The following is a 72,089-nucleotide window of genomic DNA, read 5'->3' on the forward strand; positions in this document are numbered from 1 at the left end:
TTGCCACATATGGACGAGTTGCTCTCATTACTTAGTGGGGCTACATTATTCTCAACTATTGATTTTCAAAGCACGTACCATCAGGTCATGTTGCACACTTTCAATATGGACTTAACTGCTTTCATCACGCACAAGGGATTGTTCCATTTCTGCCGGGTTCTGTACGGGTTGGTCTCGGTGCCATCAGCATTCCAGAAGTGTGCGCCCTTTATAACCCTGATCTGCCTACACTCATCTCGACTGACACGTCTGACTATGGCCTCAGGGCCGTTTCTCACAGATACACCCTTATAACTCTGAACGCACCATGGCCTTCGCGTCAAGAACTCTCACTCCACTCTCACTCTCACTGAACGCAAATATTCGACTGTAGAAAAGGAAGCCTTCGCATGCATTTGGGTGGTCGAGAAATGGAGGATATATTGTGGGGTCGGACGTTCAAATTGCATACAGACCATCAGGTATTAACCACTCTACTCACCACTAAAGGAGGGGACCGCGCAGGAATGTGTATCGCGCGCTGGGCTGCGCGCTTTCTGTGTTTCAATTACGAAGTGATCTACCGACCAGGCTGTCATGACTTCACTGCCGACTGTCTGTCATGTCTTCCTTTGCCTTCTGAATCCATGGAAAGTGATGTGGACACTCAGCCTGAACAAGTAGCTTTACTTACCTCTGCATTGACTGCTGTGAACCGGAAAGAACTGCTTCTTACTCTTGCCTGAGATGTGTAAGTTGCGCGCACAGATACAGCGTGGCTGGCTGTGCTCTTCTTCATATGTTGACCCCCTCCTGCTGCCATTCTACAAATTGAGACATGAACTTGCTGCAATGGACGACTTCATCCTTAGGGGATCACGTCATGTAAGTTGCGCGCACAGATACAGCGAGGCTGGCTGTGCTCTTCTTCACATGTTGACCCCCTCCTGCTGCCATCCTACAAATTGAGACATGAACTTGCTGCAATGGACGACTTCATCCTTAGGGGATCACGTCTTATTGCACCTGTGTCATTACGTCATAGGTTAGTGATGCTCGCACATGAGGGACACCAGGGCATCGTGCACACTAAGCAACGACTGCGCAATCTATACTGGTGGCCACGGATGGTTGAGTCGGTCATGCATTTTATCTCATTATCTCAAGTCAAGTCAAGTCACCTTTATTTATATTGCATTTTAAACAATCCAGATTGTTTCAAAGCAACTTTACAGTTATAACAGGAACATAATGCAACAAAGTTTGTTTCTGCTGTACAGCAGATCTAGAAGAAAATAGCGTCTAAATATCTAAACGCGGACTTCCGGGGCGCGGCTCTGCTGCTGACCCAGTGCTTCACGTGCGTTCGTTCGTTGGTTTGTTTGTTTGTTTATTCCCGTGATTTAAGTATTTGCTGTTTTATTTTTATTTTATTTTAGCCATTACGTCCACTATGAAAATGAGCTGCTTCGCATATTGGGCGATTGTATATCTGTTGAAGTTATTAGTGGCGATCGGTTCGGAGGTGAACGCCGTAAGCGGAGCTCACATGTACACCCGGGAGGAACTCCTTTTATTAATCCCGCATCTTCCGAATGTTTGTCCTCAAGTGCAATTGCCTGAAGATTGCAAAGAGCTTTTAAGGAATTCTAGGACAAGGACATGGAACAGGATTTCATCGAAGAAACGAGGATCTAGAGGTGGGGTGCGACAGAGATTAAAAAGAAGAGGCCATAAACCTCCTTTACCTGTAATCACCCTCTCAAATGTACGGTCCCTAAGAAGTAAAACCGATGAACTGCTATTGAAAGCGAAATATGACAGCGATTTCAGACAAAGTAACTTGATATGTTTTACTGAGACCTGGCTAAAGGATGGAATACAGGACATCGACATAAGTGGATATACAATGATAAGAGCGGACAGAAATGTAGCCGCATCTCAAAAAGCAGTTGGAGGAGGTCTGTGTATCTACGTGGATAATAGGTGGGCCACTCGATTTCGTATATGTGAACAGGTATGTACTCCGGATTATGAACTCTTGTCAGTGGCCTTTAGACCTTTCTATCTTCCCAGGGAGTTTGGGCAAATAACAATTATTTTAGTATATGTTCCTGGACCGGATTATGTGAAAGCCAGGAACAAAATAGCAGAATGTTTTAATGAAGCACTGGCCCACTCACCTGAGCAACTAGTGTTGATTCTGGGGGATATGAATTCATGCGATCTGTCAACTTTTTTACCTGCTCTACATCAATATGTTGACTGCACGACCAGACTCTCGCGTATCTTGGATAAATGTTATGGCAATATTGCCGAAGGATACAAAGCCATCTGTCGCCCCCCTCTGGGGAAGTCGGACCACAATATTGTACATTTATTTCCCAGATATCGGGCTAAGATTAAACGAGAGAAACCGACTGTGAAACAAGTACATTTGTGGACTGAACGGAGCAAAGAACAACTGAGAGACTGTTCTGAACAGACGAACTGGCAATTGTTTTTTAATGCTAATGACAATGTTCATGATATCACTGAATATCATGTGTATTATATGTATTACGTCCTACGTACATTTTTGTGAGAGCAACTGTGTTGAAACAAAAACTGTATGTATATACCCAAACAATAAGAATTGGCTTACAAAAGATTTAAAAGTATGCCTTAATGAGAGGAAGGTAGCCTTTACGACGGGGGATAAGGAACTAGTTAGAGAGAAAAATAGAGAACTTAGGGGGAAAATTAAAAGTGCTAAACTAGAATATAAAAATAAAATTGAAAGTAAATTCCATAAGGGTAATGTAAAGCAAGCTTGGGAGGGACTGAATGTGATGATGGGAAGGAAGGGAAAGAAAACGAACCCCACTCAATCTCATAATGCATCTTTTGCTGATGAATTAAATGTATTTTTTGGCAGATTTGACACTGGTGAATGTAGCACTGAGGTTGATAGGATCTGTTCTGATATCCCCTTATATGAAAACATTACCCTGGAAGAACATGAAATTGCATACTGCTTGTCCCGCACAAAATTAAATAAGGCACCTGGACCTGATGGGTTGAATGGGCGTGTACTAAAGGATTGTGTTTATCAATTGACCGGGGTCTTTACACAGTTATTCCAGCTTTTGTTAAATACACGAATAGTACCAAACCTATGGAAGGTATCCACAGTTGTCCCAGTACCCAAAATTACAGGAGCAAAAGGGTTAAATGATTTTAGACCAATATCATTAACATCTGTTTTGGGGAAATGTATGGAAAGAGTAATTATGCGGCACTTAATGTGTTTTGTGAGTGATGTCTTGGATCCATTGCAATTCGCATATAAAAAAGCAAGAGGTACTGATGATGCAGTTTTAACATTATATAATTCAGTTGCTGAGCATGTACAATTAACTTCAAATTATGCTAGAATTTTGTTTTTAGATTTCACATTAGCTTTTAACACGATGAAGATTCACATTTTAATTCAGCGACTGATTGATTTGGGGGTAAATGGTGGACTTATCTGGTGTATTAAAGATTTTCTATCTAATCGCCCGCAAAGAGTGGCTATTAATGACAAACTGTGAATTATCACATTAAATACAGGAGCCCCTCAGGGAGCAATTCTATCACCAATACTATTTTCTTTGTACATTAATGAGTATAAGATAAAAAATGAGGGGTTTAGTCTCCTTAAATATGCCGATGATATGGCACTTGTGGGTCTTATGAAAGTGGGAGATGTTGGTAGTGCTTCTGTATATTATATATGCTGAAGCATGCTGAAGCACTTTTTGAGTGGTGCCAGTCGAGTGCACTGGTGATAAACACAAATAAGACAAAGGAGTTGGTAATAACTGGAGACAAGCGTAATATTTTGGGGTTGGAACCTGTAGTACTAAATGGAAATCCAATAGAATTTGTCAGTAATTTTAAGTATTTGGGGACATATATTGATGCCCAACTTAATTTTTTAGAAAATACTGATAGCATCTGTAAGAAGGCTCACCAGAGGTTACATCTAATTAGGAGGTTGAATCACTTTGGTGTGAGCAAGAATATACTCGAAATGGTTTATAAAAAATTTGTGGAAAGTATTCTGGTTTTTAATATGACATCATGGTATGGTAACCTGACTGTTGTGAATAAAGTTAGACTGTCCAAGATTGTGATTGAGGCAAGCAAAATAATTGGCAAGACACAGAGACACTTGAATGATCTTTATTGTGGAAAAAGCAAGGAAAAGGCTTTAAAGATAGTAGGAGATGTTTCTCATCCTCTACATAGCAAGTTCCAACTGCTGCCGTCTGGAAGACGTTATAGGCAACCACGAGTAATTAGGAAGGTTTACCAATTATCCTTTGTGCCAAATGCTGTCAAGATTTTAAATGGTAATGATTGATGTGTGCTTTGTTTATTACATCCCCCCCCCCCCCCCCCCCTTTTTTATTGTATTTTATGTGTTATGTGTTGTTGTATTGATGTATGTGAAGCCAGAGACAAATTTCCACTACGTGGACAATAAAGTAAAGTAAAGTAAAAGTAAAGTAAAGTAAAGTCATAGTCCAGCTTAAGTAAGTTCAGTGATTGTTGTAAAAAGTGATTAATTTAGTTTGTTTAGAGATATAGCCGCTCTGGAGAAAACAGTGATGTCATTGTCCAGCTCAGTTCAGTTCTCATATAATGGTGTCAATGCAGACAGATCAATAATATTGTTGAATATATTAAGTGTCCCCAAATAAGCAAGCCAAAAGCCAAAGGCGACAGTGGCAAGGAACCAAAACTCCATCATCAACTGTGTCAGGCTCGGACAAAACCGCTAAAGTAAATTCTGCCCCACTTCAGCCTGTGCCCTTTCCTGCTGAGCCATGGAGAAAACTAGCAATGGATGTAGTGGGCCCATTCGAGTCGGCTACCTGGGATTGCCGCTACACACATCACTCTAAAAATGATGTTTCATTAACAAAGTTTGGGAGGAGTACGTTCAAATGATCTATCCAATCAACTCGTATCAGCAATTACCACATCTATCCTATCAGCATGAGAGGAAGCCTATACAGTCGACTCACCGACATAACTCGACAGTTTTCAGCATCCCTCCATCACCCGACTCCTCACTCTTGGCTTGTTCCTACCACAGCCAGGAATACAGGGGGGGGAGTACTCTGGGTTCGGGCCAAGCCTTCTCCTTTCGGACAGCACGCCAAATACGCAAACAATTTATTCTCTATGATTTATTTGTAAGTGTGAACTTGTGAATGGACTATTATAGTAAATTGCCTGAAGTTGCGTTCTTGTCTTCAGTGAGTGCAAATTAAGTGATTAATTTCCTCACCTCCGTGTTTAGTCGTCATGGGAACCCAGAGTGCATAGTGACGGATAACGGAACTCAATTTACATAGATGATGTATTCCTCAGGCAGCCTTTTATACTCATGGTTGCACTGGTAGTGATGTCATAGGCTGTCGCCGGCCAATACGATTGTCAAGTTGTATACATGCTTCAGATGCAGTGTCTCGTTCCCCTTCTTAGTAAACTTAGGTTACATTTGTAACCCAAGATGTTTTTTACAGCATCTCGTGGCAAGCCAAATGGTGTAAAAAGTGACACTCTTCAGGCCAAAGGAGTATATTTTGAATGGTTTGTGCACTCAACTGTGCACAAGACGGAGTGGAAAGTATTCCTGGGCCAAAGCAAATAGATCTCTGGCTGTAATAATTGGGTTCTATTAATCCACATCTCTGCTTTGGAACACAGTCAGGCCTCTTGTTTGTCCCTGCTGAATTAGTTTCTGTGGTCATAACCTCTAAATGGCTAATTTGTCATTAACCTTCTTTGTGATCATCATCCTGAGCTTTTAACCCAGAGGCAAGCAGCTCCACTAATTAGACATTAGTGTTATAGTTCACAAAAATACAATGAGGAGGACTTCCGGTGGCGCGCGCTGCAAGATGGCTGCACAGCACTAGGCTCCTGACTAAAACCTCCTAATTGAAAGGTTTTTTTTCACACTGAGGAAGAATATCATATATTGGCACAACTGTACAAGTTTTATTTCTAGTATGGCAACTATTAAGAAATCGATTTCACCGCAGAAATCATCAACGGGCTGCAAACGACTCAAAACGCTCGAGTACGACGTAGCCTCAATTGTTAACCATGCAATCGAAGCACAACAGGAGGCCATGCCCGAAATGGTTTCCCACATGTTAACAGAGGCAATACAGTCGGCCCTTAACCCATTCAAGGACTTTATCAACAAAAACAGCGCTGCTCTTCGAGCGATGAAAGAGGAAATGGATTCCTTGAGTAAAAATATGGCGTCAATCACAACCAAAGTGGACAATATGCGCAACACTAAAAAAGATGTGAACCTCTGCCTATCTCAGCTTGAACAGATGCAACGAAAATGCAATGACCTCGAAGACCGGTCACGTCGCAACAATGTCCGCCTGGGTAATCTACCAACTGGAATGGAAGGGGATGATCCGGTCGGTTATCTACAGAAAATGCTACCTTTCGGCGCGTTAAATTCTTAAGTGTATTCGTGTGTATTCGAACTCCAACTCACCAAAACCACGTTCGTTGATATTCCGGCTCCTTCGCTATCCTGACAGGCAAGCCATCCTTCAAGGAGCCCGGAAAGCAAAACCCACTTTGCCCGGAGGAGCACGCCTGGAATTCTACGCTGACTACAGTCACGAGACAGCGCAAAAGAGGAAGGCGTTTTCGACCGTAAGATTCAAGCTTCACCAGAAAGGCGCAGAAACTTTCCTAATCTACCCAGCATCGCTGAGAGTCTCGCACAAGGGTCAGAAATAAGCGCTGAAAAATATCTTGAGGGTCTTGATGTTAACACAACCGTATCCACTGCTCGTAGATCCCTAAACTTCCCGCCACCGGAGGAAATGGAGGGGTAGAAGGGTGTTCAGCTATTTTTTTTAAAATCTTGAACAAATATCAATGGTAGAGAGGAATTGGAAAGGAAATTAAGCTATACATTTTCCAATGATACACAACAAAAATGACATGTAGCACTTAAGGTGACATCGTTGGATTATTTTTTTTTTTTTTTTTTTTTTTTGCTGAATAACCTATGCAAGACATGGACCAAATTCTATATCAGTGTATATGGGTTTTAGTTCACCAAAGTGAAATGGTAAACTATTCTTTATTTCTATATAATTGCATTTTGTCAAACAATTTTCAGTTTTCAAATTTCAATTTTCAAATTGTGCAGGTTGCAGTCTGGTTTAACTATTGCAGATTTGTCTACTCGGATAAGACGGACTAAGTTACAGTTCTTAGACTTCAGTTAAATTTGGTTGCCTTAAAGTCTAGTTATGAGAATAGTGTATGTTTGACGGTTCTTCTGATGTTGAAAATATTTGTTCTTTAATTTAAATCTCCTCAACTGTTAAATCCACAGGGGGCTAAGAAGGTTAATAGACATTGCCTCGCGACCGCCACAGACGTTTGCTAAAGGGGGGAAGGTGGGAGAGGGCGGGGACGCTTAGGCGCATAAAGCACTCTGGACTTTTTTGTTTTTGTTTTTGCATATTACAGTGAGAACCTTAATGGTACACTCAATAACTTGCTCTAATCATTACATGCTATTCTGGGTGTGTCCGGTTAATACAGACTATGGTTAAAATAAACATGCTGTCTTTTAACGTCAGGGGGTTAAACTCTCCTATTAAACGTACGCGGGTTTTAGATCTTTTACATAGGAAAAATGTTGACGTAGCGTTTCTTCAGGAAACCCACCTGACCGCCATGGATGCTAAAAGACTGCAAAATAGGCGTTATATCCCCATAGTATCATCTAGCTGTAAGTCTAAGAAGAAGGGAGTGACAATTTTATTTAAATGTAACTCTAACTTTATTATTGAACACACAGGTTCCGATGAGAATGGCAGAGTTGCATATTGCTGTACTTTAAGAGAAGGAAAGAGGCTGGCATTTGTGAATATTTATGCTCCGAACTCTTATGACGCCTCCTTTTTTTCCAAATGTCTTCAAAACCATACTATCTCTCCAGGGCTATTCAATTATTATTGGATCTGATATGAATGCCATGCTTGACAGTTCTGGACCATTCTAACCCTTCAATTTCAGTAGCACAAGCTCAGTCTTTTGCAGCGCTGAGATCGCTCATTAAAGATATAGATGTATGTGATACTTGGCGACTACATAATCCAACAGCCAAGGAATACACCTATTTCTCCCCAAATCATAAATCATTCACTGTCACGGTTCATGAATCCACTGTCTCTCTCTCGTCTTGCGTATTGTGTGTGTGTGTGTGTGTGTGTGTCTGTGGGCGTGGTCACTGATCACTGCTGATCAGCAGCGCCAGCTGGTACCAATTGTTTGTGCCTTTATATGTGCAGTAACTGGTGTCTCATGTTGTCAGATCATTGTGGTTCTCCAGTGTGTTCCCGTTCTGTCGTCTGGATTGTGGATTTCCCCTCTGTTCTTCGTCGTGTCTTTTGTTTGGATTCCTGCACTCAGCACTGGATTTATGAGCACCGTCATGAGGGAAACACCACTGGATTACCGAGCACCATCACAAGTTGTCCACCAAGGTCCCTGCGTCACTTACCATCGAAGCTTGTGATCGTCTGACTGTGTTGTGACTTTCTGTGTTGTTTGCCTGACTAGCTACTGATTATTACCTTCTTAAAAAAGCGTTATTTGCAATTGCATCCTGCTTCTGTCTTTGTCACAGAACGATCTGACCACATTATGGATGCGGCAGGCGCAACAAGTTGGGACGATTTTGCTTCTCGTAGCATAGCGAGGATGGATCAACAAGAGGAGAGTATTGCCAGCACAGGTCGGGCTGTCCAAGCTCACCCAACAACTTCAACATCTGAGGAGTCCCGCTGCGCCACCCACACTGCCCGTTAAGCCCATTCCACCAGAGCTGCCCCATCAGCACGAGCCACGCTTAACCACACCTGAAGGGTACTCAGGTGAGCCCGAGTATTGCAGAGCATTCCTTACCCGTTGCTCGATGTACTTTTCATTACAGCCGCAGACGTTTCGCCATGAACAGACCAAGGTGGCATTCGTTCTCACACTATTGTCGGGCAAGGCGGCTCTTTGGGGAAGGGCGGTGTGGGGGAATCAAGATCCATGCTGCGTCTCGTTCCAGGCACTCTCCGAGGAGATGAAGAGGGTTTTCGATCGTGCGGTGGCGGGTAGGGAGGCGGCCAGACTACTCGCCGATCTCCGCCAGGGAGAGCGCTCGTGTCGGAATATTCCATCCAGTTCCGCACCCTGGCCGCAGAGTGCCATTGGAACGAGGAGGTGCAGTGGGACCGATTCCTGCATGGGTTGGCTGACTGTGTCCAGAGGGAGATTTACATGCTGGACCTCCCTCATAACTTGAATGGACTCATCGAACTGGCGCTAAGAGTCGATGCTCCGTTGAGCAGGATGGGCCGGTTTCAGCAGAGTCATCAGTTTTGCGGCACAGAGGACTCACGCACCGGCAGGAGGGACACGGTCAGCCCCGTCTCCGATCCCGAGCCCATGCAGGTGGGTAGAGCTCGGCTTTCCCGGGAGGAGAGAGAAAGGCTTTGCCTATACTGTGGTAAAGCGGGCCACTTCATTCACTCCTGCCCAGTAAAAGATCCATGTGTCTAAAATAAAACCTGTATTTCATGCACGCATTAATCTCGTAGACGGGGAACCAACATATTCGGTTAACCGTATTCTGGATTCGAGAAGGAGGGGACGCGGATTCCAGTACTTGGTGGACTGGGAGGGTTACGGTCCGGAGGAGAGAAGTTGGGTTCCTGCTAGGGACATTCTGGATCACTCCCTGATCGATGATTACAATCGACAGGTAAGTCCATTGAGGAAGGCCAGGAGGCGTTCCTAGGGGAGGGGGTACTGTCACGGTTCACGAATCCACTGTCTCTCTCTCGTCTTGCGTATTTTGTGGGTGTGGTCACTGATCACTGCTGATCAGCAGCGCCAGCTGGTACCAATTGTTTGTGCCTTTATATGTGCAGTAACTGGTGTCTCATGTTGTCAGATCATTGTGGTTCTCCGGTGTGTTCCCGTTCTGTTCCCGTGCTGTCGTCTGGATTGTGGATTTCCCCTCTGTTCTTCGTGTCTTTCGTTTGGATTCCTGCGCTCAGCACTGGATTTACGAACACCGTCACGAGGGAAACACCACTGGATTACCGAGCACCATCACAAGTTGTCCACCGAGGTCCCTGCATCACTTACCATCAAAGCTTGTGATCGTCTGACCCACCATCTGTGTTGTGACTTTCTGTGTTTGCCTGACTGGCTACTGATTATCACCTTCTTAATAAAGCGTTATTTGCAATTGCATCCTGCTTCTGTCTTTGTCACATTCTCAAGAATTGATTATATTTTACTTTCATCTTCGCTAATTTCAGGGTTAATCATTATTGAATTTCTACCACAGAGTCTTTCTGATCAGAATGCTGTATTAGCACATTTCAGATTAACTCATCTTGTAAACCATCCCAATGGAGATTTAATACTTTTTTGCTGCAAAGGACTGATTGAATTTATTAATATAAACCAGGACTCTGTTGCTAACCAAGAATTTCTATGGGCGTCCATCAAAGAGTTAAGGAACAATGCTATCTCCTTTTTGGCTAAGCTATTTTTTTTAAATCTTGAACAAATATCAATGTTAGAGAGTAGATGCGGGGAATTGGAAAGGAAATTAAGCTATACATTTTCCAATGATACACAACAAAAATTACATGTATAGAGGGTTGCACTTAACGATCTGCTTCGAAGAAGAGCAGAGTATTTAATGCATATTACAAAACATAAATATTACATATGGAAGCAGACTCTTGCACTTACTCTCAAAAAACATGAGTGACGTTTTAACATTCAAGCAATTCAGAGCTCAAAAAATGGTCTCACCTCTCATCCCACAGACATTAACAAAACGTTCATGTCATTTTTTGAAAAATTACACTCTTCAGAAATGCAACCCAGTAATGACCAGTTAATTTTTTTTTTGATCAGTTGAACTTAAACATACTTTCAAAGGAAGAAGCCGACAGCCTTGAATCTGAAATCACCATAGAAGAATTACACAGCGCATTATGTTCAAACAAAGGAAAGTCCCCGGGAATCGATGGCTTACCAATAGATTTATACCTGGCGCTGTGGGATCTACTTGGCCATATCTGGCTACGCACTATAAATGAGTCCATATTCAAAGGCCGTTTTCACAAAGATCTCAATACAGCTCTAATTATGGTTATGCCTAAACCCGACAAAGATAATTCGGACTGTTCTAATTATAGGCCCATATCCTTGATTAATGATGACATTAAAATGTATGCTAAGGTTATTGCCAGGCGTCTACAGTCAGTGATACATAAATTAATTAACTCAGATCAATCAGGATTTATTACGGGTCGTTTGGCTTCTGACAATGTTCATCAAGTGTTGCATATCATTGCCGAATCTGAGAAATTAGAAACGCCCAGTGGCCTCTTATTTATTGACGCTGAAAAAGCCTTTGACCGGCTGGAATGGTGCTATCTATGGTATACATTGAAGTTCAATTTCGGTGATCATTTTATTAGAATGATTCAAACTCTATCCACTAATCCCATGGCCAGGGTTTCTACTGGTGGACTCATTTCAGATACTTTTAATATCTGCAGAGGCACAAGACAGGGGTGCCCGCTTTCTCCCCTTATGTTCAACTTATCGTTAGAACCTCTGGCACAGTATGTTAGACAATGTAAACTTATTACCCCGATTCAGTTAGGTTCATCAACCCATTCTATCTCTTTGTATGCCGATGATTCTCTGCTATTTTTATCTGACCTACAACACTCACTTCCTAACGCCCTTCAAATCATAGATGAATTTGGCACATTATCTGGGTTTAAAATGAATCATTCTAAAACTATTTTAATGCCTCTCAATTCAGATGTTTTTTCTATTCCAAATAATATTCAGATTTCAACACTCAACAAGTCAAATACTTAGGGATTCAGCTAAGACCTACTTTACCCCTCATTTCCAAAGTTAACTATTTGTCAATTTATGGGAAAGTTGAGTCGGATATTCAAAGATGGATGTGTCATCGCCATCCGCCCGAATGTCAACAATAAAAATGAATATTTTGCCCCACATTAATTTTATTAGCTCTATGCTTCCTCTCCCCCCACCAGTGAATTACTGGAAAAAGTTAGACTCTTTGCTAATAAAATATATTTGGAATGGAAAGCGTCCCCGCATTAAGTGGTCTACACTTCAAAAAACTAAAATAAAAGGTGGAATGGGGCTGCCCTAATTTTAAATGGTACCACTGGTCCTTTATCCTGCTCTCAGTTTTGAAATGGTTTGATCATGCTCACAGTCTCCATGGAAACAGTTAGAAAAAGAGCGCATTTCACTAATTCGATTGCAAGATTTTTTATTTTCAGGTCTGTCTCACCGGAAATGCTCATTATACTATGGTCCTATAATTTCCTACACTCTCCAAATATTCAAAAAGATTGAAGCCTGTTTTGCATCTAAAACTTTATGGCACACTCATACTCCGATTTGGCATAATCTGAACTTACTCTCGGGCGGACAACCTTTCGTACAGCCTGGTCTACAAAAGGTATTTTAACGTTAAACGACATAAAAGGGGAAGATTCAATTCTGGATTTTCGTGACTTAATAGAAAGATTTTATATTTTGCATAACACTTTATTTTTATATTTCAAATTACGTGCCGTGTTAAAGGCCCATAAGGTGCCTTGGGGTATAAATCTTCATACTCACCCGGTGGTGAATTGGTTTTCAAATGCACCAAGCACAGGAATTGTGTCATATTTTTATCTTTGCTTTCAAAATCTTAATACAGATAATTTTCTAAAGCTAGATTTTGGAGATTAGATCTGAAAGGTTCTAACAGAACAATTGAATGGAATACAGTGTGGGATAATACATTCCATGCATCCACGAACCCTAACCACCAATTCATTCATTTTAAAGTTATTCACAGGGCATATCTAACCACACGCATACGACATGTAATGGGTCTATCACCCCACCCGTATTGTAATTTCTGTGGACCGGGATGTGTGGACACTTTGATACATATGCTGTGGGACTGTCTGAATGTGCAAAAATTCTGGGATACGGTGCTTGATGTTTTGTACAAGGCCTCGAGGATTCGTATTCCCAAAGATCCTGTTATTTTATTGTTGAACGACAATTCTCAATTTCCTCTATGTGAGAAGGGACGGAAATTCTGGCTAGCTGCCATGACCGCTGCAAAGAAGTTACTTGTTCAACGATGGAAACCGCATGATCTTTCTATTAAACATTGGCTGCATTCTTTATTGGAGATATTATACCTGGAGCTGTCATCTGCATGGTCCAATCACGCTAACCCTAGGACTTTGTCGATGTGGAAGAATTGGATTTCTACAGTCAAGGAAATTTGATCTGCAGCTACTATTTTGGGTGTTATCATTAATGTTATTTTATTTGTCTTTCTCTGTATGAATTTTATTTTATCCCTGGTTATTCAGATATTGCTTAATGTCCCATAGTGCAATGGGGTGGGTGCGGGTAGGGGGGAGGGTAGAGAGGGGAATTAGAAGTCGTATAAGTTTTCTCTTTTATTGCCAAATATTTTGTATACTTTGTCAAAAAAACAAAAAAACAATGAGGATGTAAAAAACAACAACAAAAAAACACAACATGTGCAAAGCAGTCACCCGTGCCGTTGCACGTGATGATAGATAATTGGCTTTTAAATGAGCACTTTAAATGTTTCCTCCCCATCACCTTTAAGATGTATTGTTAAAGGTGCAGTATGTGATTTTAGCGGTATCTAGTGGTGAGGTTACGAATTGCAACCAACAGAAGTTACGGTGGCCGTCTGGAAAAGATGTCGTCGTCTGAGACAGCAGAGAGTAGCCAGTTAAGCAATGAGGTTTCTTTACAAAGATAAATTAAGAAATTATGTTTACTTAATTATTCAGTAAACCGATATGTTATTGTGAATATTATTGTTACTTGTTCATCATTGTGTCAGTGTTTTATTCGATGACTTTAGCTAGCTTCTTTGCACGAAGAACAACATAGTGACAAAACGCGCTATGTAGTAGTTTGTCCGTTTAGGGCTACTGTAGAAACATGTCGGTGCAAAATGGCTATTTCAATGTATGGGGACCCACGGTGTATGTAGATAAGAAACGGCTCGTTCTAAAGTAATAAAAACATAACGGTTCATTATGTAAGGTCTTTATACACCACAGAAAACATAGTTATGTATATGATATTGCATTTCTGTCAACAGATCCTCCTAAATATTACACAATGCACCTTTAAATGATGATGTCATTGTAGTTTTGTTTTGTTTTGACATATCAGCCTAAATGACACAATTCCTGAATTTGTGTCAGCATGCAATATTTTCGTACCTCCAGCTTTATAGGAGACAAAAGTGAAAAATAATAATAAAAAATAAAAAACTTTTTTTTTTCCTGTCCTTGTAAATACAAGTATTTTCCTTTAATAGGGAAAGGAATGCTGTATAATTGTATTCAGCTATGAAAAAAAAAAAAAAAACACCTCCATGTTTAGTTGTCATGGGAACTCAGAGTGCATAGTGACGGATAACGGAACTCAATTTACATAGATGATGTATTCCTCAGGCAGCCTTTTATACTCATGGTCGCACTGGTAGTGATGTCATAGGCTGTCGCCGGCCAATACGATTGTCACGTTGTATACATGCTTCAGATGCAGTGTCTCGTTCCCCTTCTCAGTGAACTTAGGTTACATTTGTAACCCAAGATGTTTTTTACGGCATCTCGTGGCAAGCCAAATGGTGTAAAAAGTGACACTCTTCAGGCCAAAGGAGTATATTTTAAAAGGTTTGTGCGCTCAACTGTGCACAAGACGCAGTGGAAAGTATACCTGGGCCAAAGCAAATAGATATCTGGCTGTAATAATTGGGTTCTATTAATCCACATCTCTGCTTTGGAACAGTCAGACCTCTTGTTTGTCCCTGCTGAATTAGTTTCTGTGGTCATAACCTCTGAATGGCTAATTTGTCATTAATCTTCTTTGTGATCATCATCCTGAGCTTTTAACCCCGAGGCAAGCAGCTCCACTAATTAGACATAAGCTCTGTTTGTTTGTTGGTTTTCTCTGAAGCGAAATCCGATGTTAACCATCTGTTCTCATGTGCATGCAATCTCTCATAACATTACTGCACAACACTGCACCTAACAACACATTACAATTATTATTTTTTATCTCAATATTTTAATTACAAACATGTTGCAAGTTCATTACACAAAAATATAATGAGGATGTAAAAAAAACAAAAAACACAACATTTGCAAAGCAGTCACCCGTGCCGTTGCACGTGATGATAGATAATTGGCTTTTAACTGTGCACTTTAAATGTTTCCTCCCCATCACCTTTAATATTTATTGTTAAAGGTGCAGTGTGTGATTTTTAGCGGCATCTAGTGGTGAGGTTACGAATTGGAACCAACAGAAGTTACGGTGGCCGTCAGGAAAAGATGTCGTCGTCTGAGACAGCAGAGAGTAGCCAGTTAAGCAATGAGATTTCTTTACAAAGATAAATTAAGAAATTATGTTTACTTAATTATTCAGTAAACCGATATGTTATCTGTCCTTGTAAATACAAGTATTTCCCTTTAATAGGGAAAGGAATGCTGTATAAATGGTATTCAGCTGTGAAAAAAACAAAACAAAAAAACAACAGCCAATATTACAGTTTTTTTTTTTTTTTTTTACAATCGCTAGGACACATTTCTCAATACTTATACAGTGGGGAGAACAAGTATTTGATACACTGCCGATTTTGCAGGTTTTCCCACTTACAAAGCATGTAGAAGTCTTTAATTTTTATCATAGGTACTCTTCAACTGTGAGTGATGGAATCTAAAACAAAAATCCAGAAAATCACATTGTATGATTTTTAAGTAATTCATTTGCATTTTATTGCATGACATAAGTATTTGATACATCAGAAAAGCAGAACTTAAAGGTCCCGTTTTTCGTGTGTTTTTGAAGCTTTGATTGTGTTTACAGTGTGCAATATAACGTGTTCATGTTTCGCGTGTAAAAAAACACAGTATTTTTCACACAATTTACTTATCTGTATACCGCTGTTTTCACTGTCCTAAGAACGGGCTGATGACTTCCTTGTTCTATGAAGTCCCTCCTTCAGAAATACGTAACGAGTTCTGATTGTGCCAGCGGTTCCTGTGTTGTGATTCGACAGCAGCTTAGCGCACGTTGCCCGGAAAGGTCACGCCTCTTACCATAACGTGGAGATGCATGCGCTCAGGGAAGGCCAAACAAAAGTGATTGGACTCTGGGATGAAAATAACAGCGTCTCGACGACATGGCGACAAACACACTCTACAAACGCAACTCTTCCTCTTCTCCGTGGGAGCGCAACAAGACCACGCCCCCTTTTTTTGTGTATTCCTGTGGGCGGAGGTTAGTCAAAAAACTGTTCTAGTGACGTCATTAAAGAAGGAAGTAGAGGAATGTAGTCCAAATGGGCCGTTCGATGTAGGCGACTTCTGTTAAATAAAATATCTCGCTTGGCATTGAACTTTGAGCTTGATAATTTTACAGATATTATTTATACTCTAACAACAACATTACACACTAACTAAAGTTTGAAACATGGGATCACGAAGAACGGGACCTTTAATATTTGATAGAGAAACCTTTGTTTGCAATTACAGAGATCATACGTTTCCTGTAGTTCTTGACCAGGTTTGCACACACTGCAGCAGGGATTTTGGCCCACTCCTCCATACAGACCTTCTCCAGATCCTTCAGGTTTCGGGGCTGTCGCTGAGCAATACGGACTTTCAGCTCCCTCCAAAGATTTTCTATTGGGTTCAGGTCTGGAGACTGGCTAGGCCACTCCAGGACCTTGAGATGCTTCTTACGGAGCCACTCCTTAGTTGCCCTGGCTGTGTGTTTCGGGTCGTTGTCATACTGGAAGACCCAGACACGACCCATCTTCATTGCTCTTACTGAGGGAAGGAGGCTGTTGGCCAAGATCGTAGTCTGGCGTAGTGTGTTACTAATGGTTTTCTTTGAGACTGTGGTCCCAGCTCTCTTCAGGTCATTGACCAGGTCCTGCCGTGTAGTTCTGGACTGATCCCTCACCTTCCTCATGATCATTGATGCCCCACGAGGTGAGATCTTGCATGGTGCCCCAGACCGAGGGAGATCGACCGCCATCTTGAACTTCTTCCATTTTCTAATAATTGCGCCAACAGTTGTTGCCTTCTCACCAAGCTGCTTGCCTATTGTCCTGTAGCCCATCCCAGCCTTGTGCAGGTCTACAATTTTATCCCTGATGTCCTTACACAGCTCTCTGGTCTTGGCCATTGTGGAGAGGTTGGAGTCTGTTTGATTGAGTGTGTGGACAGGTGTCTTATATACAGGTAACGAGTTCAAACAGGTGCAGTTAATACAGGTAATGAGTGGAGAACAGGAGGGCTTCTCAAAGAAAAACGAACAGGTCTGTGAGAGCCGGAATTCTTACTGGTTGGTAGGTGATCAAATACTTATGTCATGCAATAAAATGCTAATTAATTATTTAAAAATCATACAATGTGATTTTCTGGATTTTTGTCTCTCACAGTTGAAGTGTACCTATGATAAAAATTACAGACCTCTACATGCTTTGTAAGTAGGAAAACCTGCAAAATCGGCAGTGTATCAAATACTTCTTCTCCCCACTGTAGGTCACTTCTTTTAAACTCTTCACTCATTTTCACTGAGCACTTCACTTCGGCACTTCACTTTCAGCTTGCAGCTGATAGCAGATAATTTCACATTCAAAATGCACTAAAATGACCAAAACATGTCTCAAATCAAATCATTCTTCCATAAAACTTGCAGAGGTTGTCAACCAACAAACTCACTTTGTCAGTCATAAAACAATGACCTAAAAACTCTTACAACAGGATGTTTGCTTTTGGAAAATTTCTTTACATATGACACTCGCAGAACTCACTGCAGTTTGTTACATAATCCATGTTTACATTACAGTACCAAATTATTCCTAAGTTTTCCTCTTTTGTATTGATGGTAATGAAAGACTGAAAGATCTGTGTAGGTGTTTAGCTACATAATTTGTTTTTTAGTTTTTTTTTTATTTGTAATATATTAAAAAATTATATTACTGTAGAAATGTAGCAAATTGCTATCTTAATCAATTATGTATTATGTTAGGTTTTGAACATAAGTTTTGAAAAGAGTATAACTGTGCAATTTGGCCTGTATGTAGTGTCTAATTGAGAGATGTATTCATGTAATTTGAAAGATGTAGTTTTTGAATGCATTTTCTGCCAAAGCAATGTTAAATAACCTTCAGTTTAGCCCACATAAACCCACTGTGTGAAGAGTTTTGAAAAAGTGACCTAAGTATTGAGAAATGTGCCCTAGCAATTGTCAAAAAAAATAAAATTTTATCAACAAAGTTCGGGAAGAACGCATTCAAATGATCTATCCAATCAGCATGAGATTAGGCCTATATATATATATATATATATAGACTCACCTATGTTCCTCGACAGTTTTCTTGCATCCCTCCGCCAACCCTGACTCCTCACTATTGGCTGGTTCCTATCCCAGCCAGGAATACGGGGGGAGTACTCTTGGTTCGGACAATATTCCAAGCTCGGAGCCCTACCATCAAAACAGCACGCCAAATACGCCTATTGATTAATTAGTTTCTGATTATTTTAAGTGTGAACTCGTGAAATTGTAGTCAATAACAAAAGCCTGGAGGTGGAAGAACCAGAAAAAGTGTTCGTTCAGTACTTCTTTATGGCACAGTGATAGAAACATAGCTCCAAAAGAGGTTTTTGAGTATCTGTAAGGCAACCATCTGGTGATTCAGACTTGACAAATATTGTAGTAGACTGTGGGTCGTTCAAAAACAGTGTCCCCAACCACCTCAAATATACAGTCTTTGCCGGCCAGCAGTGGTACTTCAGTCAAAGGCACATTCTCCATGTTATGAGCGGTCTGGGTGTCCTGTTTAGCTTCATTTGCCTGACAAAAAGAAGGTCATATTCCATAAATAAGCTCATGTTATTTTAAGATAACAAACTAAAGTTTAATCATGATGCTCCAAAAAGCCTTTGACATATAACATGGGCTTGCCAGTGACATGTAAGAGTGTCCGCAATTTAATTAATTAATAAATAAATAAATAAATAAATAAATAAATTAATTAATAAATAAATAAATAAATAAAGTTTAAAACACAGTTATTAGAAATGTACTCTTTGCATTCATGTGGGTTTCATGTGTTTTTTGAAAAACTTAAGTTTACACATCTTGATCATTATTTTCAAAAAGGAAAGAAAAGAAAAATGTTTGTAAACATGTTTTTAAGGGGAACAGTAACACATAAATAAATGTTAATTTACCTCTCTGTCAGGTGGAAAGTCTTTTCGACACAAGTGGGCAATGATTCCAGCTGCCAGAGCATCTCCTAGTACGTTGATCATTGTTCGAAAGCGATCTCTTTAAACCAGAAGGGGTGGAAGACTTTATTGATCCTATCATCATTATTTTTGCCTCATGCATTGTGTTTTAATAATAAAAAAAAAATTGTTTTACTCCACTCTGTATAAATATTGACTTTTATTACTATTTATATTTAATTTACATTCTTATGATCCATTGAATTATATTAATCATGAAACTGATTACAGCTTTTTTTCCAACAGATAAATGGCAGTTATCTCAACTTACAAGATCCAATCAATGGCCACAATCAGCGTGATGTCATCCGGTGGCAATCCAACAGATGTCAACACTATCACCATGGTTACAAGGCCTGCCTGAGGGATTCCTGCAGCACCTATACTGGCAGCGGTCGCAGTTATACTGGAGGAAATCAGAATAGGATGATTATTATGATTTGACTCCGATTCCTGATAGAACTGATCACATCAGATGAGTCTGTCTAGTTTCCATTAACTATTAAAACTAAGTTTGCACAAAACATTTGTCTGTCTGTAGGGCAGTAACCATAATAGATCTTTGGGATGCGTCCTCCCACCAATATTTTGTGGTCGATCAAAATAGGATTTGAAATGGCTGATTCTTACATTTTAATTTTGTTTTCTCAATGCTGACTATATTTAGTTACATCTCTGCCGGTCTGCAAGTACCTGATGGTGACAAGCTGTCCGAAATCCAGTTCATGCTCATTGACCTGAGCAATGAAAATAGCAGCAACTGCTTCATAAAGCGCTGTTCCATCCATGTTAATAGTGGCTCCCACTGGCAGCACAAACCGGGCAATCTGCCTGTCCACTCGGCAGTTCTCCAGCAAACATTTCATTGTAATGGGCAGCGTTGCTGAGCTGTGAAAAAGAGTAGGATGCCTCACTCTTACAAGGCCAACGTATGTTTCTACTTCATTTAATGGAGTTGGGACGAGCTATTTACAGATTTTTTTGAGGAACTCATCTTACCTGGATGACGTGGCTAGGGCAATGACCATGGCTTGCAGAAGTCCTCTGATGTATGTGAAAGGATTTTTCCTTGTCAGAATAAAATAGAAGAATGGAAGCAAGATGAGGCCATGTACAAACAGGCCTGCCAGGACCGTCACCCCATACCAGCCTAGTTTCTTCCCAAGTGTGGAGGGATCGCTCATGTCCAGGATTTTGCCAGCCACGAGGAAGATGATACCAAAAGGAAAATACCTGTTGAAAAATGCAGAGAAGTTAAACAGTCTGGTAGGAATTAGTCGAATGATTCTCAAGAATGTGAATCTTTAAATGCCCATCATGTTGATGACTATGGAAATACCATTTGCTTTTGCCATTTTACCATTTTCCATTTTACTTCTGTAATGTGATATTTGAAGAAAAACAGGATATTCAATTAAATTATATATTTTTTTTTAAATTGAAAATCTTTTCTTTTTTTAATTTACTGATGATTTTGGTTTTTTGATCTTTCAAAAATGATATGCACCGATTCGTTCACATTAAAATGTATTAAGGAAAGAAATAGGGTCAATTTTGTTGACATTTCCCAGCTATGCATGTGCTGATGGCATTGTTAGCCCTACACTACCCCAGAAGCATGGAGGAGTGTGTGACAGCTCTTAAGTTCAGGTAAACCATAATCCCTGCATGTGCTTAATGACAGCATCACTTTAACACACCTTCATGCTGGCAGTTGTTATGCACGTGCCTGCTGCATGCTGGAAACGTCCTCTCAGATTCTCAGCTTATGGTATCTCAGCCCTCAAGCAAAGTATTCTGTAAAAACTTTTTAATTTTTAATTTTAAAGGGGTTATGAATTGCATTGTTTTATTGTTTTATAATGTTTCCTGGGGTGCACATATAATGTTAGTATAATCTTTACATAAATTCTTTTCATAATTTTGAAATAAAAGGCATTATTCCTACCCTGATTTTAGCCCTATTATTTGAACGCTCTGTTTTAAAGGGCACCTATTATGCCCCTTTTTACTAAATGTAATATTGGTCTTGGGTGTCCCCAGAATGTATTTGTTAAGTTTTAGCACAAAATACCCCACAGTTAATTTATTATAACCATTTGAAAATGTCATTTTTGGGGCCTGTTTTAAAAAGAGCTGTTTTGGTGTGTACCACCTTAAATGTAAATGAGCTGCATATCCCCGCCCTGCTGGACCCAGATGATGAAGAGACTCCGGCAGAAGAAACGCTAAATGAGAATGGACCAAGACGTCTCGGAATGGATATTTGATACATTTATGTACTTACAAAGTTTTAATCGCGTCCCCTGTGCAATTATGGATGTGCAACACACACACACACACACACACACACACACACACACACACACACACACACACACACACACACACACACACACACACTTTAACTTTGACCCTCGTTCACTAAACAGTCAGTCAGAAAATGATTCTCGCAAACATAAACGTATTTAGGAAGTTTAAGTGGCGCCTTTTCTTCATAAATAAAATCCATCCGCTGCGTTTTCAGTGGCTCTGATGTCAGTGAAGACTACTATGTCCATTCTTACATCCCACAACAGAACACGTACATTTCATAGGAGACATTACCGGCTGTCGTTGAAACAATGCCGATGGTGTGCAGATCACTGAGGGCGGGGTAACCACAGTGTCAATCAAACCACGTCGGTGGGGCTTGCGCAATTCTACGTCACATTGCACCGAATCTTAGAACAGCTCATTGTGAGACAGTGCTTATGATTTATTGAGATTGTAAAAAAAACCACTGGGTGGATTTTTATCATTCTAGGGTGGTTTTGCTCACACACTGCCAACACACATTTATGTTCAAACACCATGTAAAAGTGAATTTGGCATAATAGGTGCCCTTTAAGGCAGTGTAAACGCCTACTGCTGTGATTCGCTAACAGCTTTTCATATGAAATGGCCAAGTATTACATGTGGAACCCTCTGAAAAACTTTTGCCACATTTTTACTTTTACAGCTCTCAAGGTGAACTAATCGTGAGAAGTGTTGATTATAGAAGAATATTTAGATCTATGGTATTATATTTAAATAGTGGCATGAAAGGATAAAGTGATGAGCATTGTAGCCGATCACAGACATGTTGAGCGCATGAATGCCAAGTCAAGTCACCTTCATTTATATAGCGAATTTAACAATATGGATTGTTTAAAGCTTCTTTACAGTGATAATAGAAAATTATCGTAACAGATTGTTTAGGCTTTACAACAGCTCTAGGATAAAGTTATCATCCAGCTAAAGTTAGTTTTGATTGATTGATTCACTTCCGTTGCGAAGATCATTAGTTATTAACTTAGGGGCCGCTAACACAACATCGCTCTAACCAGGGGTTAAATTGGGATTTATTATGTGGGGGGGCTCTCCCTAGGGGGGTCCGGGAGTATGCCCCCACTTCCTACTTCGTTACTTTACTGAAGTAGGCTACATTTTTCACATAGTTTTATCTTTACTTAAGTAGAATCAATAGTGCATAGGCCTACTTTTGACTTTTACTTTGTTACATTTTGCAGCAATTATTATACTTCCTACTCCACTACATTTCTACAACGTTTCGTTACATTTTCTGATCAGTTTTTCCCCTGCCAAAACAGGGATTGAAAAAAATCTCCTGTTTTCAGTGCTGATGCGGTGACGCGTTCATGTAAGGGTGGCGCTGCCAATAAAGCACCTAAAAGCTGTCACTAAGAACCAGCAAAAGTAATGATTATGAATATGTAAAATATATCAAGGAGACATTTTAATTGTTTATTAATAAACAATTGTTTTCTGTGTCAGTGCCCTGCATAGATGAAGTTGACGAAGACTCGCGATCTTCGCAGTAGTGAACGCGCCAGAGAGAAAATGCACATTTCATACGGATTACACAAGCAGCAACCTGTTTCCTTTCTGTTTAAAAGAAGACATTTCAAACTCTCTATAGATATTTCTCAGGTCTGTCAGGCAAGTAGCCTACCTTACGCTGAGTTTCGGTTCATTTATGAGACGCGCTGGTGCCTCCGTGTCATGATTATCTGTTGTTATATCTATATTTAATTCTTAATTATTAAATCCTGGCAATTGGTTGATGAAACATTGATTAAAATTAAGATATCATTAATACAAAACGAAATTCATTTTAAAGAAAGGCTTTGTGCTTTCTGTTTGAGGTCTCTGTGAAAGTTTTAAACAGTCTTTTAGTGCCGCTTTCAGAGCGCTCACGTCCGTAACGGAGAACTGTCCAGTCCGTAACATTGTTTTTTCCTCATAAATGCGAACATGAAAAATAAAATAAAATGAATATGTTATGTTATGTTCTGTTCTGTGGAGAGCCGACCCAGAAGGGTCGGCTCTCCACAGAACATAACATTTAGCCTACTTTTGGTTTGCGCAGTGTAATTCACAACAAAAAACAATATTTTGCCACCTAAAAGTTAAAGATTTTTTTGTGTCACGTCCACGGCATGTGTAGCCTATTTCCCTCATATTAAATATAAAACGCATGTGTAGACTGATATTTTTCTAATGTCTGGACTCCTTTATTAAGGGAGTATGGATATATAAACAGTTTCAATATATTTGGTATTAAATGCATTTTCTGAGAATTTATATTTCAAGTTTTTACTGCAAATGTCACGTCCATAACGCTGGAATTGACATCACTTGATTGCACATTGTATTACCTTGTTATGATAGTGACCCATACAATATGTGCCAAACATATTTTCCTCAAGGCCAGGGCACTTTTTGTACAACCAACGTTGTGCTGAACTTGACAAAATTGATCTGTTGCTGCAGCGGCGGCCAGCAGCTCGTGAGTTTTTTTTTTTTTTTCAAGGCAGTATAAGGTTGTGGAACTTTTGCGCGCTTCCACATCCCGCGCAACTACGGATCTCCCAGGAACATTCATTATATATTGCTACGTACATTTATCTGTGTCGGAGTTCTGAGTAGTAGCCTACATAGATGCGCATGGCATGTGCGAGCGGTGCGCGATCATGGTCGACTTTGTCAGTCGAGATTAAGATGCTGAACAAGAATACGGCCGTGTTCCGATTGTTCTCATCTCAGCTCCGCCGAGACAAAATAGACATGCCATTTCAAAAATCTTTCATTTATAATCAGAAATATGTTTTCAAAGGTATCACTTTCATCAAATTTTATGTGACATAATTTCCAGTAAGGGCCACTGACTGCAAACAGGCACATCAGGACACAAACGAGCAGGCTTATGTGCCGGAGCTGAGCCCCGAAGAGCCCCGGCCCAATTTAACTACTGGCTCTAACAGGAAAACCCTTAACGCGCTCCGGCCGCCCATCCGCACAAAATAGTGCCTGGTGTCTCGAGAACACACTCCCTGAAATAGGTTCAAAGGTGCAAACGATTATCCGTTATCTCTGCGCAAACCTCAAAAACGCAAACCTGCGAAAACACAGATGTCGCGCACATGCGCATTACGTGTTCAGTCCAAAGGTAGGCACGTTTGAATATATATGTGCGCAGGCGTGTAGTCCTTCTTTACAAATCAACCCTCAATAAACTACTTGTTTGGCCTTAAAAATGTATAATACAGAATTTTTTTGTTGTTGTCGTGTCTGCGTAGCCACGCAAACCGGAATTATCCCGACAACATTTTATCTGTACTGAGGTAAAGGGAAGGGAAGGAGGCCTTCACAGGGGAGGGACTGGTTGACACTTCAGGACTGCGTTGTCATTGTGTCCAGGCCCAGGTCCTTCATCAGATCTGGATATGGCCTGGATCCGGCGGACTGCGGTAAACCTCGGATAAACAAAGAGACTAATATTAGCGTAGACATCATCCTTCTTATGATGTAACAAGTACATCAGGATTTATTGGGAGTGTTCCCGGTTCTGGCTGACCTAATCTATGCAGCCTAACATTGAATTATAGAAGTCTATAATGTGTTATGTGTATGCTAGGCCAAAGAGATGTATTTTTAGTCTAGATTTGAACTGACAGAGTGTGTCTGCTTCCCGGACAATGTTAGGAAGATTGTTTGAGAGTTTTGGTGCTAAATAGGAAACGGATCTACTGCCAGCAGTCGATTTTGATATTCCAGTTATTATCAACTGGCTGGAATTTTGAGATCACAATAGACGTGAAGGACTATAATGCGTTAAGAGCTCGCTCAAGTACTGGGGAGCTAAACCATTTAGTGCTTTGTAAGTAATCAGCAATATTTTAAAATGTATACGTTGTTTAATAGGGAGCCAATGCAGTGTTGACAGAACCGGGCTAATATGGTCATACTTCCTGGTTCTGGTAAGACCTCTAGCTGCTGTATTTTGGACCAGCTGTAGTTTGTTTATTAAGCATGCAGGGCAACCACCCATAATGGCATTACAATAATCTAGCCTTGATATCATGAATGCATGAACTAATTGTTCTGCATTTTTCATTGAGAGTGTTACAGAAGAGTCTTCCTCTCCGCCTCCTCCGGATCACCAGAGGGAGCTCTCACCAGAATATTGACTGTTACTATTCGGACTACAAATCCCAAAGGCCCTCATACCTGGGACTGATTACACACACACCTGCAGTTCATCACACAAACACCACCTTTGTGAAGGCTTGATTTGCCGTGGTGATAATTTCTGAGTGTTTCTACTGTTGACTATATTCTGTGTTTGATCTTGGACTGTTTCTCGTTGTTTGATTCCTTGCCGCCTGCCCCGGCCTTAGCCTTAGTCTTTTGGATTGTGAATGTCAGCTACCTGACCAGACCTCTTGCCTGTCCTTTGTACTGTGAATGTTTGCTGCCTGCCTCGACCTTGCCTGTACCTGTTTTCGACTCTGAGTTAATAAAGCTGCAGATGGATTCTCAATCCAGACTCCTCATTACAGAGAGCATATGACGTAATTTAGATATATTTTTAAGATGAAAAAAATGCGGTTTTACAGATACTAGACACGTGACTTTCAAATGAAAGATTGGTATCAAAGAGCACACCCAGGTTCCTAACCGACGACGAGGACTTGACAGAGCAGCCATCAAGTGTTAGACAGTATTCTAGGTTATTACGTGAGGACGTTTTTTGTCCAATAATTAGAATCTCTGTATTTTCAGAATTAAGTAGTAGGAAATTGCTAGTCATCCAGTTTTTTATATCAGCTATGCATTCCGTTAATTTTGTGAATTGGTAAGTTTCGTCAGGGTGTGAAGAAATATAGAGCTGCGTATCATCAGCATAACAGTGAAAACTAATTCCATGCTTCCATTCCATGATATCTCCCAAGGGTTACATTAAGACTTCTAAATCCTGATTGAAAATCCTTGCAGATATCATTTCTTTCTAAAAAAGGAACATAGTTGTGAAGATACTGCCTTTTCTAGTATCTTTGACAGAAAAAAAAGATGAATTAATGACATTAAGAAGAGGATCTATTACCTCTGGAAGCATCTCTTTCAGTAGCTTAGTCGGTATAGGGTCTAACATACATGTTGTCAATTTAGATGAATTAACGAATTTTGAAAATTCTTCCTCTCCTTCCTATAGCTATGAATGAATCGAATTTTTCCTTAGGGAGACTACAATGCACTGCCTGATGCGATACTGTAGTAGACGGTTGGATAGTTATAATTTTCTCCCTGATATTATCAATCTTATAAGTGAAGAAGTTCATAAAGTCATTACTGCTGTGCAGCTTTATTTTTCGTTAGTTTAGCCACTGCTTCAAATAAATACCTAGGGTTTTGTTTATTTTCTTCTAATAGGGTTAAAAAATAAGCAGATCTAGCAGCTTTTAAGGCCTCTCTGTATGCAATCGTGCTCTCTTTCCATGAAATGCGAAATCCCTCTAGTTTTGTTTTCTTCCAGTTGCGCTCCATTTTTCTGGCTGCTCTCTTAAGGGCCTGAGTGTGCTCGTTGTACCACGGCATTGGACTATTTTCTTTAATCTTCTTTAAGCGCAACGGAGCAACTGTGTCTAAAGTGCTGGAAAAGAGAGTTAAAAGTTTCTGTCGCAATATCAAGTTCTTCTAAGCTATCTGGGATGCTGAGATGATGAAACTGATCAGGAAGATTATTAATAAAGCAATCTTTAGTGGCAGAAGTGATAGGTCTAACATATTTGTAACATGGAGTCGGCTTTGCAACCTTGGCTAAATTAAGTTTACATGAGACTAGATAATGCCCCTCTAAAAAGTGCTTGAGAGGAAGCCACACTTCTGGTGGAATGTGCCATGATGCTAAGAGGTGAAGGCTGACCACGCACCTCATATGCCAGTGAAATAGCCTCTGTAACCCAGAGGGAAATTCTCTGCTTCGATGCGGCAAGCCCGTGGCGGCCAGCACCGAAACATACCAAGAGCTGGCTAGATTTTCGAAAATGATAGACTGTCGAAAAACCCCGTTGAAGCAAGGGGAGGTGCGACAGAACTGAAGCGTGTAGCCGAGCCGAACTGTGCGGAGGATCCAAGGCGATACCCCTGGCAGACGCCTCAATTCTTGAAAGAAATGTGATAGAGGGAGCGGAGTGTTGCAATGCAGAGGACATACCTGTGTTAGGGTGTCGAGCTGAATCTTGTGGGGCGGCGTGGTCGACCGTGAAGGAGAGCACCTGGCGTCCTGACACGCAGTGGGAGGTACCACTGCCTGGATCGGTACCGCAGGGTCTGCCTGCTCCTGAAGAAAACTGAACGTGCCTCCGAGGATGCGAGCGGCAGGTATCAAACACGTCAGGGGCGAGGGGAGAAAGCTTAACTTCCTCTCGCGCCGGAAGGTTTGAACGAAGTTGAACAGAAACTGCATTCGAAACGCGCTGGGCGGCGAAAGTGGCAGAGTTGGAAAAGGAGAGCAAGTGGGAGGTGGGCAGAAACGCTTACGCGGTCTGTCCCAACCTCGAAAATCGGGGAAAGCTCTCCTTTTTCTGACAGCGTGTCCTCGACCGCTGGGATGGCGGAATAGCCCTGCTCCACAGAACCAACGAGGTTGGTGAAGTCAGCGGCTGCTGTATTAGTCAAACTGCTTAGCAGTTAGCAAAGGCTGCTTCCAGGATCTGGAGATCTCATTATGCAGATCACTGAAAAAGGGCAGCTTTCTCCGCTCCGGCCTAGAATTAGGGCCACTTAAAAATCTTTTGTTAGACGACTGTGACTCGTGGGGCTCGTCGGGCCAGTCAATAGCGAGCTTCTCTGTAGCGCGCAAAAGCACATCAATAAGCTCCGTGTAGGCCGCAGTAGGCTGCGCTTCCTGGCTGCTAGGCTAAAACAGGCACGAAATCCTCAGAGTCGGACGCTGCAGTGTAAATCACATCCTCCAGCCCGAAAGAAACCGTCTTGCGCGCTTCCGGGCTAGGGCATAAATGATCATGAGAAAACTCGACTGGCAGGACGCCGCACGCGTGTAGGGAGAGAAAGGGTGAGGCCCATCTGCTCATACTCCATACCCTCGAGCTCTACATCCGAACCCCAGCTCGCAGATCCCCGCGAGGCCTTGGCGGTCTCGGGAGCGCGACGAGGGGGGGCGGATGACTCCTTCTCAAAAACCGCGAAGTTTTAAGGAGTAGATTGTCACAAAATTTACATTTTGACAAACCTAGAACAGCCGCATGCGAAAAACCCAAACATTTAACACACTTACTGTTAGGGTCTTCACTCGCAATAAAGCAAGCGCATGGCGCCAGGCAACGACGAAACTCCATGGCACTTCACCGCAAGGAGAATTGAGTTCCACTATTCGCAGTCGCTGAAGTGCAGATAAAGAATGCTGATGCTAAAATCCGAATATTTGGGCCAGAAAAACCGAGAACGAAGGGCTAGAATGGCCGCTTCATGAAGGCAGAGAAATCTGAGGAGCAGATGGCGCGCGCTCCAATATAATATGACGACGTAAGAGCGCCGAGGCGGGCTTTAGACAATTGGCACACCCAGAGGGCGTTCCCACTGCGTCTTAGCCTACGCAGTGTTGAGTGAACCAATGAAAGAGAACTGAAAGTGTATATAAAGTTATTGTCTTTCAAAAGTAAGAGTCGACTCTGAGTCAATGACATTAATTGTTTTTCAAACGAGTCATAAGCCGTTTTGTTGTGACGTCAAGACGAAACATTAGCATATTGCCCGCCCACTTATTGCGCACACAGACACCAGGGAAAACCTGAACCTCAAACCAGCAGCTGATTCTTGTGGATACTGGATAGCATCATGTCGAGAAGACGCTGTGCTCTACAATGTGAAGGTAAAGCCAGTTTTTTTTTTTTCACTGCCCAAGGACGAGCATGTGAAGAATCAGTGGTTAAAGTTCATCTTTATCCACGATATCACAGCAGTATAATCCTAAACTTTTGCTGTGTTCCCTTTGTTTTACTGACGACTTCTGAAATCTTGGAGTTAAATGCAGGATTCGCAAACCGCTTACTCTTGAAAGATGGTGTTCAAAATACTTAGTTTGGAGTTTTATATTGTGTAGGTCTCCTGCTAACTGGCTAACTCACATTATTACTGTTTAACTGAAATACTTCTGCTAATCAGCTGTGGGCCACTATTACCTAAAACGGTGTATATTAATGCAGATTGTCTGTTGTTCTCACTAGTTTGAGTAAAGATTAAGCATGGAGCAAGATTTGTTTTACCAATGTTTATGTTACATCAGTCATTCACGCTAGAGCTCGGCTAATGTATTGCATAACTTAGGTGTTTGGTGTTTTTAGCCCCCAACGGCGCCTTCCAGGCAGCGAGGGGATGGGTAGGTTTAAGGTTGAGGTTAGGGTTAGCTGCCTCTAAGGAGCCATTGGGGGCTAAAAACACCATCGAGCCATAACTTACATGGACTGTTATTGATACAGTTTCCACGTGTTCACCGCAATATATTAGAAAAATACTCTGTAAATAAATTAGTACAAGTAAAATAATCGGTTGATTGACATGCACTTGTTAATGCTGATGCTGAGGAATTACAGTTGCACCATCTCATGTACCTCAAACTGAGTAGCGTTAGTGTATCACTGAGAAACGTCCTGCTCGAGTTGTCCTTGCGATGGAGGTTCGGGTTCAATAACTAGTTGTTCCAATGAATGTTTCATCATCAGACTCGCGCTCGCATTGATATGGTAAAATCGACATCATTGTTCGTTACTGTGTTTAGTTTACAGTGTAGGGAGCCTCAGGACCAGGACACGCAGAGCAGACATTGTTATGGCAATGGGAGTTTTTGGTTTCGACGCGCTGTACACGGTAAACCAATCACAACAGACTGAGCTGTCTGGCCAATCAGAGCAGAGTAGCTCGTGGAAAGGAGGGATTTAGAGAGATTGATTCATTTGACGAGTCGTTTGAGAATCATTGAAAATCTGGTGATGTGCAAATGTATATTATGAGAAAATTAAACAGTTTTTTTTTTTACCTTTGATGCATGTAAACCTATTGTAGGAGACTCCAAAACAACATTAGGAAACTTTAAAATAGCATAATAGGGGCCCTTTAAAATCACCAACAATTACGACTTTATCTGCAGCCAGTACTAACTCTGATAGAAAGTCAGCAAATTCTTTGATAAAGTCTGTATGGTGCCCTGGTGGCCTGTATACAGTAACCAGTACAAATCTAATACGTGGTTTATCATTCACACTATATTGTTATATTAAGCACCAACACTTCAAAAGAATTATATTTGAAACTAGACTTCTTAGTAATTCTGAAAATATTACTATAAATTACAGCATCACCTCCCAACGAGGTTCATGTTTATAACCATAATCTTGGGGGGTGGACTTATTTAAAGTAATGTAATCGTTTGGTTTTAGCCAGGTTTCTGTCAAACACAGCACATCTAGATTATAGTCTGTAATCATATCATTAACAATAAGTGCTTTTGAAGTACAGGATCGAATATTCAGCAACCCAAGCTTTATCATTTGCTCATTTGTATTATATCTGTTTTTTTTATTTGTTGAACATCAATTATATTTTTACCCTTAGATGGGTTTGGAAGTTTTTTGTATTTCCTAATTCTGGCAACAGACACAGTCTCTATATGATGATATCTAGGTGAAAGAGGCTCTATGTGATGGGATTTATCTGACCTCGGTGACGTGAGACAGCTAGCAGACAGTCGGTTTAGCCAGTCTGTCTGCTTCCTGACCTGAGCCCCAGTTCATGTTTGAGCTCTAAGACTATGTGCCATATTACTAGAGAGAAGAGCAGCACCATCCCAGGAGGGATGAATACCATCTCTTTTCGACAGGTCAGGTCTGCCCCAAAAACTGAAGTGAGAAAAAAATGCAGCGATCTCGTCATTGCAACTCGATTTCTGCACACTAACGAACGCTTTCATCATAACTAACAGTGCAAATACAATGTAAAATATAGCTGCAAGCAGCAATTACGGGGTTCAAGCATTTAAGCCCGTCATGCCAACTATGCTGTTGAGTTCTAGGCCAAACCGAAATGTAGGCCTAAAACCATTTAATATCCATGATGGAGAATACACAAAATCTATAATACCAGTGCACCCTAATTCTTTGAAAAAAATATTGGTTTTAAACATTTATCAGCCAATGCTGGATAATGATAAAGATGTGGACAACAGTGGTATTTAAGGCTTCATCTTCAGTTTAAATGTTTGATAGAATGTACTGTGAGCCCTCTGAGCATCAGAAATCCTTGAAACCTGGCACGTTTCTTCAAAATCAGTTGTTCTCCATATCTACACAATTTTGCAAATTTTCTACTTTGTGCACACAATATATAGACATGTTACTCAAAATGGACCATACCAGAAATATATAAAAAATTATATCTGCTAAACGGTTTCATCGATCAAAATTCTTTTGACAACTTTTTGCCATGAGGGTCCCTAGATGATGCATGTGAAGTTTAGAGCCATTCGGACAAACGGCCTATGAGGAGTTCGAAAAAGTAGAGTTTTCAAATAATCTAAAATATTTAACAAATGATTTGATTGACACCAGTGGTTCTTGAGGCAAAGTTGTTCAGTATGAGGAGATCTATCAAATGATATGTATATTGTGTGGGTGTGTGAAACACCACGTGATTACAGAGCCATAAATCTTGTTAGCGCCATCTAGTGGCCGATTTCTTTCAAAATTCTTACAGACCTCTAGCATCATGAGACGAACATGCCCACCATGTTTTGTTCCGAACAACCTTCGATAACCTTGTCTAATAGATTAAGATTTTTTTTTGTGTGGCCACAAAATGAGCTTGTACACGAGTATAACAAGTTTGGTGAAAATATCTCAATGCTTTCTTGAGTTATAGCCATTTTAGTGAAAGTGGCGCCGCTTACTTTGAACGTTTTGGCGTCCCATGGCGAGCGTGAATCACCGATCGTAATTCTTTTGACAACATTTTGCCATGAGTGTCCCTTGATGATGTATGACAAGTTTCAAGTGAATCTGACAAACGGCCTATGAGGAGTACGAAAAAGTCGATTTTTCGGAAAATTCAAAATGGCGGGAAAATTTGCATACTGGAAATGAAATCGGAGATATACGTTTTGATCTTCAGGGCCCGGTTTTTCAAAAGGTTTAATCCGGATAAAATTGATCCGGATTTAGTAATCCTTTTTTTTGCGATCCGTGATCACGTAATCCAGCTTACTTTTGAGCCAGTTTTTCAAAGCAACATCGGATTGGATCAATCTGATCCGGATAGGAACTTTTCAGGATCACCAAATCCTGTTTACTAGAGCCTTAAATGGAACCAACAGTGTAGCCTACTGGCTTAGCAAAGAACAGCAGTTGGCAAAATACCGGTGGCCTCAAATAACCATTGTTTATTTTAATTTTAAGAAACAGAAACACTGTAATAAACAGAAACATTTTACTTTCCTTATTTTGTTATAATGTTAAATTGTAGATTTTGTTGTTTTACCATATCTCATTAGATGTGACATGCTTCATATATGCTTCAAATATGAAGAAATGTATATATCATCAGTAAACATTGATTTTGTGATCATTCACTTAAAAAAAAAAACCTCTCTGGTTTTATTTGGTTCGAAAAATCACAACTGAATCCACCCTTCTGATGGGATCAGGATAATCCTGTTTTTTTGGATCAAATAGATCCTAATCCGAGTTCAAAGTTCTGAAAAACCCAAAGGGCAGGTTTGATCCAGATCAAATTTAAGATCAGATTACATGATCTGATCTTAGTTCAGAATCCCTCTTTTGCTTTTGAAAAACCCATTTCCAAGATTTGATCCAATCCGTGATCCGAAATCCCACTGGATTACTTTTGAAAAACTGGGCCCAGGAGTCCAGCTTTCCAATGATATAAGGCACTTGAGTCTACGACATACGGTCTAGGAGTTATGAGCAGTTTCACGCTTTTGGTCGCTATAGTGCCACCTATGGGCCAATCGGGGTCATACTCTCTGAACCTCTCCTCGATTTTTGTACTACCATCTGGCAAAGTTTCAAGTCTCCAGCACTTACGGTTTGGGCTGCACGATGCGTTTTACGGCGGAATAATAATAATAAATATAGCTGCAAGCAGCAATTACGGGGTTCGATATTGATCTAGAGCAGTGGTTCCCAAACCTGTCCTGGAGTACCCCCAACACTGCACGTTTTCTTTGTCTCCCTACTTAAACACACCTGATTCAACTCATCAGCTCATTAACAGCTTATTATCACATGGGTTAATGAGCTGATGAGTTGAATCAGGTGTGTTTGATTAGGGAGACAAAGAAAACGTGCAGTGTTGGGGGTACTCCAGGACAGGTTTGGGAACCACTGATCTAGAGAGTCCAGAGAATTGTCCTAGACTGGTCTGGTTCCGATTGGGCGAAAAACCAGGGACTAGTTCGCAAAAGTAGGTTTTGGACAAAATGCGACATAGCAGAAAATGTTCCCTGCCTAAATCGAAATTGGCAGATAGCCATTTTACCCGCCTTGAGCCAGGGATCACAGTGGTGTAAGACACTTGAGTCTAGGACACACGGTCTAAGAGTTATGAGCGATTTTGTACTTTTGGTTGCTGTAGCGCCACCTATGGGCCAATCGGGGTCATACTCTGATAGGTTGTCCCCAAATTGAGGCCTACCATCTGGCCAGTTTTCAAGTCTCTAGGCCTTATGGTTTGGCCTGCACGATGCGTTTTACGAATCCTTACAATTACAAAAGGGTTTCAGCATTTCATGCTTGAACCCCTAATAAGAATGGAAGCTTTTTGCCAGTTATAGTGCCACCTATGGTCCGATCTGCATGAAACTCTGCATGCTTCTTCACCATGTAATGACACATATGCTCATCAATTTTTGTGAAGTTCTGAGTTTTCCTTTAGGATTTATAGGCTTTTGAGTGTATTTTGCCACGCCCCTTTTCTAAATGACCCTGTTACAGCCACCCAAATGCAAAAGTTCAACTTTTTTTTGATAACTATTGATCTAGAGAGTCCAGAGAATTGTCCTAGACTGTCCTAGACTTACAATTCAGCATTTCATGCTTGAACCCCTAATTAAAGCTGCAAGCAGCATTTATCGGGGTTCAAGCAGTTAAGGCCTTTAAGGCCTTTAAGCACAAAAGCATCAAAAGTTATTACGTTTTATTTAGCAAGCATGTAACCTCTGACATAATAGATGGAAAAGACCATTTACAGCCAATACAGGCAATGTACCATAGGAAATATATGGTTTTAAAGCTTTTTAACAATTATAGCGCCACCTATGGTCCGATCTCCATAAAATTTTGCATGCTTGTTAATGATGTTATGTCATGTTATGTAGACTGGTCGGGTTCCGATCGGGTGAAAAACCAGGGACTAGTTCGCAAAAGTAGGTTGAGCCAGGGATCACAGTGGTGTAAGGCACTTGAGTCTAGGTCAAACGGTCTAAGAGTTATGAGCGATTTTGTACTTTTGGTTGCTGTAGCGCCACCTATGGGCCAATCGGGGTCATACTCTGATAGGTTGTCCCCAAAATGAGGCCTACCATCTGGCCAGGTTTCAAGTCTCTAGGCCTTACGGTTTGGCCTGCACAATGCGTTTTTCGAATCCTTACAATTACAATAGGGTTTCAGCATTTCATGCTTGAACCCCTAATTAAAGCTGCAAGCAGCATTTATCGGGGTTCAAGCAGTTAAGGCCTTTAAGGCCTTTAAGCACAAAAGCATCAAAAGTTATTATGTTTTATTTAGCAAGCATGTAACCACTGACATAATAGATGGAAAAGACCATTTACAGCCAATACAGGCAATGTACCATAGGAAATATATGGTTTTAAAGCTTTTTAACAATTATAGCGGCACCTATGGTCTGATCTCTATAAAATTTTGCATGCTTGTTAATGATGTTATGTCACATATGTTCACCAATTTTTGTGAAGTTCTGAGTTTTCCTTTAGGATTTATAGGCTTTTGAGTGTATTTTGTCACGCCCCTTTTCTAAATGACCCTGTTACAGCCACCCAAATGCAAAAGTTCAACTTTTTTTTGATAACTATTGATCTAGAGAGTCCAGAGAATTGTCCTAGACTGGTCTGGTTCCGATCGGGCGAAAAACTTTTGCATTTCATGCTTGAACCCCTAATCAGTACAATTACAATAGGGTTTCAGCACTTCATGCTTGAACCCCTAATAATAATAATAAAAATCCTAACAATTACAATAGGTGTTCAGCACTTCGTGCTTGAACCCCTAATAAGAGATTTGTTGACTATACCGGGAGTTTTGGCAAAAGTCCAGAATTCAGTCTCTGATAAACTTGCTGTTTGATTGACAGCTTCAGCGATTGTAGAGGGAGCATTCTTTGATCACTTTCAATATATAATTTAATAACAGTTTACATAATAGATTATTTTCATTCTACTAAGAGAAACAATGTGAAGTTGATTTAGTCACTCACTGGTTTGATTTACTGACACATAGACAAGACCATCTGACTGTACACAAATCATTAAATATATAAAATCACTGGTCACAGATCAGGCATTAGAATTAGCACGGTTACTTGCATATTGTGGTATTACTGTCGAGTCCATATCGTAAAAGTCTTTTTGCAAAGCCTGTGCCGAAATTGCGACTGATCTACCAAAGAATCCACAGTAAAATGTACAGAATACAAATAAATATTCACATTGTTAAAAATAAATAACCGCATTCCTAGCTTTAGAATCTTTTGGAAGGTAATGTTATTTTTAGTCACCCTTCTCTACTCTTCATCTCACTAACACGCCAGTGGGCGGGGCCAACGTTGCAACTGTGTAGTAGGCGTTCATTTTCTTTTGTTGCGACGGTCTTTTACCTATCTATAAAAAGCACATTCCACAAAGAGTCATTTGCTGGGCTTGGTCACAATAAAAGCTGTTTATGGACTAACAAGCAAGGTTTCAGTTCTGAAACTTACAGGATATTCTCATAGTATGATGACATCTTATATGTCAAAAGCTCAAGGAAAATTTTATTTCTCAGTTCATGACCCTTTTAACAACAGTTTTGTATGGAACGGGCTTAGTGAACCTTTAAGAAACCTCTGCTTTCTTTCTTACCATACAGCAGTATTAATGATCTTCATCACACATTCATTGATGCACTGGCAAACGTTCACCAGAGGAGCTCCCCGTTCGCCCATTTTACCAAGTAAGAGACCTAAATGAAAAGCCCATTGTTATATATTTATGCTTTTAATCATGATTTTACTAAATGAAGATACTTTATTAGGTGAAGGCAGATGTTTTACCCATTGTGGCTGAGAAAATAACAATGCCAAGTACATTCATCTGCTGACTGCTGCCTGGACGGGTCTTATACTGGATGTCTGGAGCTGGCGTAAGTTCCAACAGCACCGTTCGACCCTTTGGATTGTCGTCATCTGGCATCAAGTAAACAAAATTTGGGCGTCCAGTGTTCACTGGTGTTTTTAAGATGGGAATAAGGTCTGTCTTATACTGAAACAACAAAAATAGGTTTTACATTTTCATAAGAAAATGTGAGTGATGTTCATTGTACAATCCTTGGTATAACAATTTTGTAAACATTCTAGGTGATATATAATTTAGCCACATGTAAATATTCTAGGATTTTGTAAATATTCATTTTTTTAACACCTTGCAATACGGTTGCTAGGGAGTTGCTAGGCAATTGCATACTGGCTCAAGTAAAAAAACTAAAACAATAAGCCACATGATTTGAGGTCAAAGGCTGTATATATACCAAAACAGTTCACTCATATTGCTATGAATGAATGAATGAAAGTGGTATGCAATTTGGTTGAATGAGAGAAAGTGGTACGCAATTTGGTAGAAAACGTCCTGCCTTCTAAATAAAAAAGCCAGTCATCAGCTTGTAAAGTAATCGCATTGCTGCAGCTGAATCTCAGGTTAGGACTAAGCACTTAAGACTGCACAGGCGCATTGGCTGGAAAAACCTTGAATGCACACTTTAATAGTTCTATTAAAAATAAGAAATAACATTTATGGAACAGTTCATGTTCATGTAGTAGGTCTTTTATGCACAAAATAGCTGTTTGGAGACATTGCAAATATGGCCACCAAGTGAATGGATCGCGTCAGAGAGCCCCAAATGTCTTTGAGTATAAACAGAACGAGCAAATGCACATTGGCTTTTGACATTTGAATCTTGCGCTCCGGCCCGCAGCGCAGGTATAAATAGGAAGCGGATGCAAGCACCAGTTGTTTTTCCATTAAGGAGCTGAGCAGGAGCCTGGCGTCAGTGGTGGTCCAGCAATGGTGGCGATGGGACGTACGTCTCCTTTCCCTCCTTCAGGGAAAGAGGGTTACATACGTAACGAGACGAACCCTTTCAGTCGGGACGTTCAACGTACATAGACATACTGACGTATTGGGATTTCGTAAAATGGGACAGGGATAATGCATAGAAGTCTTACTGCTGTTCCGCATGACCCATTCAGTCAGACTATTAGATAACACTAGGAAAGCATGCCCTTTCGAGGGGAGAGCTGCAGAAGCCACATCCTGTCCGTAGGGAGGTATCACGTGAAAGTTACATATATTCTGTTCTGTAACAGGCTTTTCTGGCCAGTACAACATATTAAATGTCACTAAGGTGGCTATGTAGGCCAGAGCCACCTCAACGCTCCGCCACGTCTGACTGCCGGAGGGTGTGGAGGACCTCAACAGGGTTCGCCTAGACAGGGAACTCACCTGGAGCAGAAATGGCGCACATATCCGGTCCATAGGAGGGCAATGGCGCAGCAAGCTGACACTTTCAGTGGGGTCTCCGGTGTTTACTGGCTATGGGATGCAAGTACACGGGAGGATACCAGCTCGACACAAAGGCTATGAAACCTAGCGAACGTGTTAGATGTCACCCAGCCCCACAGCTCTACAAATATCTGTCAGCGAGGCACCCAGTGCTAGCGCCAAGGAAGAAGCAACACTCCTAGTGAAAGAGTTGGGGTGTAACCCCGGTATCCTAGCCAAATTTGCCCAGTGGCCTCTGTCCACCATAGCCTCCTAATCATCCCTATACTGTATACTCATTGGCTTCATAACTCTGTCTCCTCTCCACCAATAAGCTGGTGTGTGGTGGGCGTTCTGGCGCAATATGGCTGCTGTCGCATCATCCAGGTGGTGGTTGAGGAGATCCTTTCTATGTAAAGCACTTTGTGCCCAGAAAAGCACTATATAAATGTAATGAATTATTATTATTATTATTATTATTAGTCTTTCTATTTATTCTGAGGTTTACTGTAGTCAGACAGATCCGGGCCGTATCCAGATCAGATGGTGGACCTGCACCTAGACACGACCACAACGCATGATGTAGTCAGCTGGATCTGGGCCGTATCCAGATCAGATGGTAGACCTGCACTTCAACGTGACCACAATGCATCCCTGAAGTGTCAGCAGAGACACTGGTATGACACTGGCAGAGACACTGACACTGGTACGGCGCGCTGAGAACCAGCATGGCCCGCCCCAAAATACCAATCATCCAGCCTCAAGGGTTCAGGACATGATGGAGGGTTCCACTCGAGCCCAACTTTCTCAGCGGCCCGGGAAAGCGTAGCCATCAATTCTGGATCAGGCTCAGGCAATGCTGCTCTCCCAGAAGGAGGCAGCACAGCCGAGTCTTCATCTCCAGATTAAAGCCCGCCCTCCGATGCCGCAATCGACATCTGGTCGGCAGGGGAGCTCCAAATAAAATGACTGGCAAGTCTTGAGAGGAGCCAGCGCGATCAACCGGAGACTCCACAGCTTGCGGTGTTTGGGAGGAGTGAGGGGCCCACAGGGATTGGGTACCGGGCGGGGAAGCCTTCACTGTGATCCTCAAGTCACCCTGGCTATTCGTCGAAGTAGCCCTCTTTTGGGGTTGGCCAAAAGAGGAACTAGATCGAGGCATAGGTAAGGAGACCCCACCTCGTTTGAGGTATAGGAGTCTTGATCTCAGAATGCCCAAACTGCTGAATGCCCAGACACGTGATGCAGTGTTCGTGACAGCCAGGGAATGACCACATCCAGAAACACACGGTAATATGACATCTTGAAAAAGACGCAGTCACACCTGTGTTTGCTCTTTCAGGAATTAGCTCTCTCAGTGCAGCCCGCACAGTGAAGCACTCACTCAACTGATATTAAAACAGTGACCTCGTAGAAGACGCCCTCGAACCAACCAATGCTGTGAAAACAGCAGTTGAGAGCTGTGAGCTCGCAACCACCGCTGCACACGCCGTAACACCAACACTGCTGGAGAGGCTTCTTCACAAAGAACACTCAACACACTTGTTGACTGTATTCACCACTCTCAGAGAATGCAAACAAATTATTTGTTCGGCTCCGAGGCGAAAGACAACTGGTGCTTTCATCCGCTTCCTATTTATACCCGCGCTGCGGGGCGGAGCGTGAGATGTAAATCTTGCACGCCAATGTGCATTGGCTCGTTCTGTTTACACTCGAAGATGATTGGGGATCTCTGACAGCACAGCCGAGTCTTACAAATCTTATGCAAATCTTGCACGCCAATGTGCATTGGGTCGTTCTGTTTACACTCGAAGATGATTGGGGCTCTTTGACAGCACAGCCGAGTCCCAATACGTCGGTACGTCTACATACGCCGATTGTGACAGACTGAAAGGGAACTGGCTTTTCTTGAAAGGGACTTTGGTATTGTTCATGTTCGCAGTACACACACAGTATATTTTTAAGCTCACTTGTCAAATAAGTGGCATTTAATGTGGAAGTTTACTCACCTGCTGGAATGTGGCTTCAATGAGATTGGAGGGTATCATATTCCTGAGGATACAAAATATGATGCCAATTCATTAATTCATTCACATTATGAATATTTAGGACATGAATCCCCTATGATATGTCATACACACTGCAGATTTAAGCACCAGCTATAATTAAGTGTGGCAGCCAAGACTAACAGCAGCTCACTGTGTCCATGGGCAGAAGGGGGTGGGGGATGGGAGGGTCCTCCTCCTCCTCTTACTTTGTACAGATTACTAAAAATATCCTAATCACCCCGCTGCTTTAATAGGATTACACTGTATGGGATGGCCTAGACTCCCCAGACATGGACAATTCTTTCCAATGAATGAAAATAGCAGTGACTGGAGGAGCAATTCAAAAATGAGGAGCAATTTACCCCCAAAGCTTATCATTTTAGCAATTAAAAAGCTAATATTAAAGGGATAGTTCACCCCAAAATAAAAATACTGGCAAGATTTAATCTCATGCCATTCCAAACCTGTGTGATTTGTGTGTTATATAAATAGCACAGTGATTTTATATGTATATTATAATATTTTCTTCTGAAGCCATACGATAGATTTTGTGAAGAAAAGACTATCATAGTTGAATTTCAACACAACAAAACATTTAGACACAACACACAATTCATATGAACTCCTTTTATGATATTTTTATGGTGTCTGTGTAATTTTTTAAGCCTGGGTGCTCCAGTTCTCATTGTTTGTAATTGCATGGGAAATCTTTCTCTTTCTGTGTCACATAGGAGAAAAAATAAGCAACACAGGTTTGAAACTATATGTTTGGGTGATATCCCTTTAAGGTATTTTCCATTTCTGAAACAGAAGAACACTATCAAACCCACCAATAAGTCCAAACATTAACCATTAATTACCCCTAAAATCAGATGGAAATAGATTGAAAAGTTTGTCCAAGCTTCTAACCCCATTTTTGTCAGGAGCACTATCATCAAATACGATTGACAATTAGCATACAGTTAGGATTGGTGGTATGGTTCTGTTCTGGGCAAGAACTCCCTGCGCATCCATGCAGCCTAGCATGGATAACTTGAGAGCAGCGATTTTCCCCCTTAGGGTAAACAGAACAGAACCAACATGAATGTATTGCAGATATCATTCATTAATTTTAATGTACAACATAATTTGAGAATTTTAGTCTGATTCAGGGGTAATCAGAATGCCAAATCCTGACTGACGAGAGGAGGAGCTGGGGATGGATGAGGGTAATAAGGTCCTGAGAAACACGATAGCTGCTGATAATACTGAAGGAGCTTATATGTATACAGTGATAGGCGTCGTATTCCTATCCACCTTATTTTTAACGGAAATACGGACACAGCCAGTTGACGGTATTTTGTGCGAGACTTCCGGTAAGGCACTTCCGGTCACTGGCGAGCTAACTCACTTTTCACCGTAGCATTTATCAAACAAATATTCATAACAACTAACTCATCGTTATGGCTTCGAGGAAGACCGGGATTGTTTGTGCAGTTAGAGGTTGTCATATAACTGCTACAAAAGAAAGATTTACTTGGAGCATGAGTGATTTAATCATCAGACGCCCTACAACTGGCGACACACTGGCTGCGTGGTGTTTTCTATGTCTTTGCACACCAGAAACTTGTCTGACGCGGCGCTTCTGCTGCTAGGTGACATTATGATAAGCCTCATTGCATTGGTGATATATTCGACATATGGGGAGAGAGTTGTGGAAGGCCTATATGTTAAACATAAATATATAGCAGCAAAGACAACGTCGGCAGTATTGATGGCAAAATAGGCTACAGAATATTTGCTCTGTATTGACAGGTGCAATATTAGAAAATCAAAATAATATTTTTTTTTTATAATTGCATTTATATCTGCATTTGTCAAAACCTAAACTTTCAAACATCAAAATGTCATTTATTAATATGTATTCATCTCACAATGACATACAAATATATTTTCCTATTCTATTTTGCCTGGAAACGCTTCCAAAACGCTTGCGTGTCGCGTGAAAAATAGGCGTCGATTCTATTTCTAGCATGCACGAGTTTTCCGCGCGGCACAAGCCTGAGACGCGCGTCACGCAGGCAGTGTGCAAGCTCTAACCTGTTAACATGTGAGCCGAAATAAAAACGGACACGCCACGCAGCCAGTGTGTCGCCGGCCTGAGGAATCCCTTCGCCTGTGGTTAAAAGCTTTACATTTGAAGAAACCACCGAAACGACCGTACATGTTTGTTCTTTTCATTTCGTGAACACAAGACCTACAGAAGACCACCCGAAACCAGAAAAGTGGCTGGGCTAAAAGTTTCAATAAAAACTCTGAGGAGAAACAAAATCATTATAGTAACCCCTGTATACAGTAGAATAATCTAGTCATAATGGCATGATCATGGCGTTTATTTTGTCTGATTTACAATTATTTATATCCATCTACTTATTGCTATCCTGTGCTTTGGTTGCATTCTGATGGCATTATTAATACATTTAACATCACAAAATACCTCCTTATATATATTAGTCCAGCGCTGGCTCGACCGTGTTTAGGGCGGTGCTGAAGGCGCCGGCGAAGTGCGAAGTTTTAGCACTCTGCCAGCTAGATACATGAGTGTTTTCAACCAGGTCCGGTACCCGAACTGGGTGAGGCGGGGCTTTAGTTATTTGTTGTATTCATCTGCTACGTTATGTGTAACATTTTTCTGTCAATTCTGCATAATCCTTTGCGATTGATATCGTTAGTTAGCCCAGGGAAGCGAGGAAACGGAAGTGCCGCACAAAAACCGGATACTGGACCCATATTTACTTCCGCGTTCAAAAATAAGGTGAATAGGTAGACGTGGATCCGCTGAGAGTCAACTGGTGCTACGCTTGATATCGAAGCCTATACTCCTAAACTCTGCTTGGCTGATAGGAACGTTGGTCCAAGACCAACAAAGATGTTTGCTACCTGACAAAATTTGTCATAGTCCATTCTGACTGTACCTGACCAGATCCAGCAGTGCATCTGCAGATGTTATGACCTGTCCACCTCCCAGTCTGTTGCTCTCCACATCTGTCCCATAGCCAGGTTTGATAATTAGAACAAGTACAATGCCAACCACTACAGCGATGAATGTGGTCCAAAGGTAGTAGGTGACCGTTAGCACCCCCATCCTGCAGCAGGCCTTTGACTCCATTGATGACAGTCCAGACATTAAACTACATAGAGTAAGAGCTGATATGAGGATATGTTCACACATTCTTAATGTGTGACATTAAGAATTTTGTCTGATAGCTTTAAAATGTAATATGCAGATGTGAATAAATCAAACTCCACCTGGAGGTGATTAGGGGAAGAATCAACATTTTAAGTATCCGCATGAGCAGCTCACCAGGGAAGGAGAAATAGATTTTTGCCTGATTACAAAAACAGAGAAAGAGTTGTTCAGATGATATTCAGACTTTTAATCAGTAATGTGTGGGTGTATTATATATATATATATATATATATATATATATATATATAGATAGATAGATAGATAGATAGATAGATAGATAGATAGATAGATAAAACTATATACTATAGTTCATTTATTTAAGTGCTGATAGCAAAATAAAGTAAACCCAAAAAGTCTTCATAATACAGTGGACTACCAGTAAAATTTATTAAAATTTGGGACCAAAAATGATTCAGACACTTTGACCTGACCATGTTTTGCTTAAGTGTTTTTTTCTTTAATTGCTAATGCAACCTTTTTTACACCACAGACTGAACAAAATTAAGCATTGCTTGGTAATTGGTTGACCTAAATTGGTATTATCTAATTGTGTACTTAAATTTAACAGCTGACAGCTATTCAACCTAATTCATTTGTGAGACAGTCTAAGAGAAGGATGGCTAAAACCAGTGAAATATAAACTGATTTAATTCTTGTCATATTTTATTACCATTTTCTAAACTATAGTGAATAAACTGTGATAATGTGAGAAATGTTGAAGGTGTCTGAATACATTTTGGTTTGACTGTATATATATATATATATATATATATATATATATATATATATATATATATATATATATATATATGTAAGATGAGCGCTGCATTTGACAAGCATCTGTGAAACACTGCAAAAAAAAAAAAAAAAATCCCCACTGTTTTTAAAAGAAGACTGCATTTATTTGTTCAAAAATACAGCAAAAACAGTATTTACAATTTAAAAGAACTGTTTTCTATATATTTTAAAATGTAATTTGTCCCTGTGATGGCACAGCTGGACTTTTAACAGCCACTATTCCAGTCTTCATTGTCACTTGATCCTGATTTGTTGCTCAAAATACATTTCTTATGATCAATATTGAAAGCAATATATATATATATATATATATATATATATATATATATATATATATATATACACAGTACTGTGCAAAAGTCTTAGGCATGTTAATATCCATGCATCCATACATGAAGAAACAGAAAAAACTGAGACAGACTAAATCCAGAAGAACTGCGGGAACGTCTACGAGATGCTTGAAGAAACCTTCCTGCAAAGCTACCTGAAAAACTATGCACAAGTGTACCTGGACAAAAGCCGTTTTAAACGCAAAGGGTCGTTACACCATATATTGATTTGAATTAGTTAATAGAAGTTAAATCATAAATAAATTTAATTTGTGATTTTATTTTTGAAGGCATTCTCACTTTACAGCATTTTAACACAAGTGCCAGTGCTTTTCACAGTACTGTAGCTTTGCAGGAAGGTTTCTTCAAGCATCTTGGAGACGTTCCCGCAGTTCTTCTGGATTTAGTTTGTCTCAATTTTTTCTGTTTCTTCATGTAATCACAGACGGACTCGATGATGGTGAGATCAGATCATACCGGCTGTTGTCAGACTCCTTGTGCATACAACAATCTCACTGGATTATTACAATTAATGGCAAAAAGAATGTTTGGAAATGTAAACTGATATTTCCTACTGACACACTACAGCAAAAGATATAAATAACTGACTTAAAACCATTTTTGGGGGGGGACGGGGGTTGGGGGATATTAACATGCCTAAGACTTTTGCACAGTACTGTATATATATACACTCACCTAAAGGATTATTAGGAACACCTGTTCAATTTCTCATTAATGCAATTATCTAATCAACCAATCACATGGCAGTTGCTTCAATGCATTTAGGGGTGTGGTCCTGGTCAAGACAATCTCCTGAACTCCAAACTGAATGTCAGAATGGGAAAGAAAGGTGATTTAAGCAATTTTGAGCGTGGCATGGTTGTTGGTGCCAGAGGGCCGGTCTGAGTATTTCACAATCTGCTCAGTTACTGGGATTTTCACGCACAACCATTTCTAGGGTTTACAAAGAATGGTGTGAAAAGGGAAAAACATCCAGTATGCGGCAGTGCTGTGGGCGAAAATGCCTTGTTGATGCTAGAGGTCAGATGAGAATGGGCCGACTGATTCAAGCTGATAGAAGAGCAACTTTGACTGAAATAACCACTCGGTACAACCGAGGTATGCAGCAAAGCATTTGTGAAGCCACAACACGCACAACCTTGAGGCGGATGGGCTACAACAGCAGAAGACCCCACCGGGTACCACTCATCTCCACTACAAATAGGAAAAAGAGGCTACAATTTGCACGAGCTCACCAAAATTGGACAGTTGAAGACTGGAAAAATGTTGCCTGGTCTGATGAGTCTCGATTTCTGTTGAGACATTCAGATGGTAGAGTCAGAATTTGGCGTAAACAGAATGAGAACATGGATCCATCATGCCTTGTTACCACTGTGCAGGCTGGTGGTGGTGGTGTAATGGTGTGGGGATGTTTTCTTGGCACACTTTAGGCCCCTTAGTGCCAATTGGGCATCGTTTAAATGCTGCGGCCTACCTGAGCATTGTTTCTGACCATGTCCATCCCTTTATGACCACCATGTACCCATCCTCTGATGGCTACTTCCAGCAGGATAATGCACCATGTCACAAAGCTTGAATCATTTCAAATTGGTTTCTTGAACATGACAATGAGTTCACTGTACTAAAATGGCCCCCACAGTCACCAGATCTCAACCCAATAGAGCATATTTGGGATGTGGTGGAACGGGAGCTTCGTGCCCTGGATGTGCATCCCACAAATCTCCATCAACTGCAAGATGCTATCCTATCAATATGGGCCAACATTTCTAAAGAATGCATTCAGCACCTTGTTGAATCAATGCCACGTAGAATTAAGGCAGTTCTGAAGGCGAAAGGGGGTCAAACACAGTATTAGTATGGTGTTCCTAATAATCCTTTAGGTGAGTGTATATATATATATATATATATATACACACCTCTCCTTAACCTGCTGTCTGATTTGAGGTTGCTTTTATGGGGTGAGTTAATTGCCACAATATAATACTTCTTATTGGAAGTATGAGTGTTGTTGTCTCTCTGTCTGGGATTAGATCACTAAGCACAGATGTTCTTAAGTAGCCTAGTAATTCCTAACCTTGAAACCTACATGCCTCCATCCATCACAACAAAAATCAAAAACCGACAATGTTGTTCAAATCATTTTATCTGTGGAGTTATAATAGCAAAAACTGAATGAAAATGGACAGAGATCTAATTGTGTCATTTATGGACACGTCACCTAGATTTTGCGTCCTATCGATTTATTTTAAAAACTCAGGTAAACTCAGGAAAAAAAAAGAGTTAAAACCCATTTAGCCCATGTTGACAAAAAATAATACAATATATGAAGATAAAAAATGTGTATATATTTGACACCATTTCATTTGCTACAGACAAACATATGTTTTGTTCTGTAACAAACCAATATGGAAACATGTTTCCAAGATGAGCCCATCATCTGACAAGCATACTTGTCAAACATACTGTAAGTTCTACATACATTCTAAATCATAAACCTTAAAGACATTTTCTAAAAACATGACATTAAAGCAAGAATAAATAACTTAATAATGAAGGATGGAGAGACCAATTAAAACACAACAGAATGTTTTCAACATTTCATAAATCTGATCAAAAGATAATAAAATATAGAAAAATGTATGTGTTGGAAGGAAGTTTGACGTGTACCCAGGATATCATGCATCACTAACAACTTTACAACAACTGCCATTCTTTTGTATAATTCTACCCTTGTGTGCATTTTCAGTGACATGTCCACAGTCATTCATTTCTCTAAAATCCTAGTTTAATAAGCCTACCTGTGTGGAGAGGGCCAGGCCCCTCAGCATGAAGCCCAGGACGCATCCTGTGATTACAGATAGTACCGAGAGCGTCAGCAACCCGTTTCGCCTGATGTAGTCCTTCACATACTTCCTGACACTGACTGAGAAAATGGTGGCCATGCAGTCCTTTATTCTCTCCAGCGGGGTTTTAGCAGGTCCCGCCGGAGAGAAGAAGGTTGCAGGCTCGGGCGGCGCCTCCTCGACATCTGCGGGTATCAGTAGCTCCTCCATGGTGAGACGCTGTGTGTAACGCAGGAGGGAAAAGCAGAGGTAACCTTTTCTAACGAGGGATTAAGCCATCATGCATCCATCCAACATCTCAAGACCATGGTTGGGAGGAATTAGGAGGCTAAGAGGATTAGGATGTAGTAATAAAATCTAACACTTCCCTGTTGACAGTGGCTCTGTGCCATTTAGATTTTTGTCATGAAGTGATGTCAAATAACCCCCACTTTGTGTTTATTTATACTGTAGTAGAAGAGAGATCAGAAAGTAGTGCATTGTGTTGTTCGCAAACCTAATCCATAATGAGGCGAGGTAAATGATCTCTCTCTCTAAAGCCACAGGGAAAGTCAGCACGTGCCTTCACCTGATCTCGTTACAGATGAGAGTGTCCTTTACGAAAATAAATGAGTTTTTCCCTGGAGAATAGACTGACATAGGTAAATGAAGTTCTGAAGTCTTGAAGTTCAGTAGCCTAGGCTACTCTTGATATAGTCTGTCTTGTTGTGGTTTAACAGGATTTTCAAGGTATAACTTGACAGACCTGACCAATGGCCATCAACGCTGTGATTTATTGATAGAGCTGGATCTCAGCTCCTAGTCTTTTTTTCTCAAAAAAATCTTAACATTTACAAAAACACATTCTCACAATTGTGACTTGAATCTTTGAATCCTTTCACTAAAAAGTTTATTCAAATTAATTCAATGATTTGTTCAGTGACCTTTTCTGCAGGTTACACAACTTGCGAGTGTCTTTTTGTGTGGAGTGATTTTGAATTAACCGATTTGTTGAACACAGAGACTTATAATGCTTTATTAATATTTGTGTGCCTAATACAGTGGTTGGGGCTTTGGGTGATCAAGCCCCTGCCCTATTTCAAAATGAATCAAAAGTGCCCTTCTCAAACAAATATCAATGATACTATTGTGGTCAATAAAACAAAATGCATTTGATTATATTTAACATGACAACGTGTACAAAACTAAAGTAGCCAAAATTCAAGTTTATTTTTACGTTTCTGTCAGTCTGAGGTGTCGTTGCTATAATGCGTTGCTATGGGTTGCGTTGTGTCAAGTTGCATGTGTCTTGCTTCGGTCTTGACTGACGGGGTCAGTCTCCGTTTTCGAGGGTCTTAAAACTCCGGAGCAGTGTGTGTGGACGGCAGGCATACCCGTAGCAAAGGATATGCGTTTTAAAATGAAAATGCACTAGTGTAAACGTAGGTATTCCACAGTCTGCTCGGGAACCGATGCTCTCGGGCCAAATATGGCTCTTTCAGTGAGTATATGGCTCCAAACCAAACAATTTCAACCTTTTTTTTATCAATAATAAAAGGTAGTGTGTCGATTCAATTAAAAATTCACATATCACATATTTTATAATATTACATAATTCACTGAAGCCTGTTTATGTATAATACACTGACCAATCATCATCTGGCACAACAAGTTAAAATTTTATTGGACAATGTGCAGTGGAGCGGTAATTTTCCGGTCATTCATAAATTGTTTGAAAATTACATGGACAGAAGAATTTAAATTTTTGAAGCGATCTGAATCTGCATCGTTGAACTAATGGATGTTAATTGATTACAAAGCACTGCACAAAACCAGCACCAAAAGTAGCATTAATGGTAAGTATAGTAGTAAAGTCACTTGTATTATATAATGTTTACCATTTGATGAAACTTTCATAGTTTGTTAAATGAAGCCCAGACCTATTATGTGAAGTGTAGGCTGACAACAACACACAAAATGGTCACTTTATTATTTTAACATTTTTGATAATTTTGCAGCAATAGTAATAGTATAGTACTACTGATCAAAAATTTGCACACACATTACTTTTTTTTTTCTTTTTTCTTTTTTAATAAGTCCCTTATGGGCATCAAGCCTGCATTTATTTGATAAAAAATACAGAAAAAAAATATTATAATTTAAAATAATGGTTTTCTATTTTAATATACTTTTTAATATCATTTATTTCTGTGATGCAAAGCATACATATATATATATATATATATATATATATATATATATATATATATATATATATATATATATATATATATATAATATAATATATATATATGCCCTTTTTTTACATTTGAGCCCCTGCCCCTGAGGACCTCTTTGCACATCCCTGCTCTGAAGTGCAAATACATTTAACAAATCATGAAACACAACAGCAAGAAAAAACAAGCAAACAAAAAAACAGATAACACAACAGCCAATTATAAAATGGAAAGAGCGGTATTTATGCTAAATGTTGATTTGAAAATAGTTTTGCAGTTTTGTACAGGCTAGCAATAGCAAGCTATAGATTTGAAAGCATTAGATCCTACCCTCCCTTCAGAGCAGAGTCTGCAGTGCCATGAGGGATGGCATTAAATTACCTCACACACACACACACACTTAGTGGGTCTTGGGTCTAGTCTCGTCTAGAGCTCAGACGACCTCCTGTTGGTTTATCTCTTACCTACTTACCTCATTCATTCCTCTCCTTGTTCCTGTTCCTGGTCCCCAGTTCCTTGTGTCCCTCCAGTCTCTGTGATCACATCCTGCAAAGGAAAAAGGAAAGTTGATGTCATTCATCTATCAGTGACTTTCTAACGTGTGTGTGGTAACTTACCTTTCATCAGCCATTGTATGCTGGTTACAATTTCATCAGCCATTGACTGCTGGTTTTCTGATCCATAAAAAATCGGAGGAATCCCTTTTAAATCTCAACATATTAGCTGCTGTTTGAAGTAAGAAAAGCTTAATCAAATATCTTCAAGCAAAATTGTGGCTGTTGTTTGTATTTTGTGAAGTTTCTGGGACACTACTGCTGAATCCTCGGGCCTAGTGGGCCTTGGTCATTAAACAATGCCATCAAAAGCCTCTAACCACATCACCGAGGATTATGTTACCACGGCTCAAGTGCGTGAATTATTGGATCAGCAGAAGGACTTCTACAGAACTTTGCTTGAACAGCAAGAAAAAAAATTCAAATCTTGTGTACAGACAGGGTTGGGGAGTAACGGAATACATGTAACGGCGTTACGTAATCAGGATACAAAAATCCAGTAACTGTAATCCGTTACAGTTACGTCAAAAAACGTAGTAATCAGATTATAGTTACATTTAAAAAAAAGGGGGAATACTTTCAGGATTACAATGGTTTAATTTAAAACTAAATAAATAAGTATTTTTGGCATAATAACACTATATTAAGCGCTGCTTGATTATACAGTAGTTCCTGGTTCTGTTGCCAGTAATGACTCACGTGTGCCACGCGCTGGTGCATGCGCAAATAACAGCTTTCTACAATCTCCTCAGACGCAGATTGAATCACTGCTGCTAGTAGAAACGATGCTGCCTGCGGGTAAAATCGCTTTTAATTCATTGAAATTCCGCTGCTATTTTGTAGAAATTAGGAGAGTATCTTTTTTAGTACCCAAAATGTCCTTTCTTAATCTTTTCTCACGTAACGGGATGTTCGCTGTCTAGGTAACGTAGGGGAACTCCCACTGCCAACGCCACAAGTTCAGTCAGGCAAATTAAGAAAGATCACGGCTTTAGTCAACATGTAGGCCTATTTTAAAATAAACTAATATGTAGATTGTGTAAAAATGTTAAATGTTGTGTTTTTATTTTTTAGTTAAAAAATAGTTACAAATAAAACAAAATAATCTGTAATACCATACATTAGCCACTAGATGTCTGTATAGCCCTTTACATAAATATATATTCAGGCCTGTGTGTATATTTTGAAAATATTGTAATGTACACTGAGCCAAATTCTTAATAAATAAAAGTTTTTTAAGATTTTTTTTTATAATATTTCTTCTTGCTTGACTTTATTTATATACATGACCTTGAAGTAATCCAAAAGTAATCAGTTACATTACTTTCATATTATAGTACTTGGATTACGTTACTGAATACTTTTTTTATGAAGTAATTTGTAACTGTAACGGAATACATTTTTAAAGTAATCCTCCCAAGCCTGTGTACAGATCATAGGTGACTCTTCTAATAAGAGGATTGATGATCTGTCAAAGCAAGTTTATGACTTCAAGGTGAGTCTGGAAATGACTCAAAAAGAATTTGATGACTTTAAAATCTCTTGTGGCACCTGGTCAATGATCTGCAGAGAAACCAGGTCAGATCTGGACACAATCTGTAAAAGTTTCAATTCTATCACAGAGAAGGCTTACTATCTGGAGGGCCAGTCAAGACGAAATAATATTGTTGTGGACGGCATTAAAGAGTCTGTAAGAGAAAAAGTGTCTGATTCTGAAGATAAAGTGAGAAAACTATTCAGTGAAAAGTTACAGTTGGATCAATTGAAAATAGAGCTTGACTGGGCTCATAGAACTGGGAAGCCAGCGAAACCTTCAGAAAAGCCCAGACCTATTGTGGTCAGATTTCTGCGGCTTAAGGACAAACTGGCTGTTTTGGATAAAGCAAAAAACTTGAAGGGCTCAGGCATTTTCATCAATGAGGATTTCTCTGAAACCGTCCGTCAAAGAAGGAAAGATCTACTACCTGCAATGAAGACGGCTCGAGAGAGAGGTGACATTGCATATTTGAGACATGACAAACTTATTGTCCATCCACCAACACAAAATCCTCCTCAACAAAGGACAAACATTTAGAGGTTGGTTCAATAGTTGCCTACCGTGTTTTCTTTATACAATATTGTGTTTTTATTATTATTATGATTTTTTTTTTTTTTTGGTAAATATACACTTTATGGACTACTACAATACATCTGATTCTGATTTTAATATTTTTGATTCCTCTTCAATTGATTCTTATAATTTTGATGTTGACCCAGATTTACATTTTTTTTTCATCATTTGATACCACAAACCTTTGTAGATTTTATGATGAAACTCAGTTTAATGATTTATATGTTTCCATGCCTTCTAATATATTTTCCACTTTCCACTTGAATATAAGAAGTCTTCCTTGTAACTATGACAAATTTATTCATTATTTATCTTTACTTAAAGGTGCCTTGTGTAAAAATAAATAAATTCATACTCCACATTCCATACCAGATGGGGGCAGTATACCTCCAGAAAGTGAGTTGGTCTACTCTAGAGTATGAATATCTTCAAGCTACTCCCCTTCACCTTTACCAGTGAATATGTTCATATTCGTTTTGTTCATATTACATTTTTATTGTTAGTTTGAATTACATTAATTTGACAGACAGCATTCGCTGATGTTGACCAAGCTAGCGCCAACGTAACCAGAGCTTCCAACTCTCACGCATTAACCGTGAGACACACGCAAACACTTTTCACACGCTCTCACCCCACACATCAATTTTCTCACGCACAGAAAAATCGCGAAGCAAAGAGGACACGGATACCGACAGACTAGACAGAGCAGGTTAGTTATGATATAAAAAAAATCTCAGCTCTCAGATTCTGTCAATTTTATCACGCAATTCAAACAATAGATACCGTTTTGGCGCTTGTAAATGTTACACGACAGATCCCTAGCGCACGTAAACCGAACATCTCTACTAGCTAATAATAGTAAAAAAACACGAACACTGAAAGATACAGTAACGTTAGGCTACAACTTACCAAAATGTATTCCTCATACATAATATCGACCAATCAGTGTTTTTTATCAGCGTGAAGAGGTCAATAACACAGCTGGAGAACAATTATGTCAGATTTACCTCAGGAAAGCCATTTAATATACATAATATAGGTCACGTAGTTGGCAAGAAAAAAAGAGCAATAGAGATTGTGCTATGTGTACTATATTACAATACTGTATTTATGAACGTTATATACGTTTATCGAACAGCCTTCGATACATTTCTATGTTATAACTTCCCGAAAATCTACACAAACATATAAAACAAACTTCTAACGAAATACTAACAGCATCTTACTTACCAATCCAAAAGAAATGTTGCAAGTTCGGAGTCAAACCTCATTTTTTTCATGTCCATTAGTTGTCTCCAGCGATGGAAAGCAGTGCCAATGTTTACTCTGGTTCTGTTCCTTTTTTATCAGATTTTATTTGAATGTAGTAGTGGGGCTGTAGGCTACTTTCCACACGATTGACATCAGGTTCAAGTACGCCCACAAGCCGTGCGAGTTATTCGTGTATTGCATGTTTGGCTGGTGGTTATGTTGCCCGCATACCGCCTCCCATGGCCGAAACTGGTATTACGACACCTGTCGGGCCGTGGCTAGTAATGCTAATGCTAATTTAGGTTGATATCTCTGCAGCACTATAACTTGACATTTTTTTTAATGACATCATCGCCCTTATTTCTTCTCATTCTTTTGATGCGTGTAGCTAATTTTTTGGATATTTTTACCTCAATTTTTACACATGGCACCTTTAAAAGAATTACGAGCAAGCTAAATGTTTCTAAATTTAAAGATATGCTTGCTAGTACTTCATGGAATGATCTTTACAAAGAAAAAAATGCTCATTTTGCATATCAAAATTTTATGAAAATTATTAGCGGTAGTTTCAATGAATGTTTTCCAATTATTAGCTCTACTAGGAAATATAGTCAGGCCTTTAGTAAGCCTTGGTTTACAGTTGACTTGTTGAAGCTGCTGAGGAAAAAGAATAAACTGTACAAAAATATATATATCAAATCCTGCACCCCTTACCCATGGTGCTTATACATCTTGTAGGAATAAATATACTTATTACATTAGATCGTCAAAAAAGAAATATTTCTGTGAGAAATTTAAGAGGTGTTCAAATGATACTAAAACCACATGGAAAGTTATAAATCAGTTGCTGCATAGAAATAAAACTCATTCAGAATTACCTTCAGTTTTTTATGATAGTGATAATTCTTTTAACAATTCATTTGATATAGCTCAAAAATGTAATACTTTTTTTGTTAACATTGGACATGAATTAGCCAGTAAAGTTCCTGCTTGTAATGGTAATCCACTAGATTTTATTATAAGGAATTATCCTTCTATTTCTTTCTTTCAGCCTCCTGATGTTCAAGAAATAAGTGATATTATTGATGAACTGAAAATATCTTCAACCGGCCATGATAACATTTCTTCATTCCTTGTTAAACAGATCAAGCAGTTTATTTTGCAGCCACTGGTTTCACTATCTCTGAAAACAGGAGTTGTACCAGAGGATTTAAAAGTTGCCAAAGTTATTCCTCTGTTTAAAACAGATGACCCTTGTTGCTTCAATAATTATAGACCCATATCCATATTGCCTTGTTTTTCAAAAATATTAGAAAAAGTTATATATAAAAGGATCTTATTCCATCTTGATTCTAATTTAATTCTTTATAAACATCAGTATGGCTTCAGGAAAAGTAATTCCACATCTATGGCCTTGCTTCATTTGATTGACAAAGTTTCCTCTGCATTAGAAAATAATGAATTTACTTGTAGTATATTTGTCGACTTCTCAAAAGCTTTTGATACAGTCAACCATTATATTCTATTGAAAAAATTGCAAAAATATGGTTTTCATGATGTTACGCTTGAATGGTTAAAAAACTATATTTCAAATAGACAACAGTTTGTTTGTATTAATGGATGCTATTCCAACAAAGCCAGACTACTTTGTGGGGTTCCACAGGGGTCCATTCTTGGACCATTATTATTTCTTATTTATATTAATGATTTATCAAATGTGTCAAATATTCTTTTCCCAATAATGTTTGCAGATCATACAACTTTAGTTTATTCTCATTCAAATTTTAATTTTATGATTAAAAATGTAAATATTGGTTTAACTGCATATGCTACATGGTTCAGATTAAATAAGTTATCGCTGAATATAAAAAAAATCGGTAACACTTTATTTTGATAGTCCGTTTGTTGAGACTTTACTAGTTATTAGTAGCCATTCAGTAGCTTTTCAACAGTGCATCAGTTGACATTCAACAACACTGTTTCAACAGACAAGTAACATACGTTCAACTGACTGCCTATAGACTATAGACAATTCAAGTGTTAATCTACAGATTTTACAAAAAAGTGCCTGTTGACTGTCAATATTATTTTGCAACAGGTTATTAACCAATTGTCGACTAACTTTCAATTGTCAACTAACTTTCTGTAGATTGAGTACCAACAACTCAAGATCAATCTGTCAGTTAAAAGTCAACAGTCATGTCAGCATATGAAGTATATGATACTGTATATCCTACTCAAGGGGTCTCATATGCATCAAATTAATGATTATTTTAGCTGATTTAAAACTGTTTTTAAAAAATTGTTAACCATTTGTAGATAATCTGTTGATAGTCAACTAAAGATTAGATCTGTTGCTTGTCAACAAATAAATTGTTTATGATCAGTAGACTATTAATAGACATTATCCACTAAGTGTTAGTAGATACATTTTAGGACTATCTAATTAAAGTGAAAAACAGTTTATATCAGTAGAAAGTCTATAACCTATCAACAGATTGAAAACATACTTTTTTTGTACATTTGGATAGATGCTGAAACGTAGCCTATGATACAGACATGTCTGCAACGTAGAATACGCTGATTTCACGCAGCCGTTATTTTGAAATCGAAAGCGAGGCTCCGGTGGGAAGAAAACTGGAAGTGTCGCCTTTAATCATAGGAGAGTCGTGAATGCGATGGCGTTTTGTTGTGTTTAATGATGTTGTGTCAATTCTAAAACTGTACATACATTTCTTTCATACTTTAGACTATATACAGTGACATTTATTTATAAATAAAATATTTTTTTTATATATAATTCAGAGAGTAAAAAATGAAGCAGGAATGAACTATATACATATCCTATATTAGATATTATCTTCCAATAGTGTAAATCGCGGCAGCAGCTTCAGGTTGGTAGTCCAAGGCATTGTTGTTTATCTGTACTTCACTTTCAAGTTCAAAATGGCGGCTGCGTGAAATCAGCGTATTATTACGAATTCACAGCTACAAAACGTTTACGAATCATAAAGATATCTGTATCATTTCCCTTAGATAAATGTAAGTTCCCTTAACCCTACTCCCAAACCTAAATATAAATGACTCATTTTATACAGAACATAAAAAGAATAAAACACTTTATGGACAGAGATGTGTAAGGAAATGCCAGTTTTATTAATAGCATTAAAATATATTTTGAGCCACTAACATTAATCCTACTCCTGCCCCTAAACCTACCCATAACAATTTCTTAAAACTATGCAGGCTAAAATTATGAAGAAAAACAACATATGTGCAGTGTAATCATAATAATTTATTGCGAAAATGTAAATCGGTACCAAAAGTCGCTCAAATGACGATGTGTTGCAGTCCTCTCTGGCAGTATATAATAGTTTTGTATAAGGGACAGAGCAGAATTTAAGTTATTAATCCATGAAAATGTTAACCCAGCTTCCCTCTGCGTGAAGACGGCGCGCGCATAGATATCATATAAAGGCTAGATGTCTTAAGGCGGAGTCACTTCCGGCATCACCGGCGGCCATCTTAGGACAGGACTCTGTGAATTAAGGTGAGTGAGCAGCACGCACACAAATCCTCTTATCTCGCTGAAATCTGGACGGATTTACAAACGGTTTGGTTTCTTACAAACGTTATTAACGTGGCTATAATTCTGAATGCTTAAACATTTTGAACATAATTATTCATATGTATGCAGTATAATAGCTACATCTCTGACGTTTATAACAAACCAAACCGTTTGAAAATCGGTATAAAATTGAGCAAGTTATGGTTATTTAAAAGTACATGCACCATGTTATGAGTGAACGAGCATCCTGTCTTAAGATGGCCGCCGTGTGCGGATGTCGAGCTCCATTGGCCAGCAGCGCGGACGAGACATCTAGCCTTTATATGATATCTATGGGCGCGCGCGCTTCTGCATTTCAATGTTGTTTCAACTGAAACACGGCATGCTGCAATCTGTGACGAAGCAGGCGAGAGCCAATGAGCGTTTGATATCACTGCCGTAAAACATGTCGTAACGCTTCTTGAGGGCGCAATCAAAGAGTATAGAAGTACGGTACTTCTATACTCTTTGGTACTTCTATACTCTTTGGCGCAATTTTTGAATTTAAATTCATCATTTACGGTCGCTGCTGAGAATGGAGATGGAGATCGCTGGATGTGGATGAAGGGCTGAATTTGGATCTGTTTCTTGCTTGCGTATGGATTATAAAGATTTGGATTACATCTAACGTTACGTTAGCTAACAAAAATTATGTATTTTGTTAATTTATATTGTGTTTTGGTGTATTATGGTTCTATAGGAGAAAACGCCTTTTGTGTCTCACCGTAACGTTAAATAAACTAAATGTTACAAAATGGTTAAACGATTAAAGAAGGTATTGTTAAGGGTTTAAACTATAGTCTTGTCTGTTAATCCTCCGAAGCGAGTTTGCAGCAGGAACAGAGATTATTTCTTAAATGAGTAACTGTTATAACGTTAAACTGCATTTAATAAATGCGATTTTCTGTAAAACTTACTGTCATGAAAGGCTAAATGTATTAATTAATAATTATTGTTATGTTGTTTATAACTTTTGATCTTGGCGTCGGGCATTTAAAATGATGTAGACTATTGAGAGTTTTCTCATTTGGAATGCTCAATATAATTTTTTTCACATAATCAGATGGTTCAGATGTGATCGTGATATCCTAGTAAATAATGGGTTGTATTATTTTTTTTATTATTATTTATTTAATAAAAGTGATTTTTTTTTTTCTCTGATGTGCTGGCCATAGTGTTTGTTCTACTTCAGTCAGGTTAGGTATGCAATCTGTTGATAGGTTATAGACTTTCTACTGATATCAACTGTCTTTCACTTTAATTAGATAGTCCTAAAAGATATCTACTAACACTTAGTGGATAATGTCTATTAATAGTCAACTGATCATAAACAATATATTAATCTGTTGATAGGTTATAGACTTTCTACTGATATAAACTCTTTTTCACTTTAATTAGATAGTCCTAAAATATATCTACTAACGATTAGTTGAGAATGTCTATTAATAGTCTACTGATCATAAACAATTTCTTTGTTGACAAGCAACAAATAAGCAACTACATGTAATCTTTAGTTGACTATCAACAGATTATCTACAAATGGTTAACAATTTTTTAAAAACAGTTTTAAATCAGCTAAAATAATCATTAATTTGATGCATATGAGACCCCTTGAGTAGGATATACAGTATCATATACTTCATATGCTGACATGACTGTTGACTTTTAACTGACAGATTGATCTTGAGTTGTTGGTACTCAATCTACAGAAAGTTAGTTGACAATTGAAAGTTAGTCGACAATTGGTTAATAACCTGTTGCAAAATAATATTGACAGTCAACAGGCACTTTTTTGTAAAATCTGTAGATTAACACTTGAATTGTCTATAGTCTATAGGCAGTCAGTTGAACGTATGTTACTTGTCTGTTGAAACAGTGTTGTTGATTGTCAACTGATGCACTGTTGAAAAGCTACTGAATGGCTACTAATAACTAGTATAGTCTCAACAAACGGACTATCAAAATAAAGTGTTACCAAAAAATCTAATTATATCATTTTTAGTGGAAAAAAATCATATTATAAGTACCTCTCAAAAGTTAAAATAGAGACTGTGGAGATATCCCAAGTTTCAACAACAAGATTCCTCGGAATTTTTGTTGATGAGAACTTGAATTGGAAACCACAAATAGACTGGGTTAGCAAGAAAATAAATAAATCTATTGGTATAATTAGGAGAATTAGCAATCTAATTACTACAAATTGTCTTCTTACACTCTATTACAGTTTAATTTATCCATATCTTTCATATTGTACTATAGTTTGGGCAAGCACTTTTTCTTCTACACTTCATAGAATTTTGGTTCTTCAGAAACGTTTTGTCAGGATTGCAACCCGATCTGAGTCACATTCTTCATCTGTGCCTCTATTTCAGAATCTTCAGTTACTTACTGTGTATGATATTAATATCACTCAAATATGTGTTTTTATTTATAAGGTATATTTTAATTGTGAAAATATCCCAGAGCACTTCAAAACTTATTTTAAATTTAATTCACAGGTTCACTCTTATTCAACTCGTCAATCTTTAGATCTTCATCTTCCCAAGTTTCTTACGTGTAGAGGTCAATTTACTATCAGATTTAGGGGTACCAAATTATGGAATAGTTTTTCCCATTTAGCAATAAACTCCTCCTCATTAAAATGTTTCAAAAGATATTTAAAAGCCCATTTAACTGCTGTTCTAATTTTTTAATATAGAAATTATTTTATTTTATGATCATTTTTTTTGTTTATTATTTTTATTACTGTAATTGTCATTAAAATTTGTTGATGTTATGTGTATGTATACATGTTTGTGCATGTGTGTTTTGTGTGTGTGTTATGGATATATGTATTTCACTAATTTGTTGTTACTTTCATGTAGTAAAATGTTTTTGTCTTTATATGTTTTGTTTTGATTTTATTGTAATTATGTCTATAGGTGGAGGCGTTAAATAAGCCCAGTTGGGTTTTTTTGCCTCTTCCTGCACATCATTAAATTGATAATATTTGTCTTATTTTGTTCATATATTTTATGTTTTGTTATTATTATTATTGTCATTTTTCTTTTGTATTTTAAGGTGAAAAATAAAAAAATAAATATATATATATATGCTTCTCTCATCTGCCTGCCCATTGTTTCAAATAAAGCCCATCAGCTTGTTCATTCTGAAACGTACACACCTGTTCAGAGTGTGATTCCCTGACAGTGTTGCCATAGAGATGCATACACTCGAGTCTAAGGACGTGAACAACTTTGAGGAGAATGTCACGGGTTGCCATCTCTTAATTATGGTAATTACGGCATGGCGTGAACCCAGCATAAACTTAAGGTGGCTGCTGTTTGTTTGCGCCACTCTGTGACTGTGGTAGGACTGAATGTTTTTGTGCCTTGAGCAGGAAAATCGCTCCCTCGAGGCACATGTGACAGAATTCATCGACCTTGCCAATCTGTCATACTTCTGTTCATTCTTCCTCGTGGGACTCAATGCATCGAAAAAGGCACAGTTGTCCGGGGAGGGACCTTGATGGAGCTTTTGTTGCATATGTGGAGCGGGTGCTGGCATCATTGTGGATCGTCTTTCACAGTCAGATTCAACAACACTAGCCCCACTTCTAATCCAGTGCCCAGCCAGGAACCTCTAAATGGCGAGGAACAGTAGCACGAGCCTACCGAAGACAGAAAGCCTGCCATGCAGGTGCCAACGACTGAGTGAAACATTGCCGTGGAGCTGGAGCCCCGCAAGTCTGACCAGGTGTGCAAGCCGGCTGCATCATCCAAAGTTTGTGAGGAGTTCGGGGATGGAGAATGGAGCCCTGCTCACACTCCCGCAACTGAGGACCATTGGCTCCGCCTGGCTCAGACATCACCATCACTTCACCTGGCTTAGACATCATCATCACTTAGCCACGGACTGTTCCATCCCTCTACCGGACTCTCTCATCCTCCATTAGAGCCTCCTTCATTCATTCATTTACCGGCGTGAGGTCGTGCCTTTCCGGGAGGGGGTGTTGTGTCATATCTCTGTTTGGACTTTGTTTTCTGTTTTGCACCATTTCCCACAACTAGTCTATCACCATAGTTACTGATTTCATTTTTCCTCACTGTCAGCTGTGTATCATTAATCACCTCATTTGTCTGTGTATTTAAGTCCTGTGTTTTCAGTTCACCTTTGTCTGGTCTTGTTTACTTTTGGTTACATTTGCTTGCCTGCCTGGATGTACATCTGGATGTACCCTGTGAATACTATTAAATACTGTTAATACCATTCATCTTCGTCATCTTATCCTTATATGCAGCTCATCTGTGACACATACAACAAAGCTCATTATGATTCTGAAAACCATTATTTATACAACTTTACAGTTAATACAGGTTCTGACAAAAACAGTTATATAAAATAATAAACCTCTGATTTTAGTCTTTTAACATTTTAAAGAAAAGGGATTGTTGTGAATTAATTAGAATATAAATGTTTAATTAAATATATTTAATAATAACAGAAACAGTTTAAATTGTCATTTTTAAGGTTGTTCAGCTTTAAGAAAAGTCTACCCATAATGCATAGTGGGCACGCAGAAAGAAAAAAGAGAGAAGAGAAATGAGATTGATTCCATGTGTGTGCGCTGTATCTATCTGTAATCCTGTTCATAAACTTCAGTAAACAGTTCGTTTTATTTTAATTCAAGTTGTCAGTGGTCATTGCTTGTTAAGGAAGAAAAGCCACGACAATTCTTTGATGCCGAAACCCGGGATAACTAGCAGGCAACATCCGAAATGGCGGTGTGACTTGAAAGACGACTCAGAAAACGGAGAGCTGTACGCCTTTTGCAAGACATAGAAACAGAGGTTGGCAAAGAAGATCCGATCGTTGACAGAATATGTGACCTGTTAGCCCTGTTATCTGCAAAATCGGAAACGCTGCTGGAGTTAGATCGCGAAATAGAGGAGTGTACAGAAATTGATGATTTGGAGAATGAAGTTGTTGATGCTAAAGAGTATGGAAGTAGTGATTACCCTACACCACCTGTCAAAAAATGATTGATTGACCCCTTTCGGCATAGGATCAAAGGGGGTCAAGGGGATCAAAGGGGATCAAAGGGATTAACCTTTGACCCGGCTAGCCATCGATCATGTGGTTTGACAGTTAGTTTGACCTATCGGCCAGGCTAGCCCTAGATCATGTAGGTTTGACAGAAAGTTTTGTTTTTTGAAGCCTTTTGAAGCCTTTTGAAGCTTGGTATTGACAGAAAGTTTTGATCGTTTGAAGACGCTGTTATAATAATATGTCATGGTTTGACAGAGAGTTTTGTTTTTTTGAAGTTGTTATAATAATAATCCATGTGTGACAGAAGCTTTGGGCTTTTGAAGTTGTTATAATATTTAATCTTATCCGGGCTGTACTGTGAAACTGAGGAGGTGTATCTCACACAAGCGTTGAAAAACCACTCAGTTATTTAAAGAATATAAATGATTATAAAATAAATAGCTTACTAAAACCTCACACAAAAAGTTTAAATAAAAAGTCACAAAAAATTGCAATGAGTCTCTCAAAGCACCGTCTCAAAACATAGCAAAGCAGGGCTAGGTGCGCGCTCTCTTTGTGTGTGTGTGTGTGTGTGTGTGTGTGTGTGTGTTTCTGTCTGTGTGTGTGTGTGTGTGTGTGTGTGTCACACAAATTGGTACATTTAGATAAACTAAAAATCATCAAAGTCTGCTGACTGAAGGGCCCTCCCTACCCTCCGCATGTGAGCTCTGACCCCCTCCTCCACATTCCTGAGCACAGTGAGAAAGGGGTTTCCTAATATCAGACTAACTAAAGTTGAAAAACATTCTATTCTTTAAAAGTATATAAATGAATTGCTTATAATATAATATAAAATATATAATATAAAATCACAGAGTGGTTCTCTCTCTCTCTCTCTCTCTCTCTCTCTCTCTCTCTCTCTCTCTCTCTCTCTCTCTCTCTCTCAGCTCCGTCTGACGGTCTCTGACTCAGAGGGTTTTATTTAGTGATCAAGATATCAGGTGCTGAATTTATTTCAAAGTTTAAATGATATCTTTTAAAAATAAAAGATGTTTTAAATTAAATTCAACAGGCGGATTGATAGGCTGCTTAAAGGAGAACTCCGGTCAATTTTAACATTGAGCTCATTTTTTTATACATTTGGAGTGCTGTCAGTACAGAGAACAACGACAAAAATCGGTGTTGCCTACACCGTGTTATCCTCGTTTTAAAATTTGCACCCTGTTGACTTCAATGGGGCAAGTTTTAAACCTGCTTTTAGCCTCTTAACATCCTTGATGTGTCATTACAAGTGCACAGGTCATGTGAGTGATTCCTTCGGAGTGAAGGCGGAGTTCTCCTTTAAGGTCCTTCCGATCAGCGCTGCATCTTCTGAGGAAGAAGTTACTTGACATTAATGTTAGCTTCATGATATAGGGTGCATCATGTCACAGCATCATGTCAGAGCGTATGTTAGTCTGCGTTCCAGAGTACATCCAGAGTTTTATACTAAATTCATTTAAAAGCATAACCTTAAAAGTTTAAATATGATCTTTTAAAATTAAAAGACAGTTTAAATAAAATCTTTAAAGTTTGAATACATACACATCTTCTATTTATCTTTTAGAAGATTACTGTAATGATTTTGTTTAACGGTGACCTAAATTATAATTGTTATTAAACAATGTCTGTTCAAAAACTTTAGATTGTTGAAAAACTGTACTTAGTCGTCTTAAATCTCATTTATATGAAAAGATTCAATCAGCATTTTTTGTCCATGCGGGGTTTCAATTTTTATTGTGGGGGCTTTCCATAGCCATAATGATTTTTGTACCGTAACTGCATATTATATCATGTACACCTAAACACGACCATCACAGAAAACTACATTTGTACATTTTCAAAAATAAATAAATAATTTAATATAATTTCTAAGCTGTTTTGCACGCGCACACACACGGATCTAAAAAATTAACTAATCTCTATTTTAAATTAAATTATTATTAATAATAAAATATATAACCAATGAATACACTCTTAACCCGAATTAGTTGACTTTACTCGCAAAACGCGTGGAAACCCGTTGCCCTATACCACTTTAGTTTTTACACAAGCTGAAACTAAACCTGTTGAGTGGTATTAACATTCATATCAATCATATGGAAAGACCCAGACAATAAGAGATGAAACAGATGAAATGAGGTGCTGATGACTTATAATCTTTATAGATGACTACATCAATATACAGTCATAGTCACTGGATCACTATACTTTTGGCTTTTTTGCTATTACTATTGTGCCTTTTAAACACACAGGTAAAGCAGCCAGAGAAAAACTAATGTTCAATTGTCAAGGGCAAGTGCCCAACTAAAGCCAACACTTATCACCATTATGGTGACTACAAATTAAACAATAATTCATCAACATCTAAACCTCTGTTAATTCTCAATACCGTCTGCTTCTCAATACTCAATACAATTGTCAATACTCATCCTGCCAGGTGTAGAGCCCCTTGGACGCACGTTAGACACGGGTCTTTTCACGTGACCAGGCAGGTTTTTGATTTGGCCCCTCCCCTTCCTTATGAAACTAAACATACCAAGTTATCTCTGCTAAACCTGATTAGTGCAATGAATCTTTCAGTTAAATAGTACAAAACAACTAATGTTGTTTAGTAATGATAGCAGGTTTTTACTAAACATAAAATAATAAGTAATGATCACTCGTAAGTTTAATTAGAAACAAAATCTGGGTTTACAGGGTCTTCAGGATATAGGGTGACAGACCAGATGAGCCTCGGGGATAATGTCAGAGTAAAGCTAGTCTGCGTTCCAGAGCATACTACATCCAGAGTTTTATATTAAATTCATTTAAAAGCATAACCTTAAAAGTTTAAATTAGATATTTTAAAATTAAAAGACTGTTTAAATCAAATCTTTAAAGTTTTATTAAAATCATATCTTCTATTTATCTTCTTAGAAGACTTATGTATGATGTAAATGATTTTGCTTAAATTTAACCGTTAAATTTTAATAAAGGTATTATTTTTACTGAACAGCGTCTGTTCAAAAACTTTAGATGTAAAAAAATAAAATAAAAAAATAATTAAAGCAAAAAAGTATGCTTAGATCTTATTTATACAAACAAATATTTCAAACAGTATTTTTGTCCATACAACATGTTGTCAAAGTTTGTCACAATGTTTTGTTGTTGTGTTGTTTTTAAGAAATCCGAGGACATTGCTCTTATTTAGACTAAGTTGTATCATTTGGAAAATCACCACAGTAGTTGATACCATTTACCACCTGTCAAAAAATGATTGATTGACAGGTGCCACGCCCCTTCCGGTGACAGGTGCCCGCCCCTTTTGGCATAGGATCAAAGGGATCAAAGAAGATCAGATGAGATCAAAGGGGTTTTGAAGTCTTTTTGACAGCTAGTTTTGACCTATTGACCCGGTTAGCCCTTGATCATGTCGTTTTTGACAGTTCGTTTCGGGTTTTGAAGCCTTTTGATGCCTTTTGATATTGACAGAAAGTGTTATAACAATATGTCATGGTATCTGACAGCTAGTTTGATGCCTTTTGATATTGACAGAAGGTTTTGAAGACGCTGTTATAATAATAATACGTTATGGTATCTGACAGAAAGTCTGATTGTTTGATGCCTATTGAAGCCTTTTGAACATGACAGTTAGTGTCTGTGTGTGTGTGTGTGTGTTTTTGAAGTTGGTATTACAGGATTCTCCTCCCATTCACATTCCTGAGCAGTGTATATAAATGGGGTCAGTGTGTTCTACAACCACCAGAAAGAGAAACATGAGTTACATGAGCATGGACGGTTTATCCTCCTCCCCTCAATCCCCACAGGCGGGGCTGAGCAGCAGGATGATGGAAAGTCTGACTATGGCGCCGAGAAAACCTTTCGGTCACATCCGTTTGACAAATTTTCTCCATGAAATTTCGGAATGGACTAAAGGTGAATTTATGATGTGTAGTAACTGTGTATTCGGGTACAAATTTCACAAACCAACTCGAGTTGTTACGCTCTACACCGCTGACGGCGTCAGCGAGTTTCAGGCTGGGGAAGACGTGTGCGTGGTATTTCCTGAAAAAGACTGGTCTCTATTTTACAAATTTGTCTGGAAGGATCTGAACGACGGCGGCGAGGAGCCTTTGTACATTGCGGAGTGGGACGGGGCAACCCCGAATGTCCGGTACCGCGTGGTAGGTGACCATACTAAAAAGAAGCCGAATGATTCTGTTTACATATTCTGCTGTAAAGACAAGACAAAGCTCAACAACACACGGTTTGGAGCCGTCCTGCCTAAGGAGCATCACGATCTGTATGAAATGCAATTTTTGTTCAAGTGGTGCGATCTGGATCTGCTGAATAGTGTTTTTTCAATCATCAACAAAATGTTCAAATGGTGCAACATGCATGACGGATACAACAAAATTAAACTGCAGCTGTTCCACCCTGAGAGATGTGCGCGCAGCAGTACATATGCTCTCCCGTCCACGCCCATTCACTACAGCCATCATAAAGCTCGAAGGTCAGACCCTCCCAAACGTTGTTTATAAATCACAGCTGAAGTGCTACAACGCCTCCCGCCCCCTTTACTACAGCGACCATAAATTCCAGCGACCAGACCCTCCCAAGCAGCATTTATAAACCATGGCTGAAGACGGCACTTCAGAACCCGATCATGTGTGCAGCTGCGGCATCTCTTTCGGCGGCATTCTCGACCCTCCTGACGACAACGCTACCCTCCACACTCTGACTGACGCCCGCGGACCATCGGACCTCCACAAAGACTGGGCTCCGGCTAAAACTACCAAATGTCGCATAGACTTGGAATCGTGCTTTGAAAACGATTGGGCTCCAGGTAACATTATCAACCCTGAACCATCGGACCTCCACAAAGACTGGGCTCCGGCTAAACCTACCAAACGCAGCTTAGACTGGGATTTGGGGGTCGAGTGCGACTGCCGTTGCACTAAACCTTCACCACCACCATCCAACAAAAAGCTTGGATCTAAAACCTGACTTACCTCATCAACCCCTGCAAAGACTTGGAAAGACGATGAATTCGACTGTGGTCCGGGTAACAATAACAAGCCCCAGAAAGACTTGGAATTGTTCATCCAATGCGATTGTCCCCACGGGACAGCCAAAAATGTTAGGCTCCATAACGATCGGGAATCGTACGACACACCTAAAATCGTCCGCACCGTGTCTCTTGCTAATCATGGCTTCGACGTCACAGACGGATGTTTCAGTGACGTGGGATTCAAAATCATAAAAGCCGCGACCGTGGTTTTACTGCAACATCTCATCGCCGACAAGCTGAAGGACGACTGCGAGGGCTGTGCGATTGATCATCCCAGCCAGCTGCAACATTCCTGCCTGTTTGACCCACCCAACTACTACTTCGACACACACTTTGATGAACTTTCAGGCAAGCTGTTTAACCCTCTGGGGACCAAAAACGCGCCCGCGCGTTTTGCTCGTTTTTTTTTTTAGCAATGAAAAATAAACACAAAATGCTCTGTTAATTTTGATCTTTAATTTTCGTGTTATACATCAATCGATCCTGTTCAGTTTCAATTTTTTTTCTGTATACTCACAATAAAAATAAAGTGTTTTGCTTTTTGACAAATAAAGAAACTTTAACATGATGCGATTTCTGCCTTCTCTCTGTCAGTAAACTCCCATTTGAAACGCGTTCGAAAATGATCTATAACTCCGCGAAAATTCAGTCAAACACAATAGCATCCAGCTGCAGCCCCGCAGGCTCACCTCTGGCTAGACACCACTGGCTGGACACCAGTGGATAGACAGCCTACGTCATTTCCATTTTCTCCGTCATTTCCGGTTTCGCCGCTAATTTCCGGTTTCACCGCTGGATGGACATATATTTATTTTATATTTTCACCTCTGGATAGACAGCATATTTAGTTCTCACCTCTGGATGGACAGAATATTTATTTTATATTTTCACCTCTGGATAGACAGCATATTTATTTTATATTTTCACCTCTGGATAGACAGCATATTTAGTTCTCACCTCTGGATGGACAGAATATTTATTTTATATTTTCACCTCTGGATGGACAGTATATTTATTTTATATTTTCACCTCTGGATAGACATATATTTATTTTATATTTTCACCTATGGATAGACAGCATATTTATTTTCTGTTTTCACCAGTGGATAGACAGCATTCTTTGCAGGCTTAATTGCACACGTCTTTTCCGTATTGTCATTTTACTTTTATGACTTAAAATATATAATATAAAAGCTGTGTGCTAATTGAAATATGATCTTTATCATATCTCTTTACATAAAACAATTCTCAATATACTTAATATTATAACATCAATAATTCATGCAAACTGCATTCACAAGAACCACCTTGAAAATATATATTGTTCAGATCATATCACTATTTTTTGTGACTTAAATTCAGCCTAGATCAATGGACTATAACGTTTTGTCAATACAACAGACTTGTACATGTTAATTGACCACAGTTTTTTGCCTTGCCCATTTGGATATTCAATTCTTATTTTTTTTTTTTTTGTAAATGTAACCACTTCTGTTTTTAAAATATACGTAGATTCACATGATCAGACAATTTACCAAACAATCCAGATCAAATTAACACTTCATGGTTTTGCAATATTTATTAGAAATTACACAATCTAATTATTAAAGGCAGGGTAGGTAGGATTTATTAAAAATTAAAGATCCAAATTTGTTAAAACTTTCTATATATATCAATACATAATTAAAATGTAAGAACTCTGAAAAAAAGAGTATAAAAATCAAGTGACTCTAGACCGTTTAATCTGTATTAAACACAGCTCATTATTTCGATTCGGGACGAATCAAAGGATTGGCTTAGGCGACTGTCACTCTCTCGCAACCATGGCAACCACCGTTTTGCCACACAGCACCTGCCCACTTGCGCGCGACCGTTTGATTTGAGGAGTGCGAGAGGCACGGAACCTGATCACACCTCCGTCCAGTAGATGGCGGTAATGCACTATGTTTGCAAGCTGCCAATAAAATCTATCGAAGAAGAAGAAGAAGGCACTGAACCTAGGAATACCAAAACAATGGCAGAGAAAGAGCAATCTAAATTTACAGTACCGGCATATGCAGTTAGTGAAGGCAAACCAGGCAAAAAAATGCCCCTTCCCCTCCGCTTGTCTCAGGTAAATAATGCGTCCTCTAGCTCAGCGGTCGGAGTCGCGCGTTCATGTGTTTTGGGGGCGTGGCTTTGGAAGAAGCACAGAAATGAGGGAGTGGAGTGAATGGAAATAATGAGATGTCTTTAAAACAGTCGTGAGAGGTCTACAGACACTCGATTTTGATACTTTCTTTTTCAGAGTACTTACATTTTAATTATGTATTGATATGTACATAAAGTTTAAACAAATTTGAAAAATAAAATTTTTAGACCATTTCTACCTACCCTGCCTTTAAGTCCCACAATTCCAAATAAACTATTGAACACTGTGCACACCACACCTCATTCCTGCCCCCTAAAACTGGCAGTCTGGGCAATGCTCGGGAAATTCAGGGTCTGTATAAAACCCTCGCAGGTCTCCACGTTTTCCATTCCCACAGTACCCCACCCAGTCTTTGAAAAAACACCTGCAATTTTTGCATTGCACAATCTTAAAAGGGACACACATGTCTCTTACAGCCTGGGGCAGTTTTTTGACATTCACCACACCTAAAGCAAGAACAGATGTACAATATGATTAGAATGAGCATGTTTATATTTAACTATATTAGAGTACAAGTGTTGATTCAAGGCCAATACAGGAATGAAAAATTGATTAAAAACTTACTCTCCAGCCATGCATAATGGGCCCGGTGTCTAAATTCTAGACTGCTCACCACATCCCTCAAGGCTGTACATGTCAATGACAGGGTAAGGTAGGCGGCATCTCCGTCTGAGAGGATCACCTCTAGACAAACCTCCTCCAAAACACTTTTTGGCATCTGAAGGCCAAATCAAATTTAGAAATGAACAATCCATACATGTACACAATTATTCATTAAAAATTTTTAAGGTTACCTGTAAAAGCAGGGAAGTGCCTGGATCCTTGTTGAAGAGATTAAATTACATATTGAGAAATCATATTTCCCCAGCAAACATGCTCAATGAATAACACATGTAAAAAAATACAGTGTAATGCTCTCTATAGTGATGCTTCAAATACATACCAAGGACTCAGGATGAGTCTCTAGCTTGCGGTGCTTCTCTGCCTTCTTGGTGTATGCATGTTCCTTAGAAACAATTAAATTCATAAAATGAAGGACAATGGTGAACTTATATCTACAATTTAAAGGAGAAGTTCACTTTTAAAATGAAAATTCTGTCATCATTTACTCACCCTCATGTTGTTTCACAGCTGTATGAATTTCTTACTTCTGCTGAACAGAAAGGAAGATATTTAGAAGAATGTCAGTAACCAGACAGTTTTTGGGTCCCATTGACTTCCATAGTATATATTTTTTCCTACTATGGAAGTCAATGGGACCCAAAAACTGTCTGGTTACTGACATTCTTCTAAATATCTTCCTTTCTGTTCAGCAGAAGAAAGAAATTCATACAGCTTTGAAACAACATGAGGGTGAGTATATGATGACAGAATTTTCACTTTAAAAGTGAACTTCTCCTTTAATGTTGTTTAAAAAGGTACACTTGACACTGTAACAAATTACTCTTAATTCTTGAATTGACACTTACTTGCATGACTTGTTCAAGTTTCCGTTTCCTTGGAATGCGGAAAACTGGCTGAAGTTTCCCCATAACCACATCCTTTGCCATGTCTGTCCAGTGAGCAAACTTTCTACCATGCCTGCAAACAGGGACAATAATTCCCTGGCACCAGCCCATGTATATACTGTATAAATATAAACTGAAAACAACTTTTGTAAACATGTGCAGGTAGGGGCACAATGGCAATAAATATATATATATATATAAAAAAAAAAAAAAAAAAAATATATATATATATATATATATATATATATGTATATATATATATATATATATATTAGGGCTGTCAAAAGATTAATCACGATTAATCCATCCAAAATAAAAGTTTGTGTTTACATAATATATGTGTGTGTACTGTGTATAATAATTTTGTATATATAAATACACACACATGCATGTATATATTTAAGAAATATTTGCATACATATACTGTATATATTTATATCTAATTTATATTATATATAAATATAATTTTTTTATATATAAATTATACATTTTTCTTAAATGTAAATACAAGCATGTGTGTGTATTGATATATACAAAATTATTATACACAGTACACACACATATATTATGTAAACACAAACTTTTATTTTGGATGGATTAATCATGATTAATCTTTTGACA

At 39.1% G+C, this 72,089-nt stretch overlaps 1 protein-coding gene across 1 annotated transcript; it reads right to left on the reverse strand.

Moving 5' to 3' along the window:
* Positions 1–18,814: 18,814 nt before the first annotated feature.
* slc1a8a (solute carrier family 1 member 8a) lies at positions 18,815–48,437 on the reverse strand. The gene is made up of 11 exons (XM_084395756.1): positions 47,888–48,437; positions 44,001–44,080; positions 43,667–43,882; positions 40,674–40,716; positions 37,182–37,389; positions 36,991–37,090; positions 20,502–20,735; positions 20,196–20,390; positions 19,774–19,908; positions 19,446–19,542; positions 18,815–19,065 (listed from the first exon to the last, which is right to left on the reverse strand). Exons 1-11 carry the CDS (start codon positions 48,140–48,142, stop codon positions 18,907–18,909), a joined length of 1,722 nt encoding a protein of 573 aa, XP_084251882.1. The 5' UTR covers positions 48,143–48,437; the 3' UTR covers positions 18,815–18,906.
* Between the last annotated feature and the right edge of the window lie 23,652 nt (positions 48,438–72,089).

Source organism: Rutilus rutilus (assembly GCF_951802725.1).
Source record: "Rutilus rutilus genome assembly, chromosome: 22".
NCBI classification, from domain to species: domain Eukaryota; kingdom Metazoa; phylum Chordata; class Actinopteri; order Cypriniformes; family Leuciscidae; genus Rutilus; species Rutilus rutilus.

Coding starts and splice junctions, on each gene's coding strand:
- slc1a8a (XM_084395756.1), bottom strand. CDS start 48,142: ATGGAGGAGCTACTGATACCCGCAGATGTCGAGGAGGCGCCGCCCGAG. Junction 37,390..40,673: donor TTGAAGCCACATTCCAGCAG/GTGAGTAAACTT, acceptor TTGTTGTTTCAG/TATAAGACAGACCTTATTCC. Junction 19,909..20,195: donor GGACAGCTTGTCACCATCAG/GTACTTGCAGAC, acceptor GATTTCCTCCAG/TATAACTGCGACCGCTGCCA.